Below are 68737 nucleotides of genomic sequence, written 5' to 3' on the forward strand. Positions count from 1 at the left end.
TTTGCTTGAAACTCCAGGAACCTTCCTCTACCTCTGTCAGGCTGTATAGTCTCTGGATCCTTAGCAGTAATTCTTTCTTTTGCCTCATGTCTTTGTTAAACATGTATTTTGAAGATGGGTGAGTTTTTAAAGACCAGGAGAGCAAAGCAGATAGTCTTGTCTTGGATAAGAGATAATGAGAAACAGTCTTGGTGAGACCTCAAATACTATGAATGGCGGAGGCCTTCTGTGCCCAACGCCAACTCCTCTCACTTTCCTTTTTCCTTCTGAAAGTTGTGAGGAACCAGAGACCACCAGGCTCCATAGCTTTTCCCAGATCATCTGTTTGCAATTGAAGAAAGGTGTTAAAATGTAACCTTTACAGCTAGCTGAGCTGTGATGGCTTTGTGCGACCCAGTATCATCAACTCTGTCATTCTGGGGCTTTGTTCTGTTTTACAGGGGGAGGGGCCAGGGATGAAGCCGGGGGCTCCCTGCACACAAACATGCACTATGGCTCTGAGTACTTAGCTCCATTCTTGGTACTGGAAGAAAATTCCCCTCCTATTATTTTAGCTACCTCCTAAACCCTGGATGTCTCAAATATTTTTCTGTTTACCACACTTAAGATTCAAGTTGATTTTTATCCTAGCAGATTAAGTGGTAATGGTTCATATATATCGAGGAAGGGTTTCATATGTGAACTTTGGATGATGTCTGTCTCAGAACCAGTGTGTGTGTGCGTGTGTTTATGCACACACAGACCTGCTGTGTGTGTGGCTTGCTTTAAGCTTCTGCTTTGAGACTGCAATGACTTCCAAGGGCATCCAGCCCTCTTTTAAATTCCTGTTCATTAACATGGTCACATCCCATGCCCACCTGTGTTCAGGAGGCCAGGGAGAATGGGTGATTTAGAAAATGACTTGGCCTTAGGACCTGGAAATAGCATGGTGAAGGCCCGTGAGCTTGAGACTGTCTCTCTGGGCCTCGGGTAGTCTCAGGGGAAGGTATTAGACCTAATCATGGTGAAGCAGGGAACACACAAACCCCTGTGTGACCCTTTGCAACCCAGCGGGGCCAGGAAAAGAAGGTATTAGGCTTGCTAGTAGTGCTGCCCTCAGAACTGAAGGTGTGTTCATATTTCTTCAGGAGCCCTCCCTGTACACTGTCAAGGCCATCCTGATTCTGGACAATGACGGAGACCGACTCTTCGCCAAGGTAAGATTTGCTTTCATTTTAATTTAGGAGCAGGACAGAAACATTGGAGACTTAAATATTGGGATTGACTGTGCTAACTCAGATTCTCCAGGGGTGGGATGATTTTTGAGAATTCTTTCACCTTACCTTGACTACTCCAGGTAAATCCAAGTTGGCAATCTTCTGCTCCTTAGAGTGTTTTCTGCCTGCTATGATCACTCTCATCAGGGCAAGGAAGAGCTTAAGAGGCTTAATTCCAGAGCAAAAACTATCTCAATGCTAGAGGCCTGTATTTGTGTCTGTTTTACTTCTCTCTTCTGCCCTGGACCCTATTACCTTGTCACTGGCTTGAGTTTTTCAGGGAGTCCTCCAGTTTCTGACCTCACCAAGCTGCATGCCCCCGTGAGCTGCTGCTAACTTTGGGTGGATTGAGAGGAGAAAGGACACCCTTCTCCTCCTTTCTCCCCCTCCTGTAGAAATATCTTCTGTCCCTGGTGTATTAACTCTGGGTGAGCAGAGCATAAATCAATCAGCAGGTGGAGATTAGTTAGAATTCACCAGCTGTTCCTCCCTGTAATTGGATGTAACTATACAGGACACCTTTGGAAACAGTTATCCAGTTACTAAATGCCAGACCTGTCATAGGTCTTCAGCTGACTGCGACGGATTAGCCCCTAAAGAGCAGGCGGTTTAGCAGCCTGCATTCCCACCCCCTTGCTGGGAGTGCTTGGGAGTGGGCTCAGTAAAGTACTGACTGCCCACTTCTCTCAGCCAGCAGAAAGGGCCAAGATGTGCAGAGCATAGGGCATGGACTTGCCTTGCTGTGGGAGAGATGGTCTTCCAGCCAACTGGTCGTGTGCACATCTCTAATCCTAGCCCTTGTGCACTCAGGGAGGCAGAGGCAGGCAGACCTACAAAGTGAGTTCCAGGACAGCCAGGACTACACAGAGAAACCATCTCAAAAAACCAAACTAAAAAAAAACGTACTGGTCTTCCTGCAGTGAGGGAGAATCTGAGGAAGCCTCCCTGCATCTAGTGTTCCTTGTTTCTTCAGCACTGTCCCTGACAGGAATGACTCCTAGGAAGCATGTGGTGGAAGTACCCTTGAGAGCTTCTGGGTCTGTGCCCTCAGAGTTTTAAAAACAGCTCATAGAATTGTAGGATTGATTAAGCACAGTCCTTTCCTGGTTCTTTTTTGTTTGTTTGTTTGTTTGTTTTGTTTTTTAATTTATTTCTGGGTGTATATGTGTGAACTTGTTAGAGAGGCCAGAGAATAACTAGCAGGAGTTGTCTCTCTCTCTCTCTCTCTCTCTCTCTGCCATGTGGGTTCTGGTTCTGAGGCTTGGCAGCAATCTATCTCTCTGTCTCTTTCTGTCTCTCTCTGTCTCCCCCATCTCTCCCGCCCCCTTCCCATTCCCTGCCTCTGTAGTTCATGCTTCTCTGTCTCAGTATTCCCCTGTTACCTCATGCCTTGAAGGGGTCATACAAGATCCCAGAGTAGAACACTCACTAATCATTGTGGGCTCACAGCTATGGTGACCCAACCATGTCTCCTTCCCTCCCACTAGTACTATGACGACACCTACCCCAGTGTCAAGGAGCAAAAAGCCTTTGAGAAGAACATTTTCAACAAGACCCATCGGACGGATAGTAGGTCATTCTGCACCATTCTCTGTGTTTCGGGGAACCACAGGAAGGGGGTGTCAGCAGGACTAGAAAAAAAGATAAAATGACTCGGCCTCCTCTTTTTTTTTCCTCCTCCCCTCATATAATAAACTCTTCAGAAATGTAATGGGGAGGTGAGTGTACCTCACACGGGAATACCATGGTAGAAGCTTGGCTGTTAGCTACCTGTCTAGTCCCTGGATTTATGAGCCTCACTTGACAAATTTAACTGCAGCTCTGCTTATTGTACCGCATCCATTAGGGCAGGTAAATGGAAGCCTGTAAAGGTGACCGCTCTGCGTTTTTACCTCCGAAGGATCGGCTGCTACCCTGCCTCATACGCAGGGAGGGAAGTAGGTGCAGTGGGGGAGGGAGAACCAGAGAACAGAGACTCCCCTGAGTTTCTGAGTCCCTTCTGCCTACCCCTCGAAACAATAAATAGCTTCAGTGCTTGGAGGTCATTACAGTTGGCCTTTCCTTGGCCCAGGCAGCTGGCCCCGGGATTTCATGGGAACTCCTGTTCTGCCACCTCTTCTCCCACCATTCAGTTTCTGCTTTCTTCCCCCAGGTGAAATCGCCCTGTTGGAAGGGCTGACAGTGGTCTATAAAAGCAGCATTGATCTCTATTTCTATGTGATCGGCAGCTCCTATGAAAACGAGGTGAGACTCACTGTGCGTGTGCTACCTCTGACGCCACTCCAGTGGGACACAGCCACTGGCTTGGGGCTTGCAGAACTACATTCCTCTGCTCTCTGGCAAGGTCATAAAGAGGTCTGTCAGAAATCCCTGTCAGCCTTACAGAAGAAATGGCCCAGCCAAAGAATCAGTCCAGAAAGGAAGTTTCCTGGGTCTTTTTTTTTTTTTTTTTTTTCTTTTTTTAGTAAGGGGCAGTATCTTACTGTATAACACAGGCTGTTTTCAAATCACATCTCTTTCCCAGGTGCTAGAATTACAGACAGGAACCACCATCTCCAATTAGAATATACATCTATACAGTATTAATGTTCTTTCCTACACAGTGGCATTTTAGGTTTTGTTTGCTTCTTTGTTTCTGTTTTATTTTTGAGACAGTGTCACACTGTAGCCCAGACTGGTCTCAAACTCAATGCAATCCTCCAGTCTTAGCCTCTTCAGTGCTGAGATTGTAGGTGTGAGCCACTGTGCCAAGTTCCCATGGCATTTTTTTGTTTGTGTGTGTGTGTGCGCGAGGAGGGAGTTTGAGACAGGGAGTCTATGTGTAGCCCCGGCTGTCCTGGAACTCACTCTGTAGACCAGGCTGGCCTTGAACGTCTCAGGGATCTACCTGCCTCTGCCTCCTGGATACTGGGTCAAAGGTGTGTGCCACCACTACCTTGCTAACCCATGGTGCTTTGTTTGTTTGTTTGTTTGTTTGTTTGTTTGTTTTTTAACTTTTTAAATTTTATTTTATGTGCATTGGTGTTTTTGTGTGAAGGTATTGGGTCCCCAGGAACAGGGGGTCAGTAGTAGTAGTAGACAGTTATCAACTACCATGTGGGTGCTGGGAATTGAACCCAGGTCCCCTGGAAGAGCAGCCAATGCTCTTAACCTCCAAACCACTTCTCTAGCCCTCTACCCACAGTCACAGTGTTTTTTAAAGGTAGATTTCTGAGGTGTAATCAAGGGTGTGCGTGTGTAAGTGTGAATTTCATGAACCATACAGTAGGAAAGGGTCACTTGATGAGCTCTCACGGTATAAGTGGGTCTGTGAGTGTATCCCTAACCTTCTTGTATGTAGGAAACAACTTCTGGGAGAGTAGAAGGCACGTAAGCCACCAGATAATTTCCCATCACAGCTAAGACTTTTGAGAGACCAGGTCCTGCTGAGCCCTTACTGCTATGTGTGTGCTCTGTGAAGTGTATTGTTTAAGCTTGGCAGCATTTCTGTGGGTGGGAAGCATTACTGTCTTTGTTTTGCCAACGAGGAAACCAAACCACAAAGAACCATATAAAATTACTTTTATTTGGCTTTTGTCAAACTATAAAAGCAGCTGTATGTGTGACTCAGCTCACTAATTCCCTGGAGGTTACCTATGTAGAACAAGCTGAGGTTCAGACCGAGTTCTGACTTGAGAGCCCAAGCTGGGGCTGGACGTGTAGTTCAGTAGTGAAGTGTGCCCATCGCAAATTTCAAGTCTCAGATTTGATCCTTGGTACTGTTTCCTTGTTTTGTTTGTTTGTTTGTTTGTTTTCTTCTAGACAGGGTTTCTCTGTGTAGCCTTGGCTGTCAAGAAACTTGCTTTGTAGACCAGGCTGGCCTTGAACTCAAAGAGATCCTCTGCCTCTGCTTTCCGAATTCGGGAGATAAAAAGCATGCATGATGAGGCCAATCTCTGGGAATCCAGGATACAGACCTGGCCAGTGTCCATCAGTGTGGCCAGGATTTGATAAAGCTTGATTCAAATTTGGCTTAAAAACAAAACAAAAAAAAAAAGAAAAAGCATGCATGACCACACCTTACTCTTGAGTACAGTTTTTTTTTTTCTTTCTACCACCTTCCTCTGATCTCAGCTCTTAATAATTTCTCTCTTTACTGATCCATCAGGTAGCTTGGTAAAGGCATAGGGGCAGGGACTGGAGAGATAGTTCAGCTATTAAGAGTGCTGGCTGCTGGAGAGATGGCTTAGCAGTTAAGAGCACTGACTGCTCTTCCAGAGGTCCTGAGTTCAATTCCCAGCAACCACATGGTGGCTTACAACCATCTGTAATGGGATTTGATGCCTCTTCTGCTCTTCTGGTGTGGATATAGATAAAATAAAAATAAATCTTTTTTTTTTTTTTTTTTTAAGAGCACCGACTGCTCTTTCAGAGGACCTGGGTTTGATTCCCAGCACCCACATAGGAGCTCACAACCATCACTCAATCTCAGGGAATCTAGTGCCTTCTTCTGTCATCTTTGGGTACTACTCATATGTGGTATACAGACATAGTTTTAGACAGATAGTGTATACATTAAAATAATTATTAAAAAGACACTGAGGTAGAGAGGCACGGCAGTGCACACACACCTATTATCCAGTACTTGGGAAGTACAAGGCAGGAAAATCAGGAATTTAGGCTTAACCTCAGTTATATAGGTGGTTCAAGACCGACTGGGGCTATGTGACAGATTACCTCAAAAAGCAAAACGCAGCTGGAAATATTGCTTAGCATTAAGAATGCCTGCTATTCTTTCAGAGGACTTGAATTTGGTTCCTAGCATCCATGCTTTGCAGCTCATACCCTCTGTAACTCCTGCTTCAGGGAGATTCAGTGCCCTCTGCTGGAATCCATGGGCACTCCTGTACACGTGCATGTAAAACACACAGAAGTAAAAGTAAATCTTCAATAAAAAAAAAAAGTAAATACACAGAGGGCTATAGACAGTATAGAGGACTGTACCAGCAAAGTTCTTTCTCAGTTTCTTCCTTAAAGAAGCCTCCACTTGTGGAACTGCTTACAGAACTAACTTCTCGAGAAACCAGAGTTGTTCTGCTGTTGTGTTGCATTGTGTTCACATCACGTCTCTGGCCATTTGTAAAAGCTTGTGCTTTTTGCTGAGGAACGAAGTGGAATGTCTGCTTTGGGGTAGCAGTTTTGGGGCCTTGAACCTTCCTTCTCTTTTCTCAACAGCTGATGCTCATGGCTGTTCTGAACTGCCTCTTCGACTCCCTGAGCCAGATGCTGAGGTGAGCAGCCATTCTCACTTTAAATTTGGAAGGGAAGCACCTATCCCTTAAACCCAGCGATTAGTGGGAAATCAGAGCCACACTGGGGAATTGGTTCAGTGTGAGGAATTAGACTTGCTGTTTGGGGATAACTAACTGAGGGGAGGGTTAGGTGGAGAGCGTGGTTCTCACATGGGATCATTCTCTGACTAAGGGAGGAAAGAGAGTCCTAAAGGAAGAATAAATATTCTATTCTCTGTTTCCTTTGGCTATACCGATGATTGAAACCAAGGGTAGGCAACTGTTCTACCACTGAGCTTCTCACCCAAACTTTTTCTTTTAATTTAAGACAAAGTCTTACTAAGTTGCCCAGGCTGTCTTAAGATTCTCTTTGTAACCCAGGCAACCCTTGAACCTGTAACCCCTGCTTCAGCTTCAGGAGTAGTTCAGAGTACAGAAGTGGACCTAGTCTGTATGCCTGTACCTACTCCCGTCATGTCCAGTAACTGTGATGGTGTTCTGAGCCCCGGGTGCTTTCCTAGGCTTGTCCTCTGGGTTTGAAGGACAGGAAGGACAGGAAAATGTCCCAGGCGAAACCTCCCTACCAGTTTTCCATTTCCAGCCCTCCTAGTCTCTCCCTGGACACAGAATGGGCCCACTGTGCTCTTTGCCCGCTTTACCTCCCAGTAGCCCTCTGTTCCCATGCACACAGCAAGAGAAGATATGAGATACTTTTCTCTGAACTTCAGCCGCAGCAGCTCCTAAAAGTGAACACATTTTAGAAATCCATCTGGAGAAGAACAGCGGGCGCTCTCAGCCCTCAAACCAGCAGGCCAGAGGCTCAGGTTTCCTCAGGAAGGGGGGATGATTTATTTCCCAGCCAGGTGAATGAATAGACTTCATTTCGGGTAATCTAGAGAAAGAGTCATACTGACGGATGTGACAGGCCACATGCACCAACCACCGGATCTGTGGCTGGTAGATGCAGCCCCTGACTGTTCCCAGCCCCTCCTTGGCCTTTGTTTTAGGGCTTGAGCAGGCCTAGGGGGAGGGGAGAAGCAAAGAGACTTCAGAACTTTGTCAGAGCTTGAATGCAGAGGGTTTGCATTCCGCTCCTCCTACCTTTGCACCATCACCAGCTCCAGATTGTGAGATGGGAATATTTTCTACTTTCTATGTCTTTTTACCTTCACCAGCAGCAGTACTCTGGATAAGTAGCCTAGGAGTCAGAAGTTAGCTGTTTGCGATCCCCCAGAATGTCAAGATTCTGATCACCATTCAGCAGTGCAAAAGGTTCTGCTTCATTCACCTCACTCCCTTCTAGGTGTGGTTAGTGGAGACAGTTATTGGTCAGAGTTAGGATCCCCTATTCAGACAGTGGCCCAGGATTCCTTTCACACACAACCTGATTTTTCTTTTCTTTTGGGGATTCAGAAAAAACGTAGAAAAGCGAGCTTTGCTGGAGAACATGGAGGGGCTCTTCTTGGCTGTGGATGAAATTGTAGATGGAGGGTGAGTTCTCTGCTCTGCCTTGATTTGGAGTGGGGAGGGGAAGTGGCTGCCCCTCTTCCAAGTCAACTGGGCTGACCAGCCAGTGATCCTGATCTCACAGCAAATTGGTCCCTTGGAGCTGGACCAAGTAAGCAACCGTCTTCTTTGTGTTTGTAGGGTGATCCTAGAGAGCGACCCCCAGCAAGTGGTGCACCGGGTAGCTTTGAGGGTAAGCAGGAATGTGCATCCCCATCTCTCCACAGGTCCTCCCAAGCCAGGCTTGCTGGGTATGGCTGAGGGTCCAGCTCATGTTGTACGTCCTACCTTCTCGTGGCTTCTTCATCTCAGTGTCCCAGAGAAGCAAAGGAACTACGCATTTGTTTCTAACGTGGTGCCTAGCATTTTATATGGTCTTTCCACAAAATGGACACATTAATATGTTAAGGAACAATGAAGTAAAAGAAACCTTAATATTCATGGTTCTAAAACTGTAAAGGAACTTGAGGTTGACTAGTTGCCTCTTTGAAGATAGATCCAGTCATAGAGGCAGAGGAGTTCTGAGTCTGATGGAATCCTCAGAGAGCACTTGATTGGCAGCACCTCAACCCTTCTTGATACTAGTGATACCAGAAAGGCAGTCACTGAGTGAACGGTAGGAGTCCTCATGTCTGCTGGGAGATGACAGTGCAGAGAAGCCACCTGTAAATTGTATGGTGCAGAGATGTCTGAGCAGAGGAGTGCACCAGTCCCAGCTCTGACCTCCACAGAGTGAGAGCTGCCAGTGCTGGGTAATGGGAAGTCTTAACTGCCGTGGGCTCCATTTGCATAGTTTAATCTTCTCCTCTAACATATGTCTCTGTGTGGCAAGAGAGAGGCCCCCCCTCGGGCTCCCCCTTTCCCTTCTCAGGCTGCTGTTGCAGCAGTTTATTTCTTCAAATTAACATGCAGTCGTTACCCGGCAGGCCTTGCGGGATCCATTAACTACCCCTGGCTCCCCCCCCCCCCATATTGATATTCAGGGAAGGTCTTCTCCTGACTAGGGAATCAGGTCCCCCACCCCAGAGTTGAGGGAGGTGAGGATCAGATATCCTGCTGATTACTTGGAATGAAATAAATCTTTTAAGAAGTCATCCTGCCTTTAAGTGGAGGATGGATAAAATGACCCTTTGTGTTCACAGTCCCTCTGGCCGAGTAAATTGTGGCTCAGTCTTTGGAAGGGGCCAAGAAGTTTAGGGCATTTGCCTTTGCTTCAGTTTAAAAGAACACTTCCTCCTCTACCAGGCTGCAGTCTAAGTGCTTATCTCTGTGTACAGGGTGAAGACGTCCCCCTTACAGAGCAGACCGTGTCTCAGGTATGACTTCCTTCTTCCTTCTTCCTCTGCACATGGACAGAGACTAACTAGCAGGAGCCTCCAACCTGCCAAGTCTAAACTGAGACCTCACACTTAGCTTCCTTGGCTCCCTCGTACTCCAGAGCACTGGGACTCATTGCAGTGTCCTCCTACCCCGCCCCCACCCTGTCTCCCTTTACTGTGATCAGGACTGTCAGCCTTGCTCTGTACCCTTCAGACCTTCCCTGACTGGTACCTCAGTCAGTGATTTATTCCCCAGCAGAGGCTTGCCTTAAGCAGATGGTCTGTGTGTATGTGAGCACACAGTTCTCTCTCTCTCTTATTATTCAAATGAGGGCTGCGCTGAAAATGCATATTCTGGAATATGCAGGCTGCGCAGATCCATCCTTCTACCTTGACTGCAGATAGATTGTCTGCTTGACCTGGAGGCCTACATGGAAGTGGTTCTGGTTTTGCCCAGTAGGAATCCTCACCATCTGGATGTGTAACCCCCTCTTTATAACATGTGTCCAGTAACTCCCAGCTTTTTTTTTCTTTCCTCCCAGGTATATCTCTTCTCTCTTCATCCCCCCAGTGGATTTGAATTCGGGGGGAATTTCCCAAACTGACAATCCTCTAGGGCCTTAGAGAGCTTCCTCCTATTCTTCCACCCTTGGGATTTTCTATCCCCTGTTCTTCTAAGGAGAGGGAAGGCAAGTGTGGGGAAGGAGAGCCTCAGCCTGCTCACTCCCTGTGGTTTGCAAGCCCCCCTCAGTGCTGCCTTTGTCTCCACAGGTGCTGCAGTCAGCCAAAGAGCAGATCAAATGGTCCCTCCTTCGGTGAAGGTGTTCTGAGCCCAGTTCCTTGCCCCTCAAAGCCCACATCTGCTGTGACTTCTTATCCAGGCCCCCCAACTTACGTCCTTAGGGTCATCTTGGAGAATTGCAATGGATTCTTGTGTCTCATACTTTCTGGGGTTCTTTCCCCTCCCTCTCATGAGAGTAAAGTCCCCAGCATATTTGAGTGAGTCAGAGAAAACACCCTCGTCCTACTTACACTGGTCTCGTCCCCCCTATCCCCCCCTCAAATCCCCCATTCTCTCCTTGGTTTCTTGGCCCTTTACTGTGGCTGTACTTTAGATCAACAAAGTAAGAGAAAGAATGTGCTGAGTGTTTTCTTCCCTGTGCCTTAAGGGCCCTCATCCCAGCAGCCCATATATCCAGCAAAGGGAGGACTACTATCTTCAGCACAAGTGGGTTTGGAGTGGCAGAGGCCATACGTTCTTTGCCGCAGCTTCTCTCCTTCCTGCTGCCCTATCCTCTGCCTTAGAAGAAATGGGAACACCTTATAGGGAGTGGACAGAGCTGCAGAGGAACCGTGATTTAAAGGCTCTTGGAGTTATGAAGTGCATCCTCTACCCTGATCTGGCCTTCAGCCTCCAAGCTGCTATACCTGCACGTGGTCCTGAGAACATCTCTCTAGGTCTGTACCACACCTCTCTGCCTGTATCACCTGTGAGATCTTTGCCTGGTGTGGCCTTTGTCACCCTGGAGCAAAACCAGACCTTGGAACTAAAACTACTTTAGTCCCTAGAAAAGTTTATGCTCAGAACTGAGGAAGGAAAGGGCCTAATGGTGTTTGCCTTGCTGTGTTCCTTCTACTCAGCGTCACACTCACATTCCTCTGCCTTGGTTCTACAATCTGCTGTTGAGTTCCCCCTCTCTGCATCAGTCTTCCCTAGAAGCAGGGGGTCTGGTGCAGTGCCTTTCCTCTGAGGCTTGGATTCCTGTTCTTGGGTGTAATGTTGCCCCTTGACCCCACATCCCTGTGAAAATGACTTGGAAAAAAAAAAAAACGTTTCTGAGCAAGCATTCTGCTTCATGCATTGGCTGAAGTGGGCAGACTGAAGGCGGCCTCTGCAAGAAATGGAGTCAGGCGAAGTCCACCTTGTACACTGCTGTGCAGCAGAGGAATAAAGAATCTCTTCCAAACTGCCTTTGTGTGGTGGTTCTGTTCCTCCCTTTTTTGGCAGCTATTCCTGTTCCTCCAGCGCCCCCCCCCCGCCCCACCTCTTATAATATTTCTTTCTTTCTACCTCAGAGACTCCCCAGCAGTCCCCCCCTACCCCTAATTTACAGGGCTGTTTGCCTCCTTGGCATCTCTAGGCCCTTCGCCTGGAAATTGGCGCCAGGGGTGGGGTGGGGATGGTATTTTCTCAGTGGGAGACTCAGGGAACTGAGTTCTCCCCCACACACCCCCAAAGCCAGCTGCCTGCTCCCGCCTCAGCCATTAGTAACCCGGAGACGCGCACCTGCGTGGAGGCTCTCCTCCAGCCCCTGCTCCCTTCCCGCACCTCCCACTCCTCTGAAACGGCGCTGAGCGGGTTATTTATCGGAGCCTGTGCTGCTCCAGAAGGTCAGGACGGTGGTGTAAATAACCTCTTCTCGCCATTTCCCCATCCCTCCGGAGCCTGCTCCCCTCCCCCTCCTCTACCTTTATTCGCACAAATGAATGTGGCTGGGCTGGCGCAGAGCCTGGCCCTGCATCTTAATGGGGCGGTGAGCTCACAAGATGGATTTAGCTGGGGGTTTTATGGTTGCTGCGGCGACAGGAGAATGCTTTGGTTTTGTTGCCCCTTCCTCTGCAGGATTTTAAGGAGGGAGCAGTGCGGGACTCCTCTCCCCTAAGATTTGAAGGGTCTCCTCAGTCACCTCTACTGTTCTGACATGGGTCTGCAAACCCAGGACTGACAAGGAAAAGGGGAAGGAAGGAAGCAGAATGGGAAGAGCCTCTGCAACACAGCGCGAAGCCTGTGGTTTGAACAGACCTCTTATGGAAACCTTAGGCACAGCAGCTGTGAAACACCTGGGCCCAGGATCCCTCTAAGCTGATAGAAAGCTATATGCTGGGCCACTCCTGCTTGGGGCCGTGTACTGGAAGCTGGGGGACTGGTGGGAGAAGAGCTATGATGCCCTCTGTCTTTGGCTGTCTGATCTGTGAGAAGCAGTGCCCAACCTGCTTCTCATGGCCTATATAGCCTTTGGCTTGGGACAGCAGGATTAGAACGGAGTTGAGCTCATGAGCAGACATATCAAGAGGAATGTAGTTCTTTCTGTTCAATTTTCAAATTCCGAATCCTCTACGCTTGTTTCTCCAGCCTTCTGTTTCCCACCAAGACTGAAGTTTTGGTGCCCCAGCCTATGCTGTCCTCTGGCAAGCAACTTTGATTTGGGACTCTGCAAACCCATCCTTAGCACTAACTAAAACAGACACAGCAGTGGCTTGGACTGTCTGGTTTGCCTCCCCCTCCTGCTTGTGAACCTTTCCCTCTTCCCCTGGGGATGCTTGGGAGGCCCTCCTCCCTTCTTCCCCTTCGGCTGGGAAAGAGACTACAGCCTGAACAGTGCCAGACACCTGCCTGCCAGATGTGGCGATTCCCCATGCTGCCCCTACCCCACTGTCTCTCTTTTCCCCACCCCACTGAGCTCAGGCAGAGGGAGCCCCCCAACAGAGTGATTTACTGCTTCAGTCTTCCTCAAGCGCCCCTTCAGGCTTCTCTCCTGGTGCCCACGCTCCCTCTTTTCCCACCAAGGCCAGGCAGCCTCACCCCATTCTGACTGCAGGACCCTTTGCTGGGTGAGCTCTAGCTCCCTCTCTGACCAAAGAAGGAACCAGAATCGGTGGGCGAAGGGTGATGCCCTGCTGTGCCCTTAGGAGAGAAATCAGCTGCAGACAAGAGCTGATGTCATTCTCAATCCGGGAGGACTGGAGTGGAGAGGCTAACAGAACCTGAACGCTGAACCAACATCCCAGGGATAGGCTGAGCTTCTGACGAGTTACTAGGCAGAACAGAGACCATGTTTGGGACTGTGTTGTGCATATTGCTGTTTCACATCTCTCTCTGGTCTCCAGGCCTTGTTCCTGGATCTGTTTTTTAAATAACCCCACAGGTGCCCCTTTAGTCGAACCCCAAACACTCAGGGATTCAGTGTCCTCCCCCTATGTCTTCCTGGGTCTGCCTAGGTCACTTCAGCTCTCCTTTAGTGGCAGTTCTCTCTCTGTTCACCTCGCAGGCACCCTAACCCTAACCCTAACCCTAACCCTAACCCTAACCCTAACCCTCTGCTTCCTGGCCATAGCAGAACCCACTGGACACATGTAGAGCCTGTCTCCTCCTATTGTCCTTGTAACCTAGCACCCAAAAGTCTCCGCTGGGTTGGAACAGGTCTCAGGGTGGAACTGGGACAGAGGGATGACAGGGATTAGTGTCAGAGTCTGCACACATGGATAGCACAAGAAAGTAAGGGAAGGGGAGGAGGGGGCTAAGAAGGGAAGGGAAGCAGTGAAGGCCCAGAAGCACAAGTGGAGAGAAGTAAGTGAAAATGACAAGCTAAGAGAGAAATCTTACAAAGAAAGCAAGCAGGGAAAAAAATGGAGGTGGAGACAGGAAAGACACAGCAAGAAAGGGCTGCTGGGGAGGGGCCAGGCGAGGGGCAGGCTGGCTCTCCTGGGCTGTTTTATGCTGACAGGTCGTAAATCATGTGTGTGTGCACATGTGCACATGACACATGCATGTAGGAGTCTGAGGTGCTGAAAAGGACAGTATCCACAATATTATCCCTTTAGCAGCCTCTTTTGAGGTACCTCACACCATGTCCCAGTATTCTTGCTGCTCCGGGGACTATTTGGAAGGTACCTCCACATTTCAGGAACCCTGGCTTTCTCACTTGAAATATAAGCCTGCTGGAATGTTCAGGACCCACAGAATAGTCCAAAGGTCCCATCCCCTCAGTGCATAGCCCCATGGCTGCCCACCAGCTGCTCCTGTCCATCTTCTCCTCCCACTCTTCTTGTCCGTTCCCCTCCCCCAGACTCTGACCCCCAGCCTGCCTGGGGCCTGGGTCAGAGGGGAGACAAAGACAGGATTTATCACCAGTGTAAAGAAGCAGCTAGAGACCAGGGCTGAGGGCAAGGGCTGACCTCCCTGGGATGGGAGGAGACACTGGGCCGGATGCAAGAGGCTAGAAGACAGGGCTGTCCTGGTTCCTGCCCATAACCCCCAGTGTTCTTACTCAGCCTGGCTCCCCTTTTTTTCTCTGAAAACAGAGAAGATGCCCCTGAGGCAATTTTGGGTCTCTAAAGGAAAATTTGAGAGGGGAACAGATGAAATCCATGACACAGGGTCATTCATGACTGGAAACCAGAGGCAACCAGGCCTTCGGCTGTTTCTGGGGCTAGGAAGATGCTGCTAGATGTGGTACAGGGGACTGCATTCTAATATAGAGAAGGGTTCTCAGGGCAAACCTGTCAGGTCACTAGCAGGAAGGGAAATAGGGGTCTTGAAAGACAGGAGGCAAGTCCCGCCTGGAGATAAAACAGCAGAACTGGTTAGGGGTTACAAGCTCCTACTCCTGAGAGTCAGTTTCCTCCCTGAGGTGGCACTCAAGAGACAGGTTAAAGCTGCCTTTGAAGCAAACATAGTTGGCCTAAGATTGTCCACTCAGCAGGCAAGACATGTGCTGGAAGAGAGGCCAGTATGATCCAAGGAGGTTCTGAGAAACCAGACTATATATCTTCTGCGGATGGATCCTGAGGTTCACCTACAGCTGCCCTTAGAGACATCTCCAGAGCCCCGGGATCCTGGCATCCAGTGCTCTGATTCTCGCCTTATCTTACTATTTCCAGAGGGTAGACACTAGAGTGAACTCTGGGCAAGAGCTAGGTAGGAGAGTCACTGAGCCCTCACCTCAGGCCCCCCAACCCATTCCTACTCAGGGCGGGTAAGGAAAAACAGGGTTTGCTCTCAGACTGCTCTACAAGGAGCAATCATTGACTCAATTTCTGATGAAATGCTAGAAGTTGGAAATTTTACTGGGAAGGGTAGTGGATTGAGAGAAAACAAAAGAATGGAGGGGTGGGCAGGAAAAAGGAGAGGAGATCCTGTCTTTTTCCCTTACTCTCTCTTCCCCCGATTGAGGAGGCAGATTTACAGCCTTGGTGTTGGGGGGAGGTGAGCATAAGGAAGACAGATCTGCAGTTTTGCCCTCTGAGTGTCTGGGTACTTAGCTTTAACTCCCCCATTAGCATCAATCCCCATCTTGCTGCCCATCCGTCTTCTGACATCAGCTCCTTCCTCTCTGTGTAGGCCAGGCTTTCTGACCCTAAGTGGCTCTTAAAGGGCCAGTCTAGACCCTTCTCTTTCCCTCCTCTCAGTGGAAGGAGTGGGGGCAGCAAGCTGGAGCCTGTGCATAAACATGTATACTGTGGTCCTTCTTGCTGAGGCCAGTGTCACCGAGGGTATGGGGTGGGGGGCAGGGTGACTTTCCCATTTCTCTGTAACCTCCCTTATGTCATGGCCCCTACCTTTGTCTGCTAACAACCCAAATCTAGAACAAACACGTTGCTGGCCAGGGGTTGAGAACTAGAGAAGACATATGGATCCTTCTTCCCTCTTTTCCTGGAGACCCAGGGCAAGGACTGTTTTTAATTCTCAGCCAGCAGTGGGGGTAGACAGGTCGGAAACCGAGGATCCTAGAAGATGCATTGGGCACCACTTTCCTAGTCTCTTTCCCAAGGATCCCGGCTGTGGGCTCGGTGGGAGATTACAAATCCCTTCTCTGTGAGGGAGACAAAGTCCTGAGAAACCTGCTTGAGTTTGCTGGCTCCTCTCCCCAATTCATTCCTCAGCAACTGGACTTAGAGGAAGAGAGAGCAGACTTCGCCTGGTCCTGTGCAGAAAGACTGTAACTGCCCTCCAAGGTCTCCAAGAACGACAGGATGCAGACAAAGTTTTTCCCTGACCTGCCTTTCCATCCTTTCTGCTGCAAAACTCTGCAGGCATCGGAGGGGGTTCTCAAGGGCCGTACCTTTCTAACTTTCTTACTGGTTTCTGAAGCCCACCACCCACAGCCCCGGAGCTCCGTCTGGCTCAAGATGAGAGGGAGCCGCTGGTGGGGTCCTTGGGAAAGTGGCTGCGTCCGAAATAGGAGCCCCCACCGTACCCCAGCGGCCCTTTATTTATCACCCTCCAAACCTCACTCTCAAAGAAGCATAAATATTCCTAATTCCTGAAGGCCGAGCCTGAGCTCGTAAATCTAAGCGGGAGGGTGGGAGTGGGGGTTGGTGGGAGGGGTCCCGCGCAACAAACGCGACAGAGCTTCCACGGCCTGCGCGCCACCGGCCTCGGACCTGCCAGTTTCCCGGCTGTCTCAACCGGTCACTCGCAGAGCTGCTTCGGAAGCGGCGCGGCGGGCACGCGCGGCGAGCACGGGAGGACAAGGCGCGCGGGGGAGGGGCGCGCGGCCCCGTTCCTAGCCGCCCCCCCCCTCGGCGCCCACCAGGCTGTAAATCAGGGCCGAGTCCGCTGGGCCAATGGCATCGCGACTCGTAAATCGGCCTGTCAAGATCAGCCAATGAGAAGCGGCGTTAAATCAAGTCCTGTCAGAGTTCGGCCAATGAGAGACTCTGGGCTGACCATAAATCTGTCCGCGAGAGACAGCGAAAGAGAGAGAGTGTGCGTGCGAGCGGGCAGGCGGGGCCTCGGGGGAGGCGCGAAGCTGGGGGGGGGCGGGCGGGCAGGCGCGGGCGCGAGCGCGGGCGGGCGGGCGCGGGCAGACGAGAGACTGCAGTCTGCCTGAGAGACGCCCAAATGGAGAGGGACAAAGAGAGGCCTCGACAGGGCGCGGGCTCGCGCGGGAGGCTGACAAAGATAGTGGTGGGGGTACAGGCATGATTTTCCCATCCGAACACTCACACCCCAAGAGAAAATCCCCAGAAAGCCTCGTTTCTTCGTTTTCTTTCTCCCAACTCAGCCTTTATTGAAATTAGGAACGGAGATGTGTGCAGAGGGGCCCCTGAAGGGCGAGAAAGCAGCTTGCTTGCTAAATTTCTGTCCTTTGGTCTTGAGACTCCTGTATCCTCTGAGTTGTTTTTTCCCTGCAATTGAAGATTAGGAAGCCACTCTGATGTCTAGCTGCAATCCTTATCGCTGTCCTATTTTACTCTGAGGAAAATTTTGAATTACCTTCAAGGAATGTGAAAAGCGAGCCCTTTTACAAGCCTTCAGAGAGTTGTCAACCTTCAGAATCTTAGAAGGACCGAACAGGAAAGACTTTTAGGCTTTGCCTGAGCACATGACCAGCTTCAACAACGCAGCTGTTTTGTAGTGGTTAGTCCTTATTGCTGGCAACAGCTCTGGTTAGACTTTGCCCTCAAACCACAGTTTATCACTTACTAGCCCTTTGATTTTGAACAAATTAACCTGTTGGTGTTTGTTTTCCCATTTGTAAGAAAGTATAATTGATTGTCATGGGAATGCTATGTCTACATGAAATATCTTTGCAGAATTTAGCATTACACAAAGAGTGTCCCTTACTCTTGGCTTTCTGCAGATTATGAAACTTGAAGTCCTGTGGTCCAGAGGTCTCAAGTTCATGGAACTGTCACTCAGGTTTTAGACCAAGTAAGTCTCAGCTGCACGGTCCCAGGCTGCAGACACCTGGCCTATCTGAACCTTGTCTAGGTAGCCTTTTTTGTTTGTGGGGTTGTGAAGAACATCTAGAAACACAGGCTATGGATTAGCAAGCCAGACTCCTGGTCCTGACTGGGCTGAAGGGTGGGGGGTTGGGGGGGGTAAGAGTCAGAGTGTCTTCCTATTCTTATTTCAATTCTTCAAGATTTTGTTGTTTCAAGCCAGGCATTTGGACATAGGAAGGGGCGTCTTGTCAACCTAACTCAAACATTCCGTCCTCAGTGTTCTCACAGTGCTCACCCAGTAAGTACCCTGTCCCTCCTTAGATAAAGATAGAGGAGCATGGAGACTCATACACAACCCTCCCCACCCCTGTTTCTGGATCCTGAAGAAGGAAGACCAAATATTCAAGGCCGGCATCAGCTACATAATAACAGCCTGTTTCCCATGAAATTAAAAGAAAAATAATGGGGTTGGGGATTTAGCTCACTGGTAGAGCGCTTGCCTAGGAAGCACAAGGCCGTGGGTTCGGTCCCCAGCTCCGAAAAAAAGAACCAAAAAAAAAAAAAAAAAAGAAAAGAAAAATAATGGTTTCAGCAAAGATTACATGCCTGACCTCGTTATATGGTAAGACTATCAAAAAACAGAAACATTCTCCCTCAGTCTTCATTTTTTCTAACCAAGCTTGGTGTGTGTGTGTGTGTGTGTGTGTGTGTGTGTGTGTGTGCTGGTGCCTGAGTCTCCACCCCTGGTTAGGGTTCTTGCTAGCACTTTCAATACTCAACCGGAAGTAAAAAAGGAAGCACAGAGAACCAGCGCCACCTGGTGGACATTGTGCTTTCAGGCAGTATTTACAGAAAGATGGTGAGTAAGTCAGGGGTGTGCCTTGCACGGCTTTCTTCGGCCTGTAGAGGAAAAGTGGAGGAAGAGAGCCTCCATGTACAGCTGCTACCCTCTAATCTTGGTTCCATTTCCCTGAAGCACAGCTCCATCTTGACTGCCCCCTTGCATGGGGTACAATGGGCAGGATTCACTGCAGGGGTATAACCTGTAGTGTTGAATAAACCCAGCCTAGATGGGGGATTCGGGAAGTAGTAGTAAGCGTGAGCGGTTAGGGCTGTTTTATTAAGGAAAAAGGCACACACATGTAATCAGGCTGTGGCCATCGTTGCAGGACGATCTTGAATTTGAGGGCAAGTTGGGCTACATAGTAAGACTGTCTCCAAGGAAAAATAAAAGGGAAAGAGAAAGCTAATTCCAAGTACCAAGTTCCTGTAACTTGGAACCCTGTCAGTCACAAGCTGTGTCTATCCCTGGATAGCTACTCTCTAAATGGCTTTGACACAGGTCACCCCAAATCTCAACTACTAGATTCCAGTTCTGAATCTGGTCTAGATCCTTCTTTCTCACATAGCCACTCCTAGACACTAAAAGCACGAAATCTGGAGTTAGGGAGGTAGGCTGGGAAGCGCTTACTATGCAAACATGGGATCTGTGTTTGGATCTTTAACACTTATGTAAAAATTGGTCAAGGCAGTGGATGACTGTAATCCTAGCATTAGGGAGGTCGTGTCAGTAGGGTCACTCACTGGAGCTTGCTGGCCAGTCAGTCAATCTAGCCAAATTCCCGAGCCACAAAAACACTGTTGCAAAAACTAAGATGGAAAGAGACCCAGGAAGACAAAACACACACACACACACACACACACACACACACACACACACACACACACACGGAGTGCAGAGGGATGCAATGCAATGTGTTTATTAATAACCACATTCCTTGGGTCACACAGGGTTGGCACACTGATTCCTGAGTGGGGAAACGGTGTACCTCTATACCACTGAGGTTGTCTGTGAAATGTGAGGGGCTCTTATCCTGTCCTCTGCAGGCCACTCTGGTTCTCGTTTGACCTGGCCTGGTGAGTGGACTACTAGCTCTAATGGAACCGTCGGAAACTCTGTGGCCCGCGTTTCAGGATGGAGCCATAAGCCTGGCGAAACTGGCGGTTCATGGCTGCATAGAGCACAGGGTTGATGCAGCTGTTGAGCCAGGTGAGGTTGGCAGCAACCATATGCACTACTCGTGGAGCGCGGCCCCTGGCGTCCAGAATGTTGAGCAGCAGGAAAGGGATGTAGCTGAGGACGAAGCAAAGGAACACTGCAAAGCACATACGGGTCACCTTCCCGAACTCCGATGGTGCATCCGTGGCTCTGCGTGCTCCTGCAGCTCCTCCAGTCTTGCGATGCACTTCTGGAAGGCTTCTCTCTGAGATCTGCTGAGCTGCCTTTCTCATGCCCTGGTCCCCGGCTTCTGACGAATCACCTTCCAGGGTCTGTGTCGTCGCAGCACTGACTGGCTCAGATGAAATCCCTTCGCTGGGACCTCTTGATGCAAGCCCGCTGTCTAGCTCCTGGAAGTGGCCTGGCACAGCTTCATGTGTCCCAGACACCTGATGGGAGCGCATGCTGGCCTCCTGCAGCCCATATTTGTCCAGCGCTCGAGCCGCACGCTTCACTTGGCGGTGGATGAGGCAGTAGAAGACGCCCACGCTGCTGAGCCCAACCACAAAGAAGATGCCCATGAGGATGGTGGTGTAAGGCCGGCCTCGCACGCGGTCAAAGCTGCAGGTGCAGACAACTGGCACCAAGACATAAACATTCCAGAGGGGGGCAAAGCTGGTCACCCCCACAACCCAGCTGCCCACTAGTGCCAGCACGATCCCCTTGGCACTGAAAACCTGGGGAAAGAGCTTAGGGTGGGCAATGAGAAGGTAGCGTCCTAGAGCAATGAGACAGAGGGTAAGAATGGAGACAGAATTGGAAGTAAAGAGGAGGAGTCCGAATATTCTACAGAAGATGGCGCCGGTGCGCCAATGGAGGTGGAGGTATGTGTCCACGGAGAAAGGCTGCAGGAGCGTGCAGTAGAGTAGATCAGCCAGGGTGAGGTTGGCAATGAGCAGGTTGAAACGGGTTCGGAGTTTGGGACGGATGGCCAAGGCCAACAGGGTGAGCACATTGCCCACGGTGCCTGTTGCAGCCACTACCATGCCCCAGATAACTGCAAAGTATCGATAGCCCAATACAGACTCATGGTAGCAGGAGAAGTTGTCATCTGAGCTGTTCCACATGATGGAGACTGAAGGGAGAGGAGGAGGAGAGGGAGATGTTATGAGAACTTGCTTCTCCAGTTGCCTCCTTGGAACAACTGTCCCCTGCTCTGCTCCTAGAACTCACTTTAATTCTTGGCTGTAAAGCCACTATCATACCACTTCCTCTCAAAGTTCCCCGTTATCTCCTTAGGTTCTCTCTACCCTTTCCTTTCACATTCTCAGACTTCTTTTCTAAGTTCTTATCAAATGTCTTTTCTGGAAATATGTTAATTTTGTTTCTCCAAACCTCAGGCCTCTTTAATGTGTGTGGGATGTTCCCCATAAGCCTGGCGGCTTCCAATGAAATTACTTCCCAGTTCCTGAAGCCCAGTCCCGTCTCTCTCTCTCTCTCTCTCTCTCTCTCTCTCTCTCTCTCTCTCTCTCTCTCTTTGTCTCTTTCTCTCTCTCTCTCTCTCCCTTTCCCCCTTTCCATCCCCTTTTCCCCACTTCCTTTCTTTCTCTCTTGAGTCTTGTTATATAGCCCAGGCTGGCCTTAACTCACAAAGATTCTCAGGCCTCATACACATACCACTATTCTCCTGTCCTCAACTTTTCTGATTGTAACTACCTAGGAAATGAAAGGATAAAGTAAGTAAGACCATGCACAAAACACACACACACACACACACACACACACACACACACACACAAATGATATGCTCACCTCACCTGAGGTTCCCAGTTTTCACACTTGTCTTCAGTAAACAATATCTAGCTCACCTAAAGAGCATGCCTTTTGAGGGACAGCCAGGCTTTCAGCTGGACATATAATGCCTCCTACTATGCTAGACCGAAGTAAAAAAACTCCCTAGTTACCCAACCTCAGTCACTTCCTTCCCCACCTCCAGCTAGTCCTACTAATTTTACCGTGGCTACTAAAGTCCGAGCTTCTCTGTTGAAATCCCCCCAGACTTACTCCAGAATTGTCTCACTCTTTCTTCTCTCCTTCCTGAAACCCAAGTGTTATTTCCTTCCTTTCTCTGAGGCAGAACCTCTTTAAAGTCATTGCTGAGAACTGTTGAACAGTGAGACAGTGTCAGATCCCCTGGAGTACTTCTGTTTTTTGTCCCCCCAACCCCTCTTGAGATAGGGTCTGATTCATTATCCCAGTCTGCCATGGAACTCACAGAAATTCCTCTGCATCAGCTACTTGAGCACTCTGAGTATAAGCACAAACTACCAACCAAATCTGACTGGGCCACTTCTCAAGAGGTCAAAAACAGACCAGGTGCTAGACGCAATGCTAAGCACCCCCAGAGAGCTTAGGCTTGTTTTGCAATAGTACTTCCTTTCTTCTCTTCAGAGACTGGAGATGGTTTACATCAGAGGGTCCCAAATGACACTTCAGCATGTCTGAGAAGTAGAGTCAGAAAAAAAGAGACTGGCAAGATGGCTCAGACTGAGTTGTATTCCAGGACTTATAGAAATAAGAATCAGTTTCTGCAAGCTGTTCTCTGACTTTCATACAAGCTCTGTGGGGCATGTGCACCTATAAACACCTACACAAACAAGTGCAATTAAAAAAAAAAAAAAAAGACTGGAGAGATGGCTCAGCGGTTAAGAGCACTGTCTGCTCTTTTAGAGATCCTGAGTTCAACTCCCAGCAACCACATGGTGGCTCAGAACCATCTGTAATGGGATCTGATACCCTCTTCTGCACTCAGAAGATGGAAAATTCAGAAGTTCAAGGTCATCCTCAGCTATGAATTAGTTTTGAGGCTAGACTCTGTCTTTAAATAAATTAATTAGTCCTGGCACAGTAGTCCATGCCTTTAATCCCAGCACTTAAGAGCCAGAGGCAGGTGGACCTCAGAGTTTCAAGGATAGCCTACTCTAGGTAGTGAGTTCCAGGATAGCCAGGGCTAAATAGAGAAACCCTGTCTCACGAAGCCAGATCAAAACAAAATTACAGATGATATTAAATTAAATTGATAGCCAGACTGCTGACTCCTGCTTGTAATCCCAGCTATTAGGAGTCAGAAGCTGAGGCCAGGCTGGGCACAGAGTGAGACTTTGCTTCAAAAACAAATAAAAAAACAGATGACCCCTTGTTTTGTGGTTGGTGGGGCTGCTAAACAAGAGACTGGAGGACTATGATATAGCCAGGGTTCATTCCCCAGCACCAAAAAGAAAGATAAAGAACACGGGAGGAAGAACAATCTTAGGGAGATGAATGAATGATATATTCCATTTTGAAACATCAAGTTTGGGGCATATCAGTTTTCCAGCTTCTCCAACTCATTTCCTCTAGTCCCTCTGTGCCATCCTCCCCACTCCAGGCCAGCCAGTTCTCCACCTATTCAACTGTTTATGTTTAGTTATTTATTTTGTATGTATATGTCAGGGGAGTGGAGGGTGTACATGCCTCAGTGCAGATGGATAAGTTGAGGGAGCTGGGTTCTAAGGATCAAGAACTAAGGTTGTTAGACTTGGAAACAAGCACCCTTAAACTTACCAAGTGCCCCATTCCCTCATTCCTTCCTCTAAAGGAAAATCCGTGCCTTTAATCCCAAGCACTTAAAAGTATGGTGTTTAGTTTGGGTGTATCACGTGCATACCTGGTGTCCGGGGACACCAGAAGACGGCTTCAGGTGTCACAGGACTGGAATTACTTAACCACTCATTGGGTGCTGGGAATTGAATCTGGGTTCTCTAAACGAGCAGCTAGTGCTCTTAACTAGTTAACCATCCCTCTAGCCCTAGTCTCTCTCTGCTTCTGTCTCTGTCTCTGTCTCTGTCTCTCTGAGCTGCAAACTAAAAACCCCACTTGCTGGGGTCCCACTTTAGTTGATAAATCTAGGGGCCCCTATTTCCCTCTCCTTCTTTCAAACATCAAGTTTGGGGCGTATCAGTTTCCCAGCCTCTCCAACTCATCTCTAGTCCCTCTGCGCCATCCTCCTCACACCAGGCCAGCCAGTTCTCCACCTATTCAGTTGTTCATGTTTCATGTTTAGTTATTTATTTTCTATGTGTATGTCAGGGGAGTGGGGGTGTACATGCAACATCCTACTTTCCCTGCTTCTGTCTTCCGAAAGATTGGGAAGTGGGGAGAGATATGAGATGAGATAACAGATCATGAGACCAAGTGAAGACTCTGAGTGGAGGCTTTTTTTGTTTGTGTTTTGGACTTGTAGATCAGGAAACTGAGGTCATACAGGACAATGACTGATCAAGAATCAGTATATGAGACCCATCCCTCCTTCCTCTGCCTGTCTTGTTGGTGTAAGTTCCCATCAGTGACACAAAAGTTTTGGTTTCTTCCTTCGTCTGGGTTTAGACCCCCCAGGAGAATTGAAACATTATCGAACAGGAGACTCCTTTTATGCGTACTTAGCGCCGCCTAGTGGAGTTTCAGCGAATTCTCAACAGCTTCAGCTGTAGCCTGAGACACTATAAATGATTTCCTTCTAGCCAAGTTTATACGAGCTAGACAGGGACTAGAAGTTTCTGCTGGCTTTACACAGACTTCCCAATCTCATTTTCCAGTCTCCCTCCTTAGGCGTCGGACTTCCTCACCATAAGACACATCTTCCGAGTAAATCACTACCCAAACAGCAAGCAAAGACAGTTTGAATCCTGGGCAGGAGGGCAGAACAAATCTAGACTTTATTGTCAAGGAGAAAGAGGAAGGGGGTTTGCTACATTGTCAAGCAGAAAGAGTCCATGGGGAGGGGAGGGCCAGTGGGGGCCGGTCCCCATCCTGGGTCGGCGGCTGGAAGGGCTGACCACATAGAAACCACAGAAGGGATGGGTTGGGGGTCACGCCCCCGCCCGAGTTGTGCAGTGGAGGTGTCACGGGAGGGGGCAGCCATGAGGTCTAGGAACTGGAATGGGGAGGCTACAGACGGCAAATCCTGCGGAAAGGGACGGGCCGGGGCGGGGGCGAGGCTTCTATTGCTTTTTGCTCACAGTTTTGCGGAAGGCGAGGCGGGGGTGGGCTTGGACTGGACACCCCTTGCCCCCCTTGGTACCCCTTGGGCGATGGGTGCTGGTGAAAAGAATGGAACCCGGACCGGGGAGGAAGAAGGCGAGGGAAGGGTCTATGAGGGCATCTCCTTGGTCCCACCCAAGTGCCTGAGATGCCCCCAAGTGCTGCCCCCTGCGATGGGCCCAGCTGGACCTGGGGCTGGGGCATGGTGCGGGGCGGGCACAGTGAGGTTGCAGGCGGTAAAACCAAAGTGCTTACGAGGGACCCAGGATCCCGCCTGTTCCCCTCCCCCTGCGGAGGACGGGGTTGTTCACGGAAGCGCTTTAGTTTGGGGTAGGGGAGCCGGAGTCCCAGAGTCCGCTTATTGCCAAGAAAATCCATGTTCTCCCCCCGGGCCCCGACCATGGCTTGTGAACCCCGTTTTGTGCTAGGTTTGGAGGGGAAGGGTTGGATGGACATGGCTTTTGGGAGGGGGTGTCTCCGAGGGGGCTCGGGGGTGAGACGGCCCCCCTCTTTTCTAGGGGAGAGGGAAGGGCAGGGGGCGGGGTTCCCTGAGATCTGGGGTGTTCCCCCCCTTCTGAAGCCCCCCTCCCCCGCTACCCCTCCCCTTTCCTGGAACCCCGTACCTCGGGGTGGGGGGAAGGAGAGACCATTCAGGGAGCGCCGGGAGAAGGGGCGGGCTGGGAGCCCGGAGACCTGGGTCCCGGCTGGAGGTGGGGGATTCAATGGGAGGGGTTCAGGGTTGAGGTCAGTAGGGGGAGAAGAGGATGGGTCCGTGCGCAGTTCGGATGGGTCCTGGGGCAGGGTGGAGTAGAGGGTGTGTGATCGGTGGTCCCTGCAGAAGAGGTGCAGCTGGAGCTGGGCGCAGGGACAGCGGAGAGCCTGCTGCAGCGGCCATCACCGCAGCCACCGCTAGGGGGCTGGGGAGCAGGCCACCGGCCAGGGACTTGGGCAGCTCCTTGGAGAAAGTCAGCGTGCCCTGCAGCAGGCAGAAAGATGGGGACAGAGGTTGGGCCAGTAGTCCAGCTTGCCCAGATCCCTTTCAAGCTTTCCTGGGTCCTCCCATAGCCCATTTCCCCAGCATCCAGGCCTCACCGCCAGCTCTGCAGCGCCCCTAGGTTTCTTGTGCCGGCTCAGTAGAGGGTTGGGCTTCCCAGCCACGCCATCTCGGTGCCTCCTGCTGGAGATGTGCTGTGGTGCAGTGGGTAGCGGGCTGTGAGCTTTCAGTAAAGAGTAATCCCCAGAGGCAGAACCATTGCTAAGCACTGGGCCATACTTCCTTCTGAGTGGTCCTTACCCAAGTTCCCTTCCTTTCTGCGGGACAAACTATTCAGATACTCTGGGAAGGATGCAGGACATACCTGTTTCAGCTGGACCTCCGAATTGACCTTGACATTGCAGATCTCACAGTGGAAGGTTCGGTCCTGGGCAGGAGCCTCTGGTTCCCCAGGAGTGGGAGGCCCCAACCGAGGGTAAGCTTTGATGGGTCCCAGCCCACTTCGGGCCTCCAAAATTGTCTTGTGCTTAGTACCTGGCCCACAGAGATAGGAGGTGAAAGCAGTTGAACAATTCTACAGGCCTCAAATACCCACCTTCCCCATTATAATGTGTAAAGGAACGAGGCAAGTGTGGGATTTATTTGGAGTCCTATGGGTCCCTTCTAGCTCAAATGGGTCTGGGAAAAGGTGAAGGTGAATTGGGAAGCAAGAGGGTAAGGAACAGGGGAGATGTCTGGGAAAGAAGACACACTGAGGTCTTAGAGGACTCAGCAATGCTGGAAGGCAGGGGAGTTAGGATGCAGAGTTGATTGGGGTGAAAGTGAGCTGAGGACAGGAGACTTCTTAGGAGTAGAGGACCCATACCTTTGTTATGTGCCTCAAGCTGGGACAGGGAGTTCACAGCCACCTTGCACAGTGCACAGTAGAGCAGACGCTTAGCTTTCTCCTCTTCTTCCTTGCTACCCCCAGGCAGGGAAGCTGGGACTGAAGTCCCCCCTTCACCCTTGGTTACACCCTGTCCAGACTCTGGAACACTGGGAGGAGATGGGGAGCCCGGCTGTTTCTCTGGGGATCCTGGGGCTGGACCCAGGCCATTCTCCATGGAAACTGTTGTGGAAGAAACATGGGGTCGTCCCAAACGACTCTTCATGTGGAAGTCCTCCCTACTTTCTTGAGGATAAGGGCCCAGGAGTCAGTCCCCACCCTGTTACAACATGCATGTTCTCATGTCCTGGGCCACAGCCAAATTCTTTGCAGCTGCCACTGGCTGGGTGTGCAATTGCAATGCCTGGCTCACTCTCCCAAAGCTAAGGATAGCCAAGGGAGGCTCTCTCTACCAGGCTACCTTTAGTGTAAAATGGGTACCCTGCCCAGCCAGAGGTAAAGGCAGACACCAAGGATTCATCCCATCATAACCTGGGGTCCAGCCTGGGCTTCCTGCCAGGATTGCCAGGATCGCCCCCTTCCCAAAGTCTTGCCTGACCCTCAAGGAGGCACACCACTGAGCAACGGGAAGGTGCAGAATGAGGAGAGGGAAAGTCAGGAGAGGTGGATGTAAGCATAGCAGAGGGAAACAGAAACAAGAACCAAAGAGGGAAGAAGCAGGGATCCAGGCTGCTTTATAATTCATGGCTCAATTAAAGATGCACAGGCCCCAGGCCTCTCTTGCTTCTACAGGGGAAACTCTAGCACTCCCACTCTTGCTCCAACAGATGATCCAGTTTCCGGGTCACGGGGAGGGTTGTGGTGGGAGCAGAAGAAGGTGGAAGAATTTTTAACCCCTGCAGGTAAGTGCTTGTCCTTCCTATGATCCACCCTTTGTGTCTTGTACTCATTCAATGACATCTTCCATCATCATCTCAAACCAGACAGGATGTCACTGCTTATGAAAGCAGTGTGGGCACACTATCTATCCCATGTCCTCAGAGAGCGTGCAGGGGCTAAATGGAGCAAGCAATGTGTGTAAAGCAGTATTGTTACTACTTAACAATAGTGGTTAGGAGATGTTAACTGTCACCATCACCAACTCTACCCGTCCTTATTTTATACAAGTGCTAACAAACCGAACCAAGATGATCAGACTCAGAACCAGCCAGAGCACAATTAGAACTCAGGCCTGGCTCCCAGATCTTGGAATGTGAGAGGGTGTTTCTGTGTGTCTGTTTGCGTGCAATCACAGTGGGGGCCTGGATCCCAAGCTGGCGATATAGAGACTTGTTTCTCATTATTTTTAGGGTGGGGCAAAAAAGACAAGCCAGACTGAGGAAATGAGGACCAGTGGAATGTTAGGTCTCTCTGGAGTTGGCCATGACTGATATCTGATGTGGTAATCCCGGGGTGGGGGTGGCTGATATCCTTCTGTCCCCATATCCTCTCAGTCCCAGTTCCTTAGAACTAGGGTTGAGGACCTGCTACCGGCAGTGAGGGGAGAGGAATTGCAGAACTGCCTTCTGTAAAGCAGAAAAAGAACTTTAAAGATCTTTCTTGAAAGAAGTTTCTCTTTCTTAACTTGGCTCTGAGAAGTTCACAGGTCCATCCAAGATCATTTAGGGAATCTTCTGGGCACATGGCCCTTGGTCTCCAGGGAAGCCTGGCTAGCACAGAGGGGGCTTCATCTGGAGTAGATGGATGTCTCCCTGCTCCTGGGGACGCTTGCCAGGTGGCCTCACCCTAGCCCCTTGCTGAGTCACTGGGCAGTGGAGAGGACAGACAGTAGGGACTCTGTTGAGAAGAGCTGAGGCAGGGGTGGGTGGGGTGACAGGATGGAATTCTGACATCACTGTGCCTGGCTCCGGGACTCACCTTGGGTGTTAGTGGGAATGGGGACTAAGGGAGGGGGAGAGGAGCAGAGGGGGAGTTCTGGGGAGTGGGAAAGAAAAACAGATCAGCTGAGAAGTGTGAGGGGGATTCAGACACACCTGGACGAGGGGCTACGCCATCCCCACTTGGAGGGGTGCTGCCTGCTGGAGCCGGATCTCCTGATTCCCGGACACTAGGCTCCCTGCCTCGGGTTTTGGCAGCTTCGATGCCTTTGACTCTTCGGGCATGGCGATTACCCTTGTAGTGCGCCTCAGCCTGGCTCTTCAAGGATGGAGGAAGAACATGGAGTCTGAGATCACCTTTCATCTACTACACCCCACGGAGCTCCTTCAGGTCTCAGGGTGGCCTCAGCAGGCTGCTGTGTGGAGCCCATGCTATCACGTCTGCTTACTGCTGTGGCTCAGATGGGCTTCTCAAGCTTTAGTCCCTGGGAATCTGGACCCTGGCCTAGTCCAGTTTGTACTCCACCACCACACCCAGGACCTGGCTGATGACTCAGGCCCCCCACCTAGTCCTGAGAAGAGGGAGGGGACCTTCAAGTCTGCAAGAGAATGCTGAGCTGGGGAGGCAGAACACAAAACTAGTTGGCATCTCAGATCCTGGGTGCCTGAATCCCTCTTCTGCCCAGGATCCTGCTCTGCTGTTTCACGGGCTCTGTCCTGATACTTCCTTCTAGGCCTCATTTTCCCTGGAGCCTCTGTCTGTGGACACCCTGGAGGACCCTGGACTCAAGCCCAGCTCTGGAGACAGGAGACAGCAGCAGAGACAGCTGTCAAAACAGAGAAACTTTATGGGGGAGGAAAAGGGAAGGCAAAAAAAGGGGGATAACTGTCTGTTGTTGGCTTTCTATCCCTACAATCTTGTTCCCTCCACCAGCAAGTGGAGTCAGGGTTGGAAGAGAGGAGGCAATGAGGCCTGACACTAGTTTAGTTCTGACTCCACCTACCTACTCCCTTCTCCCCACTTGTGCCATGACTAAGAATGTATAACATCAGAGTCACAAGGTCACCCAAATGGGTAGAAATAAAGGTGTGAATGGGCCTGGAAACAAGATTGACAGGGATACAGCAGTGGTGTACAGAGCCCTGCTCTATAGGAGGCCTGTGCATGTGTATACATGTGCTGAGTAGAAAAACAGAGTTTTATCTTCCCCTGCTCAGCAGAATAAGGCTCTGCTGTTTTTCTCCTAAAGCTTTTAGAGCCTGCAGCCCTACAAAGGTCTGGACCTAAACAGAAATCCCAATGGAGCTCTAGAGGAAGGGAATCTGAGAGACTTCTCCTCATGAGGAAAGCCCCAGACTTTTGGTGTAATTTGGAGGGAGGTTAGAAAGGGGCAGAGAGGGTTGGGGATTTAGCTCAGTGGTAGAGCGCTTACCTAGGAAGCGCAAGGCCCTGGGTTCGGTCCCCAGCTCCAAAAAAAAAGAAAAAAAAAAAAAAAAAAGAAAGAAAGAAAGGGGCAGAGAGAGGAGGGATGTGGGAGGTTGGAGGTGAAGTGGCAGGGCAGTGCAGTAGATGCCAAAGGGGATCCAGGTTTTGTAGAGAGCCAGTGAGGTTAAACTCAGCACCTACAGAGGGAAGATTAGAGGCTACACACCTTCCCTGTGTAGTGTTTCCGAGCAGGGAATGCTCCAACCCCAAGGGAGAGAAGGGCCAGCCTTAGAGGATTTGTCTACTTCCTGCCAGAATGCTCAGCAATATCCAAGCCTGGTAGCACAGGCTTGTAATAGCTATTTATAAGGCTGAGATGTGAGGATTGAAAGTTCAAGTCCTGTCCGGGCTACAGTAAGGTACCAGCCAGCTTGGGGAATTTCTGAAGCCATGCCTCAAAATAAAAAATAGAAAAAGGAGCCGGAAGCTGGGCTGGGTGTGGTAATGCATGCATGCAAGTGAGGTCCTGGACAGCCAGGGCTATGTAGAGAGATCCCATCTCAAAAAAGAAAAAAAAAAAGAAAAAAAAAAAGGAAAAAGGAAGAAAAGGTCACCGTGGTACATGCCTTTAATCCCAGTAATCAGGAGGCAGAGGCAGGCAGATCCCTTAGTGTGAGGCCAGCTTGGTCTACAGACTGAGTTCCAAGACAGCCAGGACTGCACAAAGGAACCTTGCATCAAACAAACCAAAAAGCAAACAAAAGGCAGAGCATACACTAATCTCTCTCACCAGCCTTCCACCCACTCCTGCCACCTTCCTCCCAGGGTCCCACTTTGTTCTCCCTCAGTATTCCCTTGGTCACTGCCCCTCACTCAAAGCTACCAGCACTCGCCCTCCCTCAAGGTCCCATGGCTTCCCCATCCTACTTGCCAGAAGGACACAGCTGGGCCTTCTTACCTGAGAATTGAAGCGGATTTGACAGACATTACAGGAAATGACTGGCCGCTTGGTCTTGAGCAAGGGTCCTCCAAATGTGTGGGAGAGCACAGCCTTCTGTACAGGGTCCATCTGTGGATGTTGGGTAGGGTGAGTTAGGAACCCCTGCACAAGCTCATCGATCACCCCCATTTCCCTCTGCCAGCTGAGGTGAACCAAGGTTCTTAAGCCCTGCCCCAGGCCTCAAGGTGCCTAAGGCCTCTGAGGCTGTTTTCTGGTTCTCTTCAGCCCAATCTTCATAGCCCTGGAAGGGACCTGATAGACACACTGGCCCCAATGCTCCCATTTCATAGGAAGTAGAAGTGGTCTATCCAAGGCCACATCATGAATTAATAGCAGAGCTGCAAGTTGGACCTGGATTCTTACTGATTTACCATACACCAAGAAGGTTCAACTCTCTGTTTCCTTGGCCTATCTTTTGCAGTGAAGCCAACCTGTCAAAAGCCACTGACAGACAAGTCCCAAAGCATCAGAGAGAGGTTGTAGGGCTCCTGAATCCTTCTGGCCCTGCTCTGGGGCACAACTGTCTGCCAAGTGCAGCTTTTGGTTCCAGGAGCCAGATTTTCCCAGTTTCCTATCTCTGGGCTCCACCTCATCCTAACACATTTAGGTTCTGGATCTCTGAAAGACAGTACCTTCTAACAGTGAATAGGAACTTGGGATAGAATTGGTGGTTCTAGTGAAGAATGAGGAAGAGGATGGGAAAAACTGATATGGTCTGAGGGAACCCAGGACCTTCTGAACCTTCTCTCACTATCAGCATCAGCAGGGCTTCAGGGCAGAGCTGTTGGGATTGGAGGGGTTGGGAACCTCCTCTGTTCCATGCTGGATCAGAAGATGCTTTTGCAGTCTCCTGCCAAGAGTTCACATAAGCAGGGAAAAGGACAGGGTTGTCTCTGAGGTCTTCTGATATCAAGGGATTCAGCTAAAGGGTCAAAGGCACAGAAACAGCTACTCCGAGTAGTTCTGCCCCTCTCCCCTTGGTGGCCAGGGAGGGGAAAACCTGGAATGCAGCCACAGACAAGGTATAGCTGGGATGTCTTAGAACAGCTCGGGACTGAAACCTTATCTTCCAAAGGGAGCAGGTTAAGATATGTTTGCTGGTGACTCAGGGGTCCCTAGCAAATCACTTGAATCTCTGTGCTCAGGTTTTGGGGTTTTCCATGAGACAATATGAGGGGTAGAGAACATGCATCTCCCTGCCTTCCCACAGGAGTCTCTCCAGCTGGTTGAAGTTACTACCAGGAATGGGTCCCAGTGAACTTGGTGCAGACCTATGTCTGTCTCATTTTGGTAGTGGTGGATGTTGGAGCCATGACTGAGTTATGATAACCTGTGTGGACAAGTTGGACAAGTGTTAGTCTCTTGGTCTGCCCTTGGCCAGAAGCAGCCCCTCTTAGTGGCTGTCTTCATCTCCCACAAACTTCTTGAAAGCCCCAATCACATACAGGGAAAAGTCAGAGTAGGAGAGAGAGAGAGACAGAGAGAGAGAGAGAGAGAGAGAGAGAGAGGGAGGGGGAGAGGGAGAGACAGAGGGAGGGAGGGACAGAGGGAGGGAGGGACAGAGGGAGGGAGGACAGAGGGAGGGAGGGACAGAGGGAGGGAGGGAGAGAGAATGTGTGTGTGTGCACACCCATGAGCAGTAGACAGCTTTCCATCAGTACGTGAATGATGGAAGGCAGAATGAATGCCACATACTGTGTGTATCATCTGAAGATCAACATTTCTTCACTGGGGGCTTTGCTGACACTGCGGATGGTCAGGTTGTGTAATCTTCAGCTGTGTGTTTATCTTTACAAATGTATGATATGTTTGGCAGAAAGAAAGTTGGAGACAGGCTTTAATCAGAGAGGGGAGACAGATTGCTGCTCTCAGCTTCAAGTCTCCAGGCCTCAGTCCTTCTTTTTTCAGAGACATCCCCCACACCCCCAACTAGTTCTGCCCCAGGGTTCTCGTGAGCCCTGGGCTTCCTCATACGCTGGGTGGGGAATGGGAATTCCGCCCAAACAGAAACCCAATCTGGGCCAGGAAACCTAAGTCGTATAAAAACAGTGGGGAGAGCATAGGATGGAGAGGAGAAAGCAGTCTCCTGGTTCTATCTGTACCATCACTTCAGCCAGTTCCCAGGAAGGCCTAAGGCCAAGAATCCCAAGGATGAGTTGTGGACTGATTTTCCCAGTCTCCATCCCCTCAAAGTCTAGGTTCCACCCAGATCCCTCCTCAGAAGTGAGCAGTTTGGGGAGTGGAACAAGAAATGGAGGGAGCCAAGCTAGCCTGCCCCACTCTTTCTTCTAGGGACTGAGGGGACAGCTGGTTGAAGGTGAGGGCTCAGGGCCCCAATCCCCAAGTAGGTGGAATGTGAGCCACTGAGGTGCTCCTCTAAACCAAGGTCAGGAGGCCCCGGTGACCTAGATGAAGGCTCCCTGGGGAAGGGTGGAGGCTGGCATCTCCGAAGACCCATTTCATTCTAGAGACCCTTCTCTCAGCTCCTGGCCTAGACACACCCTGGCAAACTCTCCAAAGCAGTCCCCTCCCACCTGCCCTCCAACAGTGGTGAAGGGGAAAGGCTCCCTGAAGCTGGGCGAAACGAATCAGGCAAGGAGGGAAGGGCAAGGAGGAGGGGACACCAGACCTCGAGCAGGAGGGGGCCTGCTACGATTAGGTTTCCTCTCGATGCCCTTTATCGGATGGAACCCACTGCCCCTTGTTCAACCATCCATTTCCCTACCCCACCCACTCCTCAAAATAAGGCGACGAGAGAGAAAGGGGTGGAATGGCAGGGACGTAAAGACCTGAGGAGCAGACAGGGCTGACAAGGGAAAGAGGGAGCTGAGGGTGCCCAGAGAGCAGGTGGGAGTTGGTGGGGAAGGGCTGCTGGGAAGAGGGCTTAGGCAGAAGAGAGGTCTGGGCAGCATGGTGATAGAAGGATAGGGGTAGGACCGATGGCAAGTCTGAGATTTGGGGAATTCCAAGGACCTGGGAAGCAGAGGCTAGCGTGTCCAACAAGGTGGCAGGAGTCGGGGGCGCCAGTTGGGCTCCAGAGATCGGCGAGGGCCGCGCCGCGTGGGGGATGGGCGCCGGCCGAGGACCGGGCGAGGAGAGGTGGCCGGGCCCCGCAGGGCGGGCGGGGATGGGATGGGGGGGCGCTGCGGCAGCCGCGGAGGCGGGGAGGGAGGGGCTGGGCGGCTTACCCTGCGGGGCCCAGGTGGCCGCGGCTCCATGGCCCAGGGCGGCAGACCCAGGCGGGGGCCGAGCCTGGCCGGCCGGGCGGGCCGGAGACGCGGCGCTCGTTGCCCCGGCGGCTCGGGGCTGTGAGGCCCGGCTGGTTGGGAGGAGGGGAGGCGGCGCCGGTTCGTCCGGAGCCCGCCCTGGAGGCGGGGCCGAGGGCGGTCCGGGAACGGGGGCGGGGACAGGGCACAGGAGAGGGAGGCCAGGGGGCTCCAGCGGAGAAAGCTGGGGACCGCGACTAGACCCTGCTTCCAGGAAAGGCCTTGTTCCGGCCCGGGGCCTCTCGGCCAGGCGGCAGGGGCATTGACCTGATGACCTCGGCTACCAGCACTTGGGTTCCTTCCTGGGTCCAGTGACCGCACCAGTCCTATGCATGACCATGTTTGTCTAGCTCAGACATTGTCCTTTCTTTCACCCCTCCTACCCGGCTCCCTGCCTCTCTGCTGACAGCTTTTCCCATACAACGCTTCCCCAGCTTTCTCTGTACACAACCCCTGTGCCCTTGCTTTTAACAAGTCACTTCGCTCACGTGGGTGGAAAACCAAGTCCAAGTACCAAAGATTCTGGGCGACTTCTCTGGTCAGTGGAGCCGATGGCTGCCTGAGCAGAAGCGACCTAAGAGTGGTGGACGTTGCTGCTTAACCTCTTTTTACCTCTTCTTCTGGGTTCTCCACCTGCCCCAGAACCAGTTTCTCAGAGCTACGCTTCGTGCACTTACTGCCCTCTGGTGGTCAAGTGGGGCAGTATTGAGAAGGCCAAAGACTTCCCCACGGCTAAGACACTTCATTTTCCTTGGGCAAGGCCTCCACTTCTGGATCTCATGGCGCCCATCCTACCCAGGGCAGCGACCAGAGAGATAAGTTAAGCTGGATACTGGTTTAAGAAAAGCCGACTTTGGGAGAGTGATGGATGTCCAAGGGCAAAGGCAAACAGTGGACTGAGTGAGGGAAGAGTGAGGGAAGATAATACTGCAACTGTCTGAGGGGCAGCAACTGCCCATGTAGGAGAGAAGGAGGGAGATACTAATCCACAGGGAGAGACTGCCGTAATTCCACCACCACCACCACTTACTGTCGATTGAGCCCTTGGAATGTGCCAGCTCTGCACTGGGCTCTATGCTCGGATTATCTAATTTAATCATCACAACTGCGATTTGAAGTAAGTGCTATTATTATCGTCTTTACTTTATAGATGAAGGAACTGGGGTTTAGAGAGGTTAGATGATTTGCTCAAGGTCATAAGCTAGTAAGTTGCTGGACTGGGATTTGAATTTAAACCTGAGCAGCCTGACTCCAAAGCCATGGACTTAGCAGCTGCACAGGCCTTCTGAGAGACGGGTGTGCAGTGTTTCTGCAGTCCTCGTTGCCCTGCAGAATCTGAACCGTCATGCAACCAGATACTCTCTCTTGTCCTCTCTGCCTCTACAGAACAGACTTACTTACCTCCCTAACCCCTCCAGCTGCTGGCTCCGTGAGCCTCCTCCTCCTGTTCCCACTACCCAATTCAGCTTCTTTTCCGAGGCCATAGCCTTGGTCATCCAACCTTCCTTTCCCTCTTTTCCCTTAAATAACAGTGATCACGTGGCAAAACTCTGACTGAATACCAGCTCAGTGCTAGGTGTTATGATTTTGTAATACAATTCACAGGGCCTTGTGAATTTGTACATTACTTCCCCTCCACCCCCATCCCCCCGTGTTTGTTTTTTTGGACAGTCTTACTCTGTAGCCCAATCCGCCCTTGAACTTGTGATCTTCCTGCCTCAGCCTTTTAGGTGCCGGGGTTACAGGCCTCTGCTGACAGGCCTGACCAATATTTACTTTTACAGTTGGTAAATTTAAGGTTTGGGATGCTTAACTGATTTGCCTAAGTTTATAAAGCAAGGGGTTTGCAGCATCAGTTCATGTCCTAGAAGTCAGATGCTATCAGTGGTGCTGTTTGCCTCCCTGCTGCACTCCCAGGTCTATTCATACTCATGGCTTTATTGCTATAATTTATTTACTCACTCCATCTGAGGTATTGGGGGGCTGAACCCCTGGACTCACACATCTTAGTACTCTACCACTGAGCTGTATCCCTGGGCTTCACTCTTTGCCAACGGCAAAGTTTTGCTTTAGTTCAGGCTGGCCCAGAACTCACCATGTAGCCCAGGCTGGCTAGAAATTTGTGGTGATCCTCTTGCCTCAGCATCCTGAATGCTGAACCACCACACCTGGTTCCACACCTATTTTGAGGCATTCTCTATCTTGCACTTAAAAAGTGTAAGAGTGTGTGTGCGTGTGTGTGTGCGTGCGTGTGTGTGTGTGTGTGTGTGTGTGTGTGTGTGTGTGTAGATGGCTCACTGGGTAAATACCTGCTGCTAAGTCTGATGACCTAAGTTCAATTGCCAGAATCTATGAATGGAAGGAGGAAAACTCAGTGGACAGGAGGGGACTAATTCCCCAAGCTTTCCTCTGACTCCCACACGCATGCTGTATGTACACGTTTCCACCCCCACCCTCACAATAAACAAATAAAATGTGTAGTGGATGCAGTGGTGTATATTTTTGAAACAGGTTTTTTTTTTTTTTTTTGGTTCTTTTTTTTCGGAGCTGGGGACCGAAGCCAGGGTCTTGCGCTTCCTAGGTAAGCGCTCTACCACTGAGCTAAATCCCCAGCCCAGACAAGACTGAGATATCTTTTTTTTTTTCCCCCCCGGAGCTGGGGACTGAACCCAGGGCCTTGTGCTTGCTAGGCAAGCGCTCTACCACTGAGCTAAATCCCCAACCCCAGTGGTGTATATTTTTAATCCCAATACTCAGGAGGGTGAGGCAAATGGGTCTCTGTGTGTTTGAGGTCAGCTTGTCTACAGAGTGAGTTACAGACCAAATAGGTCTGTATAGAAAGACCTGTCTAGATAAATAGATAGATGAATGGATAGACAGATGGATGGACAGACAGACAGACAGATAATGTAATAAAAAGAAGAAAGCTTGGTGGTGTAGTTGTTCATGCCTGGAATCCCAGCACTCAGAAGCCGGAGGATCTTTGGGAGTTGGAGGCCAGCCTGGGCTACATAGTAAAAACTTGTCCCAAAAAACAAAACAAAACAAAACAAAATCCTCATAGTCTGGACAGGGTGATTCAGTTTACTTGGAAGGCAGAGACAAGAGGATCTCCACAAATCTGAGGCTAGCCTGATCTACAATACTAAGTTTCAGGCTAGCCACTAGCCAGAACTACATATTGAGACACTGTCTCAAAAATTCACAAATAGCCGGGGTAGTGGTGGCATATGCCATTAATCCCAGCACTTGGGAGGCAGAAACAGGCAGATCACTTTGAGTTCTGGAACAGCCAGGGCTATACAAAGAAACCTTGTCCCCTCATCCCCTCAAAAAAGCCAAAAATAAAGGGTGACCAGTGAGACAGCTGAGATGGTATGAGCACTTGTTACCCAAGTCTGAAGACTTGGAACCCACTATGGAAGGACAGAACCAATTTTCAGGAGCTGTCCCCTGGCCTCCACCCACATGCTGTAGAATGTATATGCACATGTACACAATACTGACATCTTAAAAACCAAAACACAACAAAACAAGCTTGATAAAAGAAAAGCACCCAAAACACAAAAGGGTATGAAGTTGGCCAAAGCTCCAAGCCTTTGGGTCTAACTGACGGTATGCTGAAAATATTTGAAAAAAAAAATCATGGCTGTATTAAACATGTAAAACTTTTTCTTTAATATTTTTTATTACACGTATTTGTGTGTGTGTGTGTGAGAATAGACGTCTTTTATACACATTCATGCCACAGTGTGCTTGCGAGAGTCAGAAGACAACCTGTAAGAATCAGTTCTCTTCTTTGACTATGTAGGCCTGAGAGACCAAACCCAAGTCCTCACACTTGGCAGCAAGCACCTTCACCCATGGAGCCATCTAGCCATCCCCAGACTTTTATTCTCTTGTCATCATTCCATAAACAATACATTTCGAATGGGTACTATAAATGACCAGAAGCAATTCAAAGTATAGCAGATGTGTAGGTTATTTGTGAATATTGGGTTACTTTATACAAAGGACTTTACTATCCACAGTCTTGTTACTCTTGGGGTCCTGGATTCAGTGCTCGTGACTGACAAGAGATGATAGTATAATAAAAAGTCCACCTTGGTCTGGGGAGGCTGCTCAGCAGACAGAAGCATCCGCCCTCAGGCCTAATAACCTGAGTTTGACCTCTGATTCAAAGGTGGCAGGAGAGAACCAACTCCTAATCCTCTTCTAACCTCCACACTTGCACCTGCACTTACATACACAAACAAAATTATAAATATTATCGATTCAATATTTTTAAGTGAATATGTTTATCTGCATGTGCATGTCTGTACACTATGTATGTGTCTGATGTCCGTGGAGGAGGGTATCAAATTCCCTAGAATGGTTGGGAGCTGGGAACCAAATGGGTCCTCTACGAGATCAATAAGTGCTCTTAACCACTGAGCCATCTCTCCATCCCTGAATAACTAAATATATAAAAAACAAAACCAAAAAAACTGCCTCAGAGCCAGGTGAGATGGCACATGCCTTTAATCTCAGCCCTAGGGAAGCAGAGGTGGGTAGATCTCTGTGAGTTCTAGAGCAACCTATTTTATGTAGTGAGTTCCAGGTCAGCCAGGGCTACAAAGTCAGACCTTGTCTTAAACAAACAAAACAGAGCAAAAACCAACCCTACCTCTCAGGCTAGAGAGATGGTTCAGCAGTTAAGAGTACACGCTGCTCTCTTCTGTAGGACCTGAGGTCCAATCCCAGTACCTACACCATCACAACAGCTTGTAATTTCAGTTCCACCAGGGTCTCATACATCTGCATTCCTGAGGCACCTGCACTCCACTGTACATGCTTATACATGCACCAACATATTTTCGAGTAGTAAAAGCCAATGTTAAAATACGTCTCTGTTCCTAACTGTAATTTCCCCTTCCCCCACAGAGTGGCATCATTTGCAGTTTCTTGGGTATCCACCCTGCTGACATATTCCAGCACTCACATATGATCATGCTCCTTCCTTCAGTCTTATAAACAGTACCTGGTGTTTTATATCTTGCTCTTTCCTTTTTCATTACATTTTAATTTTATAGTGTGTGTGTGTGTGTGTGTGTGTGTGTGTGTGTGTGTGTGTGTGTATGCAGGAATAAGTTCTTCCTTCCACCATATGGATAGAACTCAGGTCTTCAGGTTTCATGGAAAGCATCTTTTTACCCACTGAGCCACAACCCCCTCAGTTTTGTTCAATAGCCTCACTCACTCTGTAGACCAGGCTGGCCTTGAACTTGTAATCCTTCCACCTTAGTGTTTCCTTTTTATTTGGCTCTACTATGCCTCAGCTTCTAGAACAGCTGGCATTACAGGCCAATGCTGCCTGGTCTAGTTTTAAGGTTTTTTTTTTTTTTTTGGTTCTTTTTTTCGGAGCTAGGGACCGAACCCAGGGCCTTGCGCTTCCTAGGCAAGCGCTCTACCACTGAGCTAAATCCCCAACCCCTAGTTTTAAGTTTTTAATGTTACTTTATGATCACATGGGGACATGTGCACATATATCATGTGCACATATGGTGTGCATATGATGGCCAAGGATAACTTGTGGGATTGGTTCTCCCCTTCCATTAATGTAGGTTTTAGGGATTGAACTTGGTTACCAGGTTTGCATGGCAAATGCCTTAGACCCACTAAGCCACCTCACCAGCTTTTTTTGAGATTGTCTTGCTAGGTCACTCAGGTGTGCCTGGAACATACATCCTTCCTACTTTTCTGTCTCCTGAGTTCTACAGTTCCAGGTATAACCACCGTGCCCAACCCTTTTATTATTATTAATTTTTCTCTTTAATGTTAATCTTGAGGATTGAACCCGGGACTTCATGCATCATAGGCAGAAGCTGAAGCTTGAGGCAGCTGGAGAGATGCCTTAGCAGTTGAATACCTGATACTCTAGCAGAGAACGCATCACCTGAGTTCCATTCCTAGCACCCATGTAAGGTAAGCTCCAGGGACAGACACCTCTAGTGGCACCTGAACTCATGCACACATACCCACCATGTACACACAACTAAAGATAATAAAAAATATATTTTTTAAGCCAGACAGTGGTGGTGCACACCTTTAATCCTAGCACCTGGGAGGCAGAGACAGGCAGATCTCTGAGTTTGAGGCTAGCCTGATCTACAAAGTTCCAGGACAGCCAGGCTTAAACACAAAACCTAACTCAAAAAACCAACCTGGGGGCTGGAGAGATGGCTCAGTGGTTAAAAGCACTGGTTACTCTTCCAGAGGTTTTGAGTTCAATTTCCCAGCAACCACATGGTGGCTCACAACCATCTGTAATGGGATCAGATGCCCTCTTCTGCTGTGTCTGAAGACAGCTATAGTGCACTCATATACATAAAATAAATAAATATTTAAACAAACAAACCAAACCAAACCAGAACCCCAACAAACAAAAACCAACAAAAATTGTTGAGCAAGAGCCTCAGCTTGCTGTGCTCAAGGCTTTAACTAGCTCCACCAGAAGCCACGGAACGGAGGGAGTCAGAAATTCCAGTGCAGGGACAGCAAAATGGCTGAGTGAATGAACATGCTTGCCACCAACCCTAACACTGTAAGTTCAAGCCCCCAAACCCACAGTGGAAAGAGAGAATTGCCTCCCGACCTTGCTCTCTGACCTTCTCACACCTTGGCACAATAGTATCACCTCACGTAGACATTAGAAATAAATGCAGTAAAGAGAAAGAAAAAAAAGAAAAGAAAAAAAAAAAGAAAAGAAGGCCCATATGAAGTTGAAATACTTGAGATTACATGAAAATGCTGGCAAAAAAAGAACAAAAAGAGAGAAAGAAACCCTTGGCTACAACTGGATGGAGTGGCAGGCATCTACCTATAATTCTGACCTTATAGAGGCAGAGGCAAATACCAGAGGAACAAACAATTCAAGAAACAAAACATATTTACATGAGTGGACTAAAGATGAGTCTCAGATGAGTCATTTAACCTCTGCGTTTCTTTTATAGATGGGGACAGTTCCCGGGCTGCAGAGCCTGAGAATATGGTATTTAGATAGAGGACAGCATTCCCTGCCCTTTGATTCTAATTACACCAGGTCACTTGCACTTTCCCAAATGATCCTTTTTTAGCTATTGTTCATGTGATTTGATTCAATCTGAAATGATCTTCCTTCATTTTATCTTAGTTTGCTTTATTTTATGTGTATGAAGTATGAAGTGTGTTTTCCTGGGCTAGTCTTTTTTTTTTTTTTTTTAAAGCTCAAGGGCTGGGGATTTAGCTCAGTGGTAGAGCGCTTACCTAGGAAGCGCAAGGCCCTGGGTTCGGTCCCCAGCTCCGAAAAAAAAAGAACCAAAAAAAAAAATAATAATTTAAAGCTCTGGTCATCCTAGAACTGACTATGTAGACCAGGCTGGCTTTGAACTCACAGAGACTCACCTGCCTCTGCCTCCCAGGTGCTGGGATTAAAGGTATGTGCTGCCAAACTGGGTTTTTGTATCAGGTATTTTGTCTGCCTGTTTGTATGCACCCCACATGCATGCCTGGTGTCCTCTGAAGCCAGAAGAGGTACCATACCTTCTGGGACTGGAGTTGCAGATGGCTATGAGCTGCCATGAAAGTTCTGGGAATCAAACCGAGGTCCCCTGAAAGGCAGTATAATAAAGCTATCTCTCCAGCTCTTCTCTAAGGCCGCTTTTACAACTCTGTGAATACTCTGTGTGTTATGACCCATGTTTGAAATTCCAGTACTTGGGGGAGGCTGAGACAGGAGAATCCGCAAGAGTTTGGAACCAGTCTCTGCCACACAGGAAGACCTTATTTCAAAAACAAAACAAAGCAATACAAAACAAAAACTGTTAATGATTCTTCAAAGCAAAAGTGGTGAGTCCTTGTTCCAGCTAGATTAAGTCTTTTTTCTTCTGCTTTTCTTTTTTTTTTTTTTTTTTCTTTTTTTTCAGAGCTGGGGACCGAACCCAGGGCCTTGCGCTCGCTAGGCAAGCGCTCTACCACTGAGCTAAATCCCCAACCCCTCTTCTGCTTTTCTTTATCCTGCTTAACTCCAGTTGGCTCTTTAGGTCCCCCTACATCCAGCAGATTTGTCTTGGTATCCCCTTGTGCTCTCATGTAAACTAAACGCCTTCAACTTGGCTCTTCAGGGTTATAGTTAACTTGATATTATTTCTGCTAAAACATGGGCAACCTACGGGCAGTGGCCAACTGACTCATCATCACCATCATTATTAAATGCTTTATTTATTTATTTATTTATTTATTTATTTATTTATTTATTTATTTTTGGCAGTTTTGGGAATTGAACATAGGGCTTCACTCGTGCCAGGCAAGTTATTTACCACTGAGCTGTATTTTAAGACCCTTCGCCTACCCTTTTTTTTTTTTTTTTTTTTTTTTGAGACTAGGTCTCATGAATCTCAAGCCTGAAACTTGTTATGTGACTGAAAATAGAACTCCTGATCTTTTTGACTCTACCTTTTGTGTACCGAAATCACATCCTCGCTAGCGTGTCTGCGACAATATTTATAACCTTCCTTCTGCTTTGTAGCATATACGCCTATCTATCTCCCGATGTAAGTTCACTGAGGATAAACTGTCTTCTGTTCACCCTACTGTTAGCACGGGTCTAGGACAGTGCTATTTTTACAGTCAGTGCTAGGTTCCCTCATCTGTAAAATTAAGCTAATGTCACCAGCCACCCCAAAGGTTGAGATGTGACAAACACTTTGTGAGAGTCAGAGTGCAGTGCAGAGGCTGCTTTAGGTTTCTAGGAGGTGTTTGGAGGCTGCAGCTACGAGCTGAAGATCTCTCTGTCTCTAGACAGGGGTCAAGTACATCAGGCTGAGGGTGACCTTGAACGTCTGATCCTCCGATCTTTACCTCCTGAGTGCTGGGGCTAGAGTGTGTTCTGCCACATCTCATTTAAGTACCAAGGATCAAACCCAGGGCTTGTCTGAACTACATCTCAGGCACATACTGTGTCAACCAACACCTATCAGTTACTAAGTGCTTCTGAGCCTCAGCTTCTGACCCTTGTTGTCAAACTGAAATATTTCTGTCTACCTTGCTAGGCTGTCTCTGTCAGGGGTGGTTTTAGGTCTCCCAGAGACCCGAGCCCTGGACTCATCCTTAGCTTACCCTCTCCCTCGCCTCTATTCTTTCAACGCCACTTGGTCACCATGGCGGGTCAATATTTCCTTGCAGGCACCTCCCCAGCCTTTCCTTCTTTTCCTTCCCAATCTTACTGCCCGTTTAGGCATTTAGGGGATTTGTCCCCTTTACTGGCTGTCCTGGTCATCTTCCTGAATCATAAGTCTTACCAAGGCACTCCCCTGATAAAGAATGGGAAGGAGCTCTCTGTTTCTTTCCTATTAACTATAGAAGACTTTGCCATCCCTCCAGCAACAAACTGATCCTACCCACCCAGCTGTGTACTCTGGAGAGCTGGAGATGGTTAAAAAAAAAAAAAAAAAAAGTGGCCCCCAGGACCCACATAACACTGCCCTCCACACTTGTACAGTGGCATGTATGTTGTGTGTACCTGCACGTGCGCGCGCATACTTCTTGCCCCTTGGTTCTTTCCAAACCCAGCATCCTTGGCTCTTTGACTTCCTACGACACTACCACTTAGACCTTCTTATTCTCTGAATGGCTGAACACTTTACTGAAGGATGAGTGGAATGGAGCAGTGACTGGATGGCAGAGAGAACTCTCAGGACATACACTGTTTTCATTGCAGTTACTATAGCATCAGAGAGTCAGCAATCCAGGGACTAGACATGAGGAACACAGGGTCACAGGAAGTGAGAACGAGTTAGGCTTAGAAGGACAGCACGGAGGTACACTGGGAGTTAGGGGACTCAGGGGCGTGGGGCAGGGGAGACAGACAGTACTCACTGTGCTGTAGTTGCTGAAGAGGCCCAGGGTTGGGGCTGGCTCCAGTGGGAAGGGCAGGATCTGCTTCAGGTCCATCGGGGGCTGCATGATGGGGGGCTGCCGGAGCAGAGGGAGGGGCCCTGCTCGGCTCAGGCTGCCTGAAGAGCAGAGAAAACATTCTGTGGAGTAGGAAGACTGAGCTTGGGAACCCCACCCAAGTACACAGTGCTCCCTAGCTGAGGTTCCCATAATCAGAAGTGTGGCCTCGTGAGTGTACATCTGTAGGAACCGTACGCACACTCCCCTTGCTGCTGCTCAAGAAGCAGATCCACTGTGGGCCTGGGGACACAGGCTGGTCTTCCCTTGGGGGTGGTTTTCACTTCCCCCTTCTGCATCCTCCTTCCCCAAGCCCTTCAGGCTTTTTACAGACCCAAGAAAGGCCTAGACCTCCTCTGCAGACAGCCTACTCTGGCCTCTGGATCTACTCTGAATCCCAGACTCCTTCCTCTGGTCTGGGGTTCTTTGTGTATCTGGAGGTTTGTTGCATCACCAGATCTGAGTCAAGGGGGTGACTTGTCACACTGTCCAGAGGGGGGACACTGAAACCTGGATTCAGAGGAGGCTGCTGCATCTGGCTCCCTAAGTTACAATGCTGCTCAGGTCATAATTCCTGAAAAATTGTTGCCACCTCTGGGCGCCATGTGCTCTGACCCTTCTGTAGCCCCTTTGGTACCACCAGACCCCATTGTCTCACCGGGCAGGCTCAGTCCCAGCTCTGCAAGAGGAACCATGGCCACCGCCTCTGCGAGAGAAGGGCCTCCATGTGACCCCAAGGGGAAATGAAAGTCCAGCCAGCCATTCAGTACCACCCCAGAAGTCTTCTCCTCCCCCTGGAGTCTTGGAGGAGGCTCTACCAGGTTCCAAAGGACCCAGCCTAAAGGTACTCAGGACCCTCAGGGTTTCCACTGGCCCAGTTTCCTCCTGAAGCGTTGTAGTCAATCAGTTGGGCAAGTCCTGCTGCCCTCTACTACTCCAGCACCCTCTGCCAGCTGCAGGGGTTTCTGGAACAAAGGCCAGACCAAGAGGCTGCCTGCCTGGCCCTGGACCTCCCTTGACCTTCTTAGGGTAATGGGTCCCCAGGCTCCTTTCTTGTCCCTCCATTGACTCACCCCTGTCATACCTTCTGTAGCTGGCACTTGCTGCCCCCCAGGCAGTGGCCTGGCCCTGGCCCCCTAGGGGCCTGGGCCTGACAGCGTCCCCTTCCCTTGGTTCTGCCCTCTGCCCCCTTCCTTTACCATCCCCCTCCCCCAGCCCAGTCAGTAGAATCAGCCAATCAGAGTTCTGGAAAAGTGGGGCAGAGGGGAGGGCGGGGGAGCAGGGATTAGGGGAATCTGAGGAGAGAGGGAGGGGGTGGGGAGGGCTCAGGCACAGCTGGGGGTGGAGAATGAGGTCCAGAAAGATCTGGAGGGGTCTGTTTCTTCCACCCAATGCCAACACTGGAGGTCAGTGTGCCTGAGGCAGACAGGGGTTAAGACTGCTGGGAGCTTGGTTTCTAAATCCTAAGGCCTGAAGGAGAGGCTAGGATGTTTGCCTTTGGCCTTTGAACTGTTGGGAGTCTGAATGCCTCAGTCAGTGTTACCTTCACATTTGGGATGTGTGTGTGTGTGTGTGTGTGTGTGTGTGTGTGTGAGAGAGAGAGAGAGAGAGAGAGAGAGAGAGAGAGACACAGACACAGACACAGACAGAGAGACAGAGAGACAATATGTGGGAAAGTGGCAGAAGCAGGAATAGGTGACTAGCAATGGAACAGACACTGAAGAGGCTAAAGATGGGAAAGTAGGAAGGGAGTTTAAAACCTGACAGGCAGGATGCAGACCTAGATGAGGACAGGAAGACCCTGGGGCAGAGACCATAAGGTGAGAAAGACAAGGTGAAGACAGGGACAGACACACTCGCTGGTCATCTCCTCCTTCTGGTCTGTCCTCTCAGGCCTTTCCTCTAAGCCCCACCCTTCCTCACTGCCTGGCACACTAGGGCAACCTTAACGAGCCTCAGGAATGGTGAGAGAAACCCGAGTGCTTGAAGTGTCCCCCGCTCCCACTCCCAGCAGCTGGCTCAGGGCTGGCACTTCCACAACACAGCTTGGCTCCTTGACCTTGTCCCTGGCTGTCAACTCGCTAGGATCCCACTCCCAAATCCATTTTAGAGGAGAGAGATGAGTTCCAGAAAAAGCCACAGGGAAACATTCGAAGAACTGCCATGTACCAGGCCATGAGCCGGAGTCTTATCTGATTAAGCTTGGAGATGGGGAAGTCTGGGAGATGGCTTCGAGTCTGTGAAGTAGCCAGTATTATTTCTTCCACTCATCATGCAAGAAGACTGGGACTCAGAGAGGTTAAAAAACTTGGCTGATGCCACACAGCCTTGAGAAGTCAGGGCTAAGAATCAAATCAAGATCTGTCGCACTCTAGCAAATTCTTCCTCTGCTACATTGCTCCCAGAGGGCTCTCATTTAACGCTGAATCGGAGGACTGAGCACAGGCTCACATCTGGTTTAAGCAGAGAACGCGGAAAGCAATTCCTCGCTTTTCCTGGGTGTGGAGTCCTCATTTAGCTTTACAGGAGGAGAAATGGAGGAGAACAGACCGAAGCCACTCAGTTGCCTGTAGCCTGGAACTGATGTGGAACAGGGTTGGGGTGAGAAGAGAGATGGGACAAAGGCATGAGATGGGGTCAGAGTGAGGGAAGTGGGGGGATGGGCAACTGGTGAGGGACTTTCCCTGGATTCTCATGGCTTCTCCACTCTGAAATCTGAGGTGGGAGAGGGGCAGATGCCATCTTAAGAGCTGGGTGAGCAGAAACCCGGCTCTTCAGGGCTGGGGCTCAGGCTCAGTGATAGAGCACTTGCTTCTCTGTTTGAAGCCTCAGGCCCATCTACTGTTTTCTGAGAAAAATAGTTGCCATTTTTTTATAAAGTTTATTTTTTTTTCTTTTTCCTTTTTCCTTTCTCTTTTTTGAGACTATAGTCCTGGCTGTCCTGGCACTTACTATGCAGACCTGCAGACCAGGTTGACCTTGAACTCACAGAGATCTGCCTGCCTCTGCCTCCGAAGTGCTGGGAGGTGTACACTACCACAACTGGCAAATTAAAAAAAAAAAAAAACCTAATTATTTTTATATGTATGAGTGTTTTGCCTACATGTATAAAAAAATGTACCCCGTGTGTACCTGGTACCCCCAGAGGCCAGAAGAGGGTGCTGGATCCCCTGGAACTGGAATCAAGGGTTGGCTGTAAACTGCAATGTAGGTATTGAGACCCAACTCAAGTCCTCTGCAAGAGCAGCAAGTGCTATTAACTGCTGAGCCATCTCTCCAGCCTCCTGAGGCTTATTCATTGACAGGACTTTATATAAACAATCTCCCATGAGATGGTTTCACTGTGCACTAACTGGGTGAGTAGCTGGTTTCTCTGACTGGCTCAGTCTCATTTCTCATCTGTCAAACCAGAACAACAGTACCTGCCTCCCAGAGTTGATGACAGGATTGAACGAGTCTGTGTAAAGTGCTGGCACGACACAGTGAGCACTCAATAAATGTTTGCTGAATAAATGAATTCTTTTATGATAAATGACAGTTGGTTCAGATGTCGGGCATTACTAGACCAAGGTCACACAGTTAGTGGGGAACTTAAATGGGTCTCTCTCCAGAGTAAGGTTTTCAAGAATCATGCTTTCCTTGGTAAGACTGGAGAAGAAAGGGGAGACAGGAGATGAAGAAGGGCTGAGGAAGGAACAAATTCAAGGCATTTGTCTTGTGGAAGGTGAGGGCTGCATAAAGGTTGGAAGAGGAGATGGTTAGGTGGGGTTGGGAGGAGTCAGGTCGGGCTGGAGCAGGCTACTCTAGAGGGAAGCTCATTAGAGTAATTACCTACAACAGACAGAGCCCCACCCTCACTCCCTGGGGGATTGTTAACACGTTCTATTCAAGGCGGTTTCCAAGGGTGAGCTTGCAGACTCTTGGTCTGAATGCACCTGTCCATCTCCAAACCCGGGTTAGCCCTGGGTACTTTTGCATTCAGTATCCCGCAGTCAATCCATATCTAGCTTCCTGCATCTCAGCAAGGGCTGCGCCCCCCCCCCCCCTCCTAAAAGGTCTGGTCAGGTCCCGTGCCATGGCCCCGGGGCTTTCTTAGGTGGGCTGGGCAGGCTTGCTGTAGGGAAAAGCAACAGCCTGGGCGAGTCTGCTCTGGAAGTGGCTCAGCAGGGTAGGGCGGGAACAGGGAAGGTTTTAGGGTAGGGCTGTGAGTGACTGTCTCACTGGGGCGAGACTGAAATCATGGTGGTGAAAAGGACCTCGTGAGGCTAAGAAGGGAACCCGCCTCTGAGGCAAAACAAGAGACTGAGATTTCATCTTTAACCACCTCTGCTTCCCTTCAGGGATTTTAGCTTCTTCCTCAGAAATGGCCAAAATTAGGGTCAGGGTAGTGGGGGAAGGCTTGAACTCCTGCTTCTTATCCTTTTGGTCAAGTCCAGTGAATCTGTCCCCTCTGCCTCAATTCCTTCATCCTGACAGGAGGCGGGCAGAGGGCCGGAAAGGCTTTGAAGTCAAAGATGAAAGAGACAAGGGGATGATTGTGCACAAGTAAAAACACCAGCCCTACTAACCTGCGGGTATATGTGTGGGTGGGGGTGGGGCTTTGAGGAGGGCGGTGCCTAGGGTGGGAGGGGCTTATTGCAGAGCTTAGGGAAATCTTCCCAACCTGAATGGAAAAGCCCTCCCTCTCCAGGCTTCTGCCCCTCACTAAACCAGGGACTTAGTTGCCAAGGATGATGGCAGCCTAGGGAATCTGAATTCAGAACTACCATCTTGAATCTTGAGGCCCTGATTCTTACGTATGCTTTAATTTTGACTTGAGACAGGTTCTCACCCTGTAGCCACTCTGGCCACGGACTCATTCTTAAGCCTCAATTCCCAATAACCTTCTCCCTCAATCTGCTGAGATAATAGGCATAAGCCACCACATTCAGCTGAGCTGGGTATAGCCATCTTAGGGTTCCTCTAGGGCTGCCTTGTAGAGGACTCGGTGACCTTAGCATTCAGACCCGAACACCTTAGTACGATTCTGAAGGTGAGTTTTGAGCCCTGATGGGCAGTTTCCTCCCTCTTTTCCTTCTTAAGAGGGGATTTAAGGGGTTTTGGGGGGGGGGGAAGAGCTAAGCCGAATGAGGCACCACTAGATTCCCACCCCTCTGTGGACTTGGCAATAGGACAGAGTTAATTATCGTGCCCTCCAAAGAGATGGCTGGGGCCAGTTAGTGGCAGGGTCCAATGTCAGAGAATTTGGATTCAGTCTTCTTGTGGCTGGATGTTGGTAGGGGTCTTCCAGGTCTGACACCTAGTTTTTTGAGGCCTCTAGACCAGGGCAAGCAAGTCTTAGCCTGGCCTGTTCTGTGCAAGCATGCTATAGCCACTACAGATGGCCCAGGGTACAGCTAGAGTATAGGAAACACACCGGCAGGCAGAATGTGGAGCCTGTGTGTTAGGGTCCTGATTCTAAACTGTGTTGGGGGTGTCTCCTGGAGTTAGAAGGCAGACCACCTACTAGAGACAGCCTTGGGGCAGAGGGAAGTGACAGACATTCACATTTTGGTTCTCTCATTCATTTAAATAGCTATGATAGTTGGCCAGCTGGAGGGAGGCAAGGCATAAAAGTCGTGAGAGAGGCTGAGACCACACAACAGCTAGAGGGAGGAAGGAGGGTAGAGTGGAGAGCCGGGCTAGTGAAGATACACAGTCAATGGAAAAAAGAGAACACAGGCAGAGAGCCTTGGGAGAGGGATGAGGACAAGGGATATAGTTCAGCCCTTCAGCATTAGCACAGAACCAGGTGTCCTCAGTGGGGGCAGGGAGACCACAGGTGTCTGAGAGTGGTAGGGGGCTTCACAATAAACAGGGCCCTGGAACCCGCCTAGCCAGGGTGGAGGTCAGAGGTCAGAGCAGGCCCTGCACTGCTGTAGCAGCAGGGTTGTGGGCAGGGGCTGCTGCAGAGTCCGGAGTACAGCTAGGCCCTCTCCTCCCCCATCCCTGGGGCTCCCTTCCCGATGTAGGTCATGAAGATGGGGTGGCCAAGGCTGAACGGGCTGGCTGTCAGAGCCCAGCGGGACTTCCCTTCCCCCACTCTGACTTTCCTTCTCTCCTTGGTCTCCTGTAGCCCCCGACCCACGGCTGGGGTGGAAGGGAAGAAGGAAGAGAGGAAGAAGGGCCCAGGCAGCCGGCTCAGGGAGAGAGGGGCAGGTCCCAGCGTGTCGGGGCAGGATGGCTGCGGAGACAGGATCTAAGCCGCAAGAGCCCGGGGTGGACAGTATCCCACCCGCTCTTTTACCCAGCCCCCTTATCTTCACCCGTCAGGTTCCCACCTCCCACCGCACTCACCTCGAAGCTACACCCAGCATCTTCTTCCTCCGCCCCCCACTTCCTCCTTTCCCTCTTATCCTGGGCCCAGAAGGCTGCCGGAGTGGCTAAGCCAAGGGTGGGGGAAGGCGCTGGGGGTGACGGGTCAGAACCTTTACCTCAACTCCACCAGGCCAGGACCAGCCCCCTCCCACAGTCTCTCCTACACTGTCTTATAATATTCATGAGCCTCATGAATACGCAATGTTTCATTATGGGGCGGGGGTCTCACTCTCTCGGCCTTCCTCTTGCCCCTCCCTATCTTACCAGGAGAAGCCGCAGCTAGGGGAAGAGAGGAAGAGAGGGACCCCAGATGTGCAGCCAGATGAGGGGGGAGGGGGAATGAGTGGCAGACCGGCGGCCGCAGTCACCGCGGTGCGGAGGTGAAGGGGGGGTTGGTGACCCAGTGAGAAGGAACCAGGTACCCAGAGCCCAGAGTAGTGGAGACCACTCACCGAGGATCATGCTGGGGACCCTGGCTCCCGGGGTTCCGCGTCGTTCTGTCCCGGGGGCCGTTCTGGTCCGACTGGGGGTACAGGGGGGAGGAGTCGGGGAGGAGCAGGGGCGGGTCGAGGCGGAGCGGGGGCGGAGCCCACAGCAGGTGAAGACCGGAGGGGGCACCCTGGCACCCGGGGCTCCGCGAGGGGGCGTCCTGGCAGCCTCCGGCTTCCTCCAGCCTTTCAGTTACCGCCCCCAATCTCTGGGCTTTACGATGTCGCTTTAGCTGGGGTTGGGGAACAAGATGGTGAGGTTATGGAGGAGGCTGGGAACTAAAATGCCTGGGCTCCTGAGGGGCTCATTCTGAGGGCGGGAAGACTCATTCGCGGCTGATTGGGGGACAGGATCCTAAGTGCTCTGGGGAGGAACAGAGCCTGGATTGAGTGGGATAATGATGCCCCTCTAGAGCAATGGGGCTGGGCCCTGGAGGTGCAGGGAGGATGCCTGGGTCCTAGTTTGTTCCGCTTCGGAGCAGGATTAGAGGTGAGTTGTGGGTCTGAAGAGGGACCTGAGGTTGATCTGACAGTGTTCTTAGGGAAGCTAAGTGAACAAATTGCATTCAGTGGTCCTGAGGAGGTAGAAACAGAAGCTTGCAGTGGCTATCACTAGGCTATTTGGAAGATGACAGAAGGTCAGAATCAGCGAGGTTTAACCTTATAGAGATGTCCTGGACTGAGTTGGGGAGGAGGAGCATCTATCTCGGGCTTAGATGCAGGACACCTTCACCAAGGAGAGCTTTGATTCAGGTGGCAGGGGTGTTAGAAGGCTGGGGAGAACGTCTGAGAATGGGATGTTCCTAAGGCAAACAGGATCCTCCTGGAGTGTGAGAGTTGGCTAGGTGTCTGGGGAAGATGCAGCTGCCTCAACCTGTCTGTACCTGCCACAAGAGGGAGGGCTGCCGGCAGAGTTCCCAGAAGGCCAAGCAGCCAGCTTTAGGCCAACCCAGCCAGCACGAAAGGGGGTGAGACTGGGAATTGGAACACTCAGGGTTTAGGGAGGGTGGAGGCAAAGCTGAAATGTAGGATCAAGAGTGGTAGGATTGGATCCAGAAACTTTGAGGGAAGGAGGGAATTTCTAGCTTCTGGTGGGAAGTTGGGGCTTAATGGCTAACTCAGGGATTTTAGGCTCCCTCCTATTGTGAGCCCCAGCAATGTCTGCCTTGCATCTGTGAATGCAATTGCCAAGATGCACCGGCTCAAGGCTAGGTGAAAGATAGGCGCCAGCACCGTGGTCTTTGGGTCCTGTGATCCTGCTTTGAGGAAAGATGTGGGGTCTCTGGGTCCACCAGAGGCAAACTTCTTGCTTTGAGTCTAACCTGCCGGGATCCTATTGCACTTCTTTAACAGAAAGCCTGCTTCTTAAGTTTAGCCCCTTCTCTCCTCTTCCAGGTCTCTCCCCTGGAGAAGAGACCACTAAACAAGGGCCAGAACTGGGTTTGATTTATCCGAAAGCCCCCCACCTCTTTGCCCTTCAGGCCTGCCTGCCCACATTGTCTTTCTAGGGTCTCCCGAGCTAGGTAGAACTCAGATGAGGGATTGCTTAGTTTACTATGGGAGGCAGCTGGCTAGAGGGTGGGGTGACCTTGCAAGCAGCTGGGGGGGCATTGTGTGGGGCAGATTCATTATTGATGAGCCCTGCACCCCAGGCTACTAATGAGTCTAAGCCGGCTGCCCTAATTGATGTCAAGAAACTTGAGACCCCCAGATCATCTTCCCGCTCGCCAGATGCCTCTCCTGAGCCCCTTCCCCCTCTGGCATATCCTTCACTCCTCTTTTCCATTTCCACCAACTCAGGCAAGGAGAGGGTTCGGGTGGCTGATCGCCACAGACTCCATGCTCCTTTGGGCTGCTAGGCCTCAGAGTGGAAGACACATTCTATCTGCAGGGTAGGGTGGTTGAAGAGAGGCAGCTCAGCTCAGAGACATAGAAGAATCAAAAGAAGTAAGCTCAGGGATGGTACTAGTTCACACCCATGGCATGTCTGAACCCAAGGAATCCCTTAATTAGAGGGAGATCTTGCTACTCTCTTCAGTACCTACCGTACACTGACATACCCTTGACACCAGCCCAGGGTTCCAGCTCACTGATCTTCACCATTCCCTCATTGGAGTAGGAGACATTTTCGATTCAGTCCCTGGAGTTGGTGTTAGCCTTTTTCAACAGGAACTCCTCATCGAGAGTTCCTGCTATCATTGGATGTACTGGGTGCTTCCCTGCCTCACTGTGTCTCTGCTGCCTCAGTCCTTCTTCCTTTGTGGGTTCTGGGAAGACACTCCTTAAGTATAGGATTTTAAGACCTTAGATTGGTGTGTGGTTCAGGTGGAGGGATATTTGAAGGTGCCGTAAGTCTGAGTTAATAATAATAGCCCTGCTGATGGCGAGGGTTGGGTCTCATACTTCCCTGCCAGAGATCTCCAGAAATTTGTAGCTATGCTGCCCTCTGGTGGTGAAATCCTGGCCTAGCGTGTCATTACTGTCTGCCTTATTTAGCCTTCTGCACATCAGCACAGACCTTGAGAAGAGGATCTTGGGGCTCTCTCATGTTACATGACTTCTCTTTGAAGACCTGAGCTGTCTGGCATGTTGGTTAAGAATAAGGGATTTCACAGTCAGGCAATACTGAGTGTGACTCCTGTTCTGCTCTACAGCGTGACCTTGAGCAAGTTACATAAGCTCTGGTCCTCCGTGTTCCCTTGTATGGATGGGGTTAATGGTGCCATCACAGGATTGCTTATGATGCAAGCCGACAACCTGAGTTCAGAGCTCTGTAACACACATAAAAGCTGGACACAACAGCATATACATCTGACATCTCATTGTACCCAGGAGAGGGAGAACTGCTAGGCTAGGTAGCCTACTGTGCTCATCAGGTAGCAAGAGACCCTGTCTCAAGCGAGATAGATGAGGACCAATATCCAAGTTTGTCTTCTGACTTCCACATAAATACAAGAGGCCATACACACACAGGAAGAAGAATCAGATGAGATCACGTATGTGAACCGTCTACAGTCCTTCATCCTGCCCTTGCACTGGTACACAACACTAATCGCAGACTGGTGACTAAAGGCACTTGTCCCTAAGCCCAAAAACCTGAGTTTGATTATTTTTTCTTTTTCTTTTTCTTTCTTTTTCTTTTTCTTTTCTTTGAGACAGGGTTTCCCTGTGTAGCCCTGGCTGTCCTGGAACTTGCTTTGTAAACCTTAGCTGGCCTTAAACTCAGATTCAGCTGCCTCTGCTGTCTCTAGTACTGGGATTAAAGGCATGTGTCACCCTCTGCCTGGCATGAATTCAATTAAACTCACTTAGTAGAAGAAAACCACGTTCTACAAGTTGTCTTCTGATTTCCATTTTCATGCTGTGGCATGTGTCCCCTCCCCACCCCACCCCCACACACAAAAAAAAAAACGTGCAAACAACAACAAAAAACCTAGTGGGCTTTCCTTTCAGTTTATTTTTCTGGGTTAAGGGAAGCCCAGGTGAGTGTGTTGTACCAATCTTCCCTCACCTATCACAGGGACCTCTCTGCAGCTTTCACAATTCTCAACCCCAGAGAGATTTCTTTTTTCTCCTTGGTAGTAGGTAAGCCCCCTAGTGGGAGCTGGATGAGAACAACAAGAGACAAGACCTCGAATCCCCTTTCTGGTTTTTCAAGACAAGATTTCTGCGTAGCCTTGGCTGTCCTGGAACTCATTTTCTAGACCAGGCTGGCCTCAAACCGAGAGATCCACCTGCCTCTGCCTCCCAAATGCTGCGATTAAAGGCAACTACCGCTTGACTCCTTCCCCTCCTTTCTCTCCCTCGGTCTCATGTAGCACAGGCAGACCTCAAACTTACTATGCAGTGAGTAGCTAAGGATGACCTTGAACTGATCCTCGTGTCCCATCTCCAGAATTCTGGGACTGTAAGCACGTGCCAGCATACCTAGGTCCCTTCTTTTGTCTTTTAATGACTTAGACGTTTCTGGGTTAGGGGAAATAACACTCTCGGCTTCTAGTGGGAATAGGCCCACAGGAGACAGACATTTCCTTTTTGCCCTACTTTATGGGTCTAGGATAGACTTGGTGAGTAGGATGGAAGGACAGACTGCAACTTTGGTCAGTGGGGCAGTGAGTGGGGTTTATTGCACTTGCAACAGAGTTTAAATAAGTTGGGGGGGTTGGAGGAGAGGGGAGGGTTGGCTAGGGAGAGAGGGGCAGCGTCAGTGCAGCTGGTGGGCAGAACCCAGGTCGTACAGGCCTGGGGCTTCCCGTTCTCTGGGGAATGAGTGAGCCTGTTTGGTCAGGCTGAGGTTCCAGGTCTGTTTGCCACTGTGTCCTGGGTAATTCCCGACTTGCCCTAAGTCAGGGATAAATAGGGTCCTAGGCCCAGGTCTGCAGCTGACCCAAATGTCATCCTGGGTCTGCGAGCATAGGTTCTTAGAATCTGAGACTGGGTTCCAGATCAACCCCAGGCCCCAGACTGGGTCTGGCTCCATTCTCACGCTGACTTCCATGGATCTGGGTCTGGGCCAGCATTGACCTTTGTTTGGGATTTGTCCTGAGCTGGTCCTGCAGCACTGTCCATGCTTAGTGTTCTTTATTGGCCTTCCAGGATAGGGGCTGTTGAAGTTGCCAGGTCTCGGTCCCCAAGTCTCAGGCTCTTCGCTGCAGGCTTCCTTTAGTTCTCTGGCAAGGCCAAAGATGAATCTTTGCAGGCGGGAGTCAGACAGGAAGTCCTGGTGGCATGCCCGGCCCAGAGAACCATGACCAGATTCCCTAATTACAGCTCCAAGTTGATTTCAGAAAAGTCTCTAAAATTCAAAGGCTGAAGGAAGGCTGGGGCTTCTGTCCCTGGACCTGAGGCCCCCATCCGTGAGAGGGCATGTGTAAACGAGGGTCCATCACAGTGCGTGGGGGGAAGGATCCACAAGCTTCTTGCCCCCCAGCTCTGGCCCTTCAAGTATGTATTTGGGCTAGGGAGAAGTGCTTCTCCCCAGCCCTCAGCACCTTCAGGAAGTGCCTAGTCCCTCCCTACCGGAAGATAGCGGACTGGCTCTTCAGAATCAGGATTCTGAGATCAGGAGGGCTCAGGCATCTGAGGTGGCTGGAGGCTTGAGCTGAGCTTTTTCCATGGCTGTGCCGTAGGGGAGGGAGCGTTTGAAGAAGCCGAGCTGATGAGAAAGGAGGCACAGTTAGAGATTATATTCTCCCTGACCAGGGGAATGAGGGCTCTCCAGCCTCTACCTTTCCCATCCTGCCAAAGTGGCTTCCTTCAGATACTTTCCCAAGGGGTCCAGTAGATGTGGGAGATCTAAAATCAGGGGGTTTTTATGGGGTGATCATTTGTCAGAGTTTTAAAGTGATACGAGTCTAGCCAGGAAGGGTAAACAAGTTCAACTCAACAAGTGCCACATCTGATTGCTGAGCAGTAGCTGCCACCTGTAGGACGCCATCATTTATTGTTAGATAGACGTTAGAAGAGATGACAGCACAAATGTCATCGTGTATTTGCCATCTGGGGTTTTGCAATGTGGGCAAACTTATCCCGAGACAGGAGGTCTCTTTGTAAACCGAGGGCTGCAGACTGAAGGGAGGGGTCCAATAGGAAAAGACAAGATGGGGTGTGAGTAGCTAGGGCAGAGATGGGGGCCTGCAACGTAGATCTGAGGGTGGCCTCTTTGATTCTCCTGGGTAAAAGGCAGAGTCTGATAGGCGGGAAGCCAAGCCAAGGCTCGGTGTGGCTGACCTTGTAGAGGACATAGATGAGCAGACCTAGGAGCAGGAGGCCAAAAAGGATGGCGAGGATGATGATCCACAGTGGGACGCCATTGCTGCCTTCTGCCTTGGTCCACTGCACGGCTGTGGCCACCTGCGGACAAGCCAATGACACTGAGAACCTGTAAACTCTTCTCACCCTATTCCTGGCTACGTCTGTCAGATCTGGACCCAGCTCTCATCTTTAGCTGACAGCATTCTGAACTTAAGAGTCCGAAGTGCACATCTGCTGTTTCCTCACACCCAGAGTCTTCCTCCCTGGAGGAGTCTAGTTGACTCCTTCATGCCTCGGCTTGCTCACCCTTCCTTCTCCCAGGAAGCCCTTCCCGACTCTGTAAGACTGGGTTCAGGTATTCCCATGACATGTTTCTGTAGACCGTCTTGCCACACGTCACACTGATGTCACTGCCCTCTAGGCTGTGACCTCCAGAGCAGAGACACACATTAATCTGGCTGATCATTTTATCTCTGGACCTACAGAGTCGGGAAATGTTTGCACAAAGCAAGACCAGCCTCTATCCACGTCCTCATCCCGCTTCTGGAATTCTTGAGCTTGCCTTCTTTGATCCAGACCCCTGACCCTGAACTCACCTGGAGTTTCTTTTGGGGCAGCTGCCGAGGCAGGATTTGGTAGGGCATCTTCAGGGCTTCATATAGAGCCTCACACTGAAGGCTGAACGGCTGGTATTCCCGCTGTGGGTGGAGAGAAGTGGTCAGAGCAACCCCTATGGAATATAGAGAACACAGGGCTTCCCTACAGTCTCTCAGGATGTGACCGTCCCCTATTATGAACTCACTCTCTCTGATTATCCCGATGCCCCTTAAGAGAGATAATAAATGTGAAATTGGGTAATTATAACTAATGCATAACCAAATAACTACATGTTTAATACATGTTTTTTAATGATTAATATGGGTTAACATCCAGGACCATGGCTGGTCTATAGTGTGTATTCAATAAATGATGGCTTTTTTTCTCTTCCTGCTTCTGCTTGTCTATTCACCATTGATTCATCTCACCCCCTACTCTCTTAAGTTTTCTAAAATATTAGGTGGGTGGTGGCGGCCAATGCCTTAAATCTCAGCACTCAGGAGGCAGAGGCTCTCAGATCTAAGTTCCATGCCAGGTTGGTCTCCAGAGCTAGCCAGGGCTACACAAAGAAACTCTGTCTTGTGTGTTATATGTGTACATATGTGCATACGTGTTATATGTATGTGCACACATGCCAGTGCACATGTTTGATGAGACATATGTGGAGGTCAGAGGATAATTCTTACAAGTCAGTTTTTGCCTCCCGCCTTGTTGAGGCTGGGTCTCTCTTGTTTCTTCCACTGTATGTACTACATACTCTAGGCTTAGCTAAGCCACAGAACTCAGCTTTGTCCTTGGGTCCTAGGAATTAAACTCAAGTGGTCAGGCTTACAGACTAGTTCATTTATGCACGGAACCATCTCCCCAGTCCTCATTTCTTTTTTCTTATTTATTTTTAAACATTCATTCATTCAGTAATTCATTTGAGAGAGAGGTGTGTGTGTGTGTGTGTGTGTGTGTGTGTGTGTGTGTATGTGTGTGTGTGTGTGTGTGTGTGTGTGTTTAGGTATGCACATGCCAAGGCTTGCATAAGGAAGTCAGAGGACAGCTAAGGGAATCAAGCCTTTCATTCTGTCACATGGGTTCTAGAGATCAAACTCAGGTTGCTAGGCTTGGAGGTGGGTACTTTTACCCATTCACTGAGCCATCTCATAGCCCTTCTTTTCTGTTTACCTTTTCTCTTCTTTCTTTCATATGTTCATGCACGTGTGGTGTGTGTGGGTGCAAGTGTGAGTGGGTCAGAAACTGATTGTCAGGTATACATTTAGACAGGCTCTCCCATTGAACCTAGAACTCAGAACTCACCATTTTGTCTCAACTGTCTGGTTGACCTACCATGGGGAGTCCATGTTTTTGCCTCCCGTGTGCTGGGATTACATGTGGGTTGCTGGCACATCAGCTAGGCATTCATTTACGTGGATGCTGAAGATCTGAAGTCTGGCTTTCATGTTTGCATCTCTCCAGCTCTACCCACTCTGGTCTTTAAACCTATGGACTGCATGTGCTAGTTATGCACTCTACCACTGACCACTGACCTACACCCCCACTCCTTCTACGGTTTTACTTTTTTTGTGTGTAGTTATTTATCGTTTTTGTTGTTGTTTTTTGAGATATGTTTTTTGAGAGATGTAGTCCTGGTTGGCCTGGAACTCACTTATGAAGACCAGGTTTGGCCCCAGACTCACAGAGATCCACTAGCCTCTGCTTCCTGAGTGCTCAGATTAAAGGCATGCTCGCCCTTCTACTGTTCTTCTATCAGGGCCAGAAAGGGAAGTAGTTGCTCCTACTGTGACCAAGAGGGGGCGCCAAGGACACACGACTGGTCTAAACCAGTCAGGGTGCAGGAGGGAGACCTGGTGTGTGTGTGTGTGTGTGTGTGTGTGTGTGTGTGTGTGTGTGTGTGTGTGCTTGTCCAGTAACCAAAGCAGAGGTGGAAGGGAAGACAGCAGGGAAAGAACAGAGTCAGTCCTGCTAGGACCAAAGGTCGGGGGTCCAGGCTGCATAAAGCTCCCTTACCTGCAAGAAGGTCTTGGCCCAGACTCGGAAATGCAGCTGCAGACTCCGGCTCTCTTGGCGATGCAGTGGCCCAAACTCACAGCGCAGCCTGAAACACTTGGCTTCAGGGCATTTCTGGCAAGAAAGAAGGTGTCTGAGCTCAGAATTCTGCTCTGGTGACCCTGAGAACTCAAACAGGTGTCCGACACTTGGGACAAACTTCCTTCCCTGCAGTGACTTACCAGGACTTGTGTTCCTGAGGTGGTAGAACTCCTCCCTGGAGCCTCTCGCCTCTGCAGGTGATGTGGAGAAACCTCTGGATCCAACTGGAAGAAGAGACATCCTTAGCTGCACCTCCTGCTCCATTATAGCACCTACGTCAGCCTGAACCTATGTTCCAGAGCCAGGGACTGGATTCTGTCTCTGTCCCTGTGTTCAGCCAGCCCACCTATTGCCAAGAGCAAAGTGTACCTTGCTTTGCACTGTGTAGGGGGTGTATAAAGAAATCATTAAGTCTTTCCTGCCTAAGGGCCTTTGAACTGGCTGTTCCCTCTATTGGTAATGTTTGTCCCTTGTCTTACAGCTTTGTCTTTCAGGCTTCAGTTGAATCATTACTTGTTTACTTAGCAGTGCTGGGACTGAACCCTGGGCAATAGTAGGTGAAGTGTTCTACCTGGCTAATGGCTACCTCTTCAAGAGCTGTCAGAGGTCAGCTTTGTACCCCACAGATTCACTTGCCTGTCTTCCTTCTTCCCTCCAAGAACTTTTCACTGTGAGTCTTTGGCTATCCCAGAACTCAGTTTATAGACCGGAGTGGCCTTTAATTCATGGTTGTCCTCCTGTTCCAGCCTCTTCTAAGATTAAGGTTACAGGTGTGACCGTCCATCTTCTATGTCACTCAGGGTCTCATGTAAATGGCTGGGAATAATCTTGAACTTCTGATCCCCTTGCCTTACTTCACAAGTGCTGGGATTATAGGTGTCAGCACTTTTCTTCCTTCCTTTTCATTTTTCGAGACAGGCTTTCATTGTGTAAGTCCTGGCTGTCCTGGAACTCACTCTGTAGCCCAGGTTAGCCTCAAACTCAGAGATCTTCCTGCCTCTGCCTCCCAAGTGCTGGGATTAAAGGTGTGCACCACCACAACGCGGTTCCTTTTTCTTTCCTTTTTTTTTTTTAAAGGTTTATTCATTTATTATATATGAGTACACTGTAGCTGTCTTCAGATACACCAGAAGAGGGCATCGGATCTCTTTACAGATTTACAGATGGTTGTGAGCCACCATGTGGTTGCTGGGAATTGAACTCAGGTCCTCTGGAAGAGCAGTCAGTGCTCTTAACCACTGAGCCATCTCTCCAGCCCCACCCGGTTTCTTTTTACTTCTTATTGTCTACCAGCCTTCATTAGCTACAAGCTGCAGGAGTGCGGGGACCTTTTGGTTTCATTTGGTGTGGGGTTTTCCTAGGTCTAGCAGTGTTCACTTTAACATTTACTTCATTAAATGCTGTTTACAAACAAACACACTCTCAAAGAGGGCCAGAGGACAGGTCTTGTAGGACAAGGTGGCATAGATCTGATAGCACACCAGGAGAGAGGGAAGACAACTTCAGGGCAAAGAACACAAATGTAGTAGATATGGATCTTTTCCCTCCCTCCAGACTGTATCTCCTCACCACTTCCAATCCACTCCAGGCAACCTTTCCCTGTCCCATAACCCCATCGCTCCACCCCACGATGACCAGGTCCTCACCTCCAGGCCCTGTGAGTTGGGGGTGTAGTTGGAGGTGCAGTTGTTGAGTCCCGTCACCTTGGTCACATAGAGGAGCTGTTGGCCTTCCAGAGCCTGGGGACAGCTGATCTCCAGCACACCCTGGCTGATGGAGCTGGGCCCCTGGTTAATGAGCTGAGAAGGAAGAGGACACTTTGAGGAAGGGAAAGCTGGTCTGATATGCAGGTCTTGGCCACAGTGTATCAGTCTGAGAACTGAAAGAACATCCAACGGCAGCAAACGTCCACTTGAGCTATTACTCAAGGGTGAGACAAGGGACAAGGTCTCACTCTGTAATCCATGCTAGTCTGAGACTCATAGTATCCTCCCAAAACAGCTTCACTTTGTGAGGCAAAGGACCAGAATGTCTCTCTTCCAGATCTCTCTCACAGGTCCTCTGCATTCTCCAGACTGGCCCTTTTTCTTCTCTTCTCCTCACTCCGGTCCTAGGTTTCTTTCCCTTCATGTAGCCAGACCCCTGTGGCTTGTCTCCCAACCCTCCTCACCTCATAGACATGGTGGACAGCAGGGCCCAAATCTCCCTCCTTCTGAGGCTGGTCTTGAGGATTCCAGTCGCTGACTGGGAAAATCACGGCTTCAGGCTTGGAGACACTGAAGAGGAGGATAGTTTAGAATGGACAAAAAGGGACCAATGTGTCCTTCTCTGGAAGTCCGTCACCCTTCCCTCCAAAGGCCCCTTTCTGCCTGGGCACTGACCCGTTAAGGGAGACTTGGGCTTGAGCCTCCACCGAGAGTGGGAAGGAGACCATGTTGCTTTGTGAGTTGTTCAGGTTCTTGCTGTGGGACGGAGGTAAGAGTGAAGCAGTTTGAAGGGAACCCCCAGGCTCTGCCGCCTGCCCCGCCTTCCCTTCTTTCACTCACAACTCAGTCCCAGTCCAGGCCCAGTCACTCCCTACCTGAGGATCTGGAAGTCAAATTGGATGGTTTTCTTTGTGTCTTGAAGATGAGGAACAGTGAACCGAAGGCCACCCCAGATCTGTGCAACAAACAGGGAGGAGAAAGGGGCTGTTAGATAGGGCGTCTACCTATGTGCCAGGGCTTGCTTGTGCTCTCTCCTAGCCCTTCCTCCTCTACCCCTCACTTACACTGGTGCCTGCCTTCATGGGGTTGCCCAGGTCACACACCAGCTGGCGGCTCTGGTTCACCGCGAAGTAGTCACAGCTCAGGCTGGAGAAGTTCTGGGGATAGGCAGGCACAGGTCAGCCAGGCTTGGGCGCCCCTCTGCAGGGGATTACCACTGCAGCCCCCCTTGAGAGTGCCTTCTCACCCCTGGGTGTCTGACAAGCCCCGAGTACTCAGCCTCCAGGGGGGCTGTGACCCGCAGCTCGGCTTCATAGGCCCCACCCTCGCCCAGATTCTGGGCGAGGAATGTCAGGTTCAGGGCGTTCTTGTCACCCAGGTACACATGTTTCTTCTCCCTGGAGGGGCACACAGAGTAAGGACACCAAAGAATGAATCCATCAACCAGGGCAACGGGGCATGCGAATAGCACAGTGGGACTGGCCCTGCTGACTGGGTCCCAGGCTCTGGCAGGCGTAAGGCAAGATGCTGCATGCAGAATACTGTGTTTAATTTGTCTAGAGCTAGGGAAATGAATGCTCCCTGTAGATAAACCCAAACCCAGAAATGCTCAGCGTCCATGTCAGTTTCAGCGACAGTGTCCCTGTCCCTTTGTTATGTGACAGCCCCACTCACCCATACACAGCCAGCTGCAGGTCAGGCACACAGATGTTGTCTTCACCACAGTCTAGCAAGATCTGGGCCTGAGGAGTGGAAGAGTCTTGAGAGGGGTCCTACCACCCCTTTCCCAGGGCCCTGTCTCTGGGGTGAGGGCTGTCTTCCCTCCAAGTTCTTTCCTTACCTTGTCCTCTATCCGGCTCTTGCTCTGGTAGTGTAGGACTGGCCGGAGGCCATGGCTGTCCATGGGGGCTTTGGGGTCCAAGGAGAAGTTGAGGGCAATGTGAATTGGGGAGAGCTTGTCTCTGAATTCTGATTCATTCTAGGGTCAGGGGAGAGAATTCATGGGATTAGGGATTCTGGGGCCTCAGTGACCCTCTTCTCAACCTTCTCCCCCGTTATCTGCTCAGGGCCCAAATCTGATCTCATCGCTCTGTAGGCCTAGGCACTTGGTGTCTGGCTCTTCTGACAGAAAGGCCTCTTCTTTAGCCTCCCCCAAGCCCCAGGCTCTTCAGGGAGAACTTCCCAGTCAGCCATCCAGCCACATGCAAGCTCACATGCACACCTACGACCACCACCACCACCACCGTCACCACCACCACCATCACCACCACCACCAAAGTCCTTTGTTTTATGTGACCATCTACCCAGGCTAGGCCACCCTCATCCTCAGGCCATACCCTGAGGTAGATCTTCATCTCCCTGCAGTCCTCCCGAGCCCCATTCTGGATAAGCAGGGTCTGGGTAAGGGTGGCCTGCTTGGAAGCCAGGAACAGTGCCCTCCGGACCCCTCCCTTCTGCTTCTGCCAGTCCAGTTGGAGTTCCACCTCGAAGCCTGTGGCCAGGAAACAGAGTCAGCTTTTCTTACCTGTTCGACCTAGTCCTTCTGCCCCACCCCACGCTGCCCCACGTGAGCAGCTTCTCTCACCTATAGAGTTGGGTACATGTTTTCCAGAGGCGTTGAGGCAGAAGCTAAGGTTGATGCTGGAGAAAGACGGAGGAGAAAGTGCTGAGTGACTGGAACTGGTCTCCTACCTGCCTCAGAAAGACCCAGACTAGGACATCCCTGCTTGTCCCTTCCTGAGGCAGACGCAGCCCCCCTGCCTGTACAGATCTCTGCAGGCTCCTGGCTCAGCTCACCAGGATACAGGGTTTCCTTCCAGGCTGCAGCTGCGCTCCTCTGGGTTGAACATGGAGGGGAAGATGGTGAGAGACGCACTGGCAGATATGATGGGCCGACCCCTGCCAAGAGTAGATGTGGGGTAAGCAGAATTAAGGCTGGGCACCTGCTCCAGGACACCAGTTCCCTCTGTACTGACGGCCTCAGTCTTAGTTTCAAAGGGAAAACTAGTTGCCCAGGCTGCCTTAGTCTCCCTGAGTTCATACCTGTATACCAGAGCCTTGTCCACACCAAAGGATCCAACGATTAGATCTGTAGAAAGTCAAGATACTACTCTTTATGGCAAGCCCCAAATCAGGAATGCCTTCATCCAAGGCTTTCTAGTTTCATGGCTCAGAGGCCTGAGCCAGGGGACTGCACCATCTGGTGGCAGCTAGCTAGCACTGCACCCGGAAGTTTGAATTCTAAGAGGAAAAGGCAATGGACACAATTTACCAGGGTATCCATTGCCGTCCAGATCTCGTCCTCCTCGGAGGGCAGAGCCAAAGAAGTCTGGGGTATGGCCAGCTGCCCACAGAGGCTGCAAAACCTGGGAAGGCTTAGTGTTCAGTCCTCCTGGGCCTCCCGGGAATATAAATACAACTCCTTGCTGGGCCTCCCCACCAAACGGAGCCCCAATGGCGACATCTGCAAGACACAACACACATTATTCATTAGGTTAGGAGGCCAGGGGTCCAAATCCCTACCAAAAACAAACAAACAAACAAACAAACAAACAAACAAACAAACAAACAAACAACCTCAGGATCCTCCCCGTCCCCATTAATTCCTGTTCTAATCTCTTTAAACCCCAATACCCTTGGAAAGTCAAGAGGGCCTGGTAGTTTAGTTGACAGAAACCCTCCCACTAAGTTCTTGACCAACTAGCATTCCCTCAACTCGGCCTCAGCCCCCTGGGCCATGATACTTACCATTGTAGCCGTCTTGGTCCAGGTCCCCCAGGGGTGTCAAGGAGCTGCCGAATCGGCCGAACTCATCTTGGCCAGTGAGGGTGAGGGAGGGCGTAGGCTCTATACCCTCTGGGTGCTGCAGATAGATGTAGACCCTGCCCACCTCCTGAGGTCTCCCGTCAGCTGTCCGCTCCATGAGTAGGGGTGCCCCTACCAGCAGGTCATCTAGCCTGAGGAAAAGGGAAGACCCAAGCATCTTGATAACCCTTGTCTTGCTATAATTTATTGCCCTTGTGGGGGAGACCCAGGCATTCTGGATTCCCAGGAGACCTGAGGGCTCTTCTTGCCCTGACCAAGGAGAAGGCAAGCATGAACTGAGTCTAGAAAAAACACCCTGAGGGAGTAGTCTGCCTGCACGTTCACACCCCCGACCAGGTCTGGAAGATGCATCCCTTCCCGTCACTCACCCATCTCCATTGGTATCGGTGGCAGCTACGGCATAGCCAAAATAGGAGGCCATCTATGGGGACAAAGGGCAGCATGGAGTCAGAAAAAGATTGGTCAGTAAATGGGATCAAGAGAGGCTGTAAGTGGACATTCAGAGGCTCCAAAGAAGGTGGGAAGTTTGATGCTGTTGGCCCAGGGCTGCAGGTTAGATGGCAAGAGGGAGAAGTGAGGGTACCCTCACCTGTTCTCCTGAGACGTTGTAGAGGGAGTGGATGTCTGAGCCATTAAGGACAGTGACCTGGAGATGAAGACAAAGGCCTATAGTTCCTGGATGCCCCATGTCTGAAGGTCTGGGACACATGGGACAGGTATTTCTTAGGAGAACCTTAGCACTCCTCTGACTCCTTCCCAATTTGCCTTCCCTCCACCTATGGGTTTTCTCTACTCCTTCGCTGTTTTGCCTTCTTTCTCCATATCCTTTCTGGATTTTTCATCCCTACCCACTAGATTCTAGTGACCAGAATCAGATTAGTGGGACCCAGAGCATGGTCTTTGGTTTTTGCCTCTCAGAGACTGAAGAAGAGCTTAGCAGGCAGTAGGCAAACAGTAATTGTGACTGGATACACTTTGGGGCTCCAAACCCAACAGATTCAGAACTCTAGCCATCCCTCATCTACCAGAGTCTGCAAGGCACTCACATCTCTGCTGTCTCCTCTTAGCCACTGACCTAGCAGACCTCCAAGTCTCTTGGATCTTGCTCTCTGCCCCACTGCTCTGCTGAGATCTGGTATGAACCTTCCCAGGACTGGCTGGACTGGGTCTTGGGTTTCCCCCTGGCACTGGTGCCAGAGAGCAGATGGAGGACTGTGATTCCCACCTGTACACTCCAGGGGCCCCTGCAGCCACTGTCAGTCCCTGCCTCTGGGCCAGCCCTCTAAGTCTCTGGCGTCTGGCCCCATTGCCTGTGCTTGTTCAACCCTCCCTTATGATTCTCACTCTCTTTTACCTTATGAGGCTGCAAACTAGTCCCAGTCCTATATTCTCTGTGTTCTTCATGCCTGTGCCTGGGACTCCCTCCTGCCCCATCTGTGTGGGACCCTCACAGAACCTTCTCTGAGGCACCCTCTCTGGAAGGAGGTTACTGCTTTCCTAAAATGTGCTGTTATCTGAAACTTCCAATTCAGAAAGAGCATGAGATTTGGAATATGATAGATATTAAATATTTATCCAGCTGCCCCTAAGCAACATAGTTGGTATTTTAGGACAACAGTTTTCTTATGTGCAAACTGGCAAAATTGTGCTGCACCCCACGGGCCTGTGGTGGGGAAGGGAACACCGTCATGCACGGACAGTGCCTGGGACATCGAGAGGCTCATGGACAGTGACTTCATCAAGATTAAAGCTGTGCGTTTTATCCCACGTATTTGACTAGGTTCTCCTTAAGAGATGGGATAAGATGTCTTCATCTCATCTCTCACCTTGCCTTAATAAATGTTGTTAATTGAGCGACCGTGTGCGGCACTTGTCACGGTCTAATAATAGCTGGTGCCTGCACACGGTCTGACGATTTACAAGTGCTTTCATTCCCCTCACAAGTGCCTTGTGAGGTCAGAACTATTATTACCCCATTGTACATGGAAGAAGCAGCTTAGAGCGGTCAAGCAGGGGACAGTGTAGCGATAAAAGAACAGATGAACCTGTCCAGAGCCAGTGCCGGAATTTGAACCTGCGTCTGACTTCACACACTTCCTTCCCTTGAACCAGACTTCTCAAATCTGGTGTGTTCTCCCAGAGCCTAGGCTCTGATCTATCTTTTCAATGTCCCCAACAAACTGCCACTCAAGGCTCTGTACTTAGTCTGGGCGAGAGGCAGAGGGTGGCGGGCAGGGTCTTACATAGCCATAGGTGAGGTTTCCTTTGGGCACGCCAGCAACAAAGTCTGCAAAGAGAAGAAACTGATGGGCGGAGGTGAAGACAGTGTGGACTCAGAATGTTGTTTTGGGCTTTCTCTCCAGCCCCCACTTTGGCCTGAAGACTCGCTTACCTTCTGTGTCATCACCACTGAATTCACCTACAGCCACAGAGTATCCTGGGGACAGAGTGCGTGGATGTTAGCATTGCCTCCTTGGGGACCCCTATTCTCTGGCCCTCAATCCCTTCATTGTCAGCCTGTACACAAGTATGGCAGCAGAGCTGGCGGCACTGAGTGGGAGAAGCAGGGAGCCGAGTGAGGATAGAGGCCCCCGATTTCCCCTCCCATCCTCTCCCTGCCCGCTTGCCTACCCAAGTAGCTGTCATCATAGACGGAGCTGGCCTGGCGGGTCTGCAGCTGCCCCTGAACAGGGTTGATGAGGTACTGTGGGTAATAGGACTCCGAGATCTGCTCTTGAGTGGCCGACAGGATCTGGCCTGGAAGGAGAGCAGGGTGATAGGCAGGGGGAGGTCACAGAGGCTTTGGGGAGACTGGATAGGATTTTAGAAGTATGGATCAAAGCTGGGCAGTGGTGGCACATGCATTTAATCCCAGCAGTTGGGAGGCAGAGGCAAGTGGATCTCTGAGTTCAAGTCCAGCCTGGTCTACAAAGTGAATTCTACACAGAGAAACCCTGTCTTGAAAAAACAAGACAACACAAACCAACCAACTAACCAACCAACCAACAGAGATGAAAGAAAAAAAAAAGGAAAAGAAAAAGTTTGAGGGGGGTTGAAGATTTAGTTCAGTGGTAGAGCGCTTGCCTAGCAAGCACAAGGCCCTGGGTTCGGTCCCCAGCTCCGAAAAAAAAAAAAAAAAAAAAAAAAAAAAAGAAAGAAATCAAAAAAATCCCTCTTTGGGGCTGGAGAGATGGCTCAGAGGTTAAGAGCACTGTCTGCTCTTCCTGAGTTCAATTCCCAGCAACCACATGGTGGTTCGCAACCACCTATAATCAGGTCTGGTGCCCTCTTCTGGCCTGTAGTTGCATACATACAGGCAGAAAGCTGTATGATGTATACATAATAAATAAATACATGTTTAAAAAAAAAAAAGAAAAGAAAAAGTTTGGATCAAGGAAAGGATGTGGTGCCACGGCCAGAAGAGGGCGGAGGAAGGGCTTACCTTGCCAGAAGTAGCTCCCAGGTCCTCCTAGGACCACGCGGCCAGTCTGTGGGGGAGGTGCGGAGAAGGGGAATGAGCATACCGTACCGTACCGTACCGTCTGGTACTGACTCTAGATCCTCACTTACCGCCTCCCCTCCCCAATCACCTCACCTTGGTGAACTCGGCACTGA

At 50.3% G+C, this 68737-nt stretch overlaps 4 protein-coding genes across 12 annotated transcripts in view; 1 reads left to right on the top strand and 3 right to left on the bottom strand.

Annotated features, from left to right (window-relative positions):
• The window catches only part of Copz1 (coat protein complex I subunit zeta 1), a 25910-nt gene extending 14592 nt beyond the window's left edge, over window positions 1-11318 (top strand). Inside the window, 8 exon segments of one of the 4 annotated variants that reach the window (NM_001108117.1) lie at window positions 1128-1196; window positions 2744-2825; window positions 3409-3500; window positions 6471-6526; window positions 7940-8017; window positions 8174-8225; window positions 9310-9348; window positions 10123-11318. In NM_001108117.1, coding sequence (NP_001101587.1) covers window positions 1128-1196; window positions 2744-2825; window positions 3409-3500; window positions 6471-6526; window positions 7940-8017; window positions 8174-8225; window positions 9310-9348; window positions 10123-10170 — 516 coding nt within the window. In that variant the 3' untranslated portion in view covers window positions 10171-11318. 4 annotated transcript variants of the gene reach the window in all.
• An 8228-nt stretch (window positions 11319-19546) lies between these two features.
• Gpr84 (G protein-coupled receptor 84) lies at window positions 19547-21733 on the bottom strand. Of its 2 annotated transcripts, none has more exons than XM_087559115.1 (2): window positions 21619-21733; window positions 19547-20936 (listed from the first exon to the last, which is right to left on the bottom strand). In XM_087559115.1, the coding sequence occupies exon 2, from the start codon at window positions 20926-20928 to the stop codon at window positions 19738-19740; it is 1191 nt and encodes a 396-aa protein (XP_087415241.1). In that variant the 5' UTR covers window positions 20929-20936; window positions 21619-21733; the 3' UTR covers window positions 19547-19737.
• A 2790-nt stretch (window positions 21734-24523) lies between these two features.
• Window positions 24524-51154, bottom strand: Zfp385a (zinc finger protein 385A). 5 transcript variants are annotated; one of them, XM_087559070.1, is made up of 8 exons: window positions 45372-45482; window positions 44224-44360; window positions 31022-31132; window positions 28794-28956; window positions 26740-26982; window positions 26239-26408; window positions 25973-26068; window positions 24524-25856 (listed from the first exon to the last, which is right to left on the bottom strand). In XM_087559070.1, exons 2-8 carry the CDS (start codon window positions 44308-44310, stop codon window positions 25626-25628), a joined length of 1101 nt encoding a protein of 366 aa, XP_087415196.1. In that variant the 5' UTR covers window positions 44311-44360; window positions 45372-45482; the 3' UTR covers window positions 24524-25625. The 5 variants fall into 5 exon arrangements, with proteins under 5 accessions (XP_087415196.1, XP_087415195.1, NP_001102940.1 ...); XM_087559069.1 differs by lacking the exon at window positions 45372-45482 and adding an exon at window positions 44957-45231; NM_001109470.2 differs by lacking the exon at window positions 45372-45482 and adding an exon at window positions 51108-51154 and having other exon boundaries at window positions 24531-25856.
• Window positions 51155-55242: 4088 nt separating this feature from the next.
• Window positions 55243-68737, bottom strand: part of Itga5 (integrin subunit alpha 5) — a 23442-nt gene continuing 9947 nt past the window's right edge. Inside the window, 26 exon segments of the mRNA NM_001108118.1 lie at window positions 55243-56298; window positions 56874-56996; window positions 57494-57595; window positions 59511-59624; window positions 59732-59815; window positions 61238-61390; window positions 61762-61867; window positions 61973-62053; window positions 62173-62252; window positions 62362-62454; window positions 62544-62694; window positions 62972-63039; window positions 63138-63275; window positions 63634-63788; window positions 63882-63937; window positions 64094-64195; window positions 64340-64385; window positions 64569-64760; window positions 65045-65253; window positions 65491-65543; window positions 65712-65768; window positions 67366-67409; window positions 67515-67559; window positions 67754-67879; window positions 68565-68610; window positions 68718-68737. The exon segment at window positions 68718-68737 is cut by the window's right edge and continues 42 nt beyond it. Of these exon segments, the coding sequence (NP_001101588.1) occupies window positions 56215-56298; window positions 56874-56996; window positions 57494-57595; window positions 59511-59624; window positions 59732-59815; window positions 61238-61390; window positions 61762-61867; window positions 61973-62053; window positions 62173-62252; window positions 62362-62454; window positions 62544-62694; window positions 62972-63039; window positions 63138-63275; window positions 63634-63788; window positions 63882-63937; window positions 64094-64195; window positions 64340-64385; window positions 64569-64760; window positions 65045-65253; window positions 65491-65543; window positions 65712-65768; window positions 67366-67409; window positions 67515-67559; window positions 67754-67879; window positions 68565-68610; window positions 68718-68737 (2528 nt within the window). The 3' untranslated portion in view covers window positions 55243-56214.

Source organism: Rattus norvegicus, chromosome 7, assembly GCF_021556685.1.
Source record: "Rattus norvegicus strain SHRSP/BbbUtx chromosome 7, alternate assembly SHRSP_T2T, whole genome shotgun sequence".
In the NCBI taxonomy this organism is placed as follows: Eukaryota; Metazoa; Chordata; class Mammalia; order Rodentia; family Muridae; genus Rattus; species Rattus norvegicus.

Coding starts and splice junctions, on each gene's coding strand:
- Zfp385a (NM_001135088.1), bottom strand. CDS start 44,597: ATGCAGAAGGGGGAAGTGAAAACCACCCCCAAGGGAAGACCAGCCTGT. Junction 44,361..44,500: donor TGAGCAGCAGCAAGGGGAGT/GTGCGTACGGTT, acceptor TCTGCTCTTCAG/GCAGCCTGAGCCGAGCAGGG. Junction 25,857..25,972: donor GGGGCGCTGCAGAGCTGGCG/GTGAGGCCTGGA, acceptor TGCCTGCTGCAG/GGCACGCTGACTTTCTCCAA.
- Gpr84 (XM_087559115.1), bottom strand. CDS start 20,928: ATGTGGAACAGCTCAGATGACAACTTCTCCTGCTACCATGAGTCTGTA.